The sequence below is a fragment of the Pan paniscus genome, chromosome 3 (genome assembly GCF_029289425.2).
Source record: "Pan paniscus chromosome 3, NHGRI_mPanPan1-v2.0_pri, whole genome shotgun sequence".
NCBI classification, from domain to species: Eukaryota; Metazoa; Chordata; class Mammalia; order Primates; family Hominidae; genus Pan; species Pan paniscus.
The window spans coordinates 94,985,980-95,058,068 of record NC_073252.2 but is presented as its reverse complement, the minus strand read 5'-3'; positions in this window follow the sequence as shown (position 1 = coordinate 95,058,068).

The window sequence follows — 72,089 nt, the reverse complement described above, 5'->3', positions numbered from 1 at the left end:
TATTAGTATTTTTGTCAACATTATTTAAAAAGGACTTCCCTTTCACAGAAACTAGAATGTTCCTCTTCAGTCACACAGTAGAAGTAACACCTGCCACAGCCTTCAAACATTGCTCAGCCCTTTCAGAACTAACCTTCAAGAGCAAGCAGTCCTACCTGTTCAATAGCTCAGAGTCCTCGTAAACTCCTAAGATAGGAAATGACACCCTGGACACTTGAACACCTCCCCTGAACCTGAAGTCCTACATTTCTACAAAATAAAATACCTTTGAAAATAGCACTTGACAGCTTGACAAGAGTCAAGCTTTAGTGAGTAGCAAACATCACACTGCTAATACATGTAGTAAAGAAGAGAGTGTTTGAGAGCATTTTTTCTTTAGAGAGGATTTGTTATCCATCAAAACTGCAAGTACTTCCAGTATCTCTAAGTTGATAGAGATGGTGACATTGGGAAAATCAGAGCTGATAAACGTCTTTTATAACTTCTGACAAATGCTCTCTCCATTTTTAAAAACTAAAATCCATCTTAGCATTGCTCTCTCTTGCTTTAGGTTTTTCCATATACATTGTAGATGAGACAGTGAGTTCCCCTCCCACCTCCCTCAGTTCACCTTTGAAGTCATTGGCGTGCAGATTTTATTCACACTCACAGCTTTCTGCCTCTCTTTACCTTGGGCCACGTTTTGGCCCTGGGACTCTACTTGGCAGGAAGTTACTGCCACCAGGATTTCCTCTCCACCAAGGAATAGCAGGAGTGAGTAGCTATATAGCTCTATTTATTCCTCTCATGGTGAAATATTTTTACAGAATCTCTTAGAGGTCCTGGAAAGAACTGAGGAGTTTTCCATAACAGCAACCCACTTATTAATGTAACTTTTACTGGCTTCTCTCCCTTTTAGTCCTCACTTGTTCACTCCTTCAATGTGCTCACTGAGATTACCTCCCAATATATTATACACGTGTTCCAAATCCTTGCTTTAACATTCACTTTTGAAGGACCCTAAGAAATGCACACTGTGGAGTATATTAGTCTGTTTTCAAGCTGCTGATAAAGGCATACCTGAGATTGGACAATTTACAAAATAAGGAGGTTTAATGGACTTACAATTCCACCTGGCTGGGGAGGCCTCACAATCGTGGTGGAATGTGAAAGGCACGTCTCGCATGGTGGTGGACAAGAGAAGAGAATGAGGAAGAAACAAAAGTGGAAACCCCTTATAAAACCATCAGATCTCGTGAAACTTATTCGCTATCATGAGCACAGTATGAGGAAACTGCCCCAATGATTCAATTATCTCCCACCAGTTTCCTCCTATGTCAAGTGGGAATTATGGGAATACAATTCAAGATGAGATATGGGTGGGAACACAGTCAAACGATATCATTCTGCCCCTGCCCCATCCAAATCTCATGTCATCATATTTCAAAAACAACCATGCATTCCCAACAGACCCCCAAACTCTTAATTCATTTCAGCATTAACTCAAAAGTTCACATTCCAAAGTATCATCTGAGACAAGGCAAATCCCTTCTGCCTATGAGCCTGTAAAATCAAAAGCAAGTTAGTTATTTCCTAGATAGAGCGGGGGTACAGGCATTGGATAAATACTCCCATTCCATATGGGAGAAATTGACCAAAACAAAGGGGCTACAGGCCCCATGCAAGTGTGAAATCTAGTGGGGCAGTCAAATGTTAAAGCTCAAAATGACCTCCTTTGACTCAATGCCTCATATCCAGGTCATGCTGATGCAAGACGTGGGCTCCCACAGTCTTGGGAGCTCCACCCCCATGGCTTTGCAAGGTATAGCCTCCCTCCTGGCTGCTTTCACAGGCTGGCATTGAGTGTCTGTGGCTTTTCCAGGCACACAGTGGTGCAAACAATTCTCAGGTCTGGAGGACGGTGGCTCTCTTCTCACAGCTCCTCTAGGCAGTGCCCCAGTGGGGACTCTGTGCGGGGGCTTCAATCCCACATTTTTCCTTCCGCACTGCCCTACTAGAGTTTCTCCATGAGGGCTCTGACCTTGTAGCACCCCTCTGCCTGGATGTCCAGGCATTTCCATATATCTTCTGAAATCTAGATGGAGGCTCCCAAACCTCAATTCTTGACTTCTGTGTACTCACAGGCCAAGCACCATGTGGAAGGCGTGGAGCTTGCACCCTTTGAAGCCACTACCTGAGCTGTACCTCGGCCCCTTTTAGCCACAGATGGAGTGGCTGAGACCCAGGATGCCAAGTACTTAGGCTACACACAGCAGGGGGGCCCTGGGCCTGGCCTAGAACACAACTTTTTCCTCCTAGGCCTCTAGGCTTGTGAGGAGAGAGGCTGCCATGAAGATCTCTGAAATGCCCTGGAGACATGTGCCCCATTGTCTTGGTGGTTAACATTTGGATCCTCATTATTTATGCAAATTTATGCGGCCAGCTTTAATTTCTCCTCAGAAAATGTTTTTATTTATTTTTTATTCTATTACCTTGTCAGGCTACAAATTTTCCGAACTTTCATGCTCTGTTTCCCTTATAAAACTGAATGCTTTTAACAGCACCCAATTCACATCTTGAATGCTTTTCTCCTTAGAAATTTGTTCTGCCAGATACCCTAAATTATGTCTCTCAAGTTCAAAGTTCTAGAAATCTCTAGGGCAGGGGAAAAATGTCACCAGACTCTTTGTTAAAACATAACAAGAGTCACCTTCATTCCAGTTTCCAACAAACTCCTCATCTCCACCTGAGACCATCTCAGCTTGGATTTTGTTGTCTATATCATTATCAGCATGTTGGTCAAAGGCATTCAACAAGTCTCTAGGGAGTTCCAAACTTTCCCACATTTTCTTGTATTTTTCTGAGCCCTTCCAACTGTTCCAACCTCTGCCTGTTACCCAGTTCCAAAGTGGCTTTCACATTTTCAGGTATCTTTTTAGCAGCACTCTACTGGTACAAATTTACTGTATATGTCCATTTTCAAGCTGCTGATAAATATACACCTGAGACTGGGCAATTTACAAAAGAAAGAGGTTTAATGGACTTACAGTTCCACGTGACTGGGGAGGCCTCACAATCATTATGGAATGTGAAAGACACATCTCACATGGTGGCAGACAAGAGAAGAGAATGAGGAAACAGCAAAAGTGGAAACCCTTTATAAAACCATCAGATCTTGTGAGATTTATTCACTACCGTGAGAACAGTATGGGCAAAATCGCCCCCATGATTCAATTATCTCCCACCAGGTTCCTTCCACAACACGTGGGAATTATGGTAGTACAATTCAAGATAAGATTTGGGTGGGGACACAGCTATACCACATTATGGAGTCAATATATCTATGTATCACAATCCCAAAAAACTTGAATTTTAAGTAAAAGATGTGATGTGTTGATAAAAATTATCCCTAAAATAAAATATTGTATTATACCTTCTTTATTGATTTATTATGAGAAAAGAGTCTCTCTCTCTCCTTTTTTTTTTAACTTCATAAGGAAATTACAATGAATATCAGCAGTAAAAACTCAGGAAAACAAGAAACCTCAAAGACTAAGCACAAACCATTTGCCTGAGTATACTATTTTCCAGTGTTTATATTTTCCACACCATTTCCTCTAAACACATTGGTATCTATCTAAGCTGGATGTCTCTTATTTTCTAAAAATAGCTATCAGAATTGTCCTCTAAACCACTTTACAACCCTCCAAAGTTATGAAGTTCTCTTCAGCATAAAGCACAAAGGAATGCAAGTTTTATTTTGTTGAGTTAGAGAGATCTGTCCTTGGGAAATGTTTGTTATGTTTAATTATATACCTGTGTGTCTTCATGAAGCACTCTCTCTGTTAAAGCAATATTGATGTACTTCCATTTCTATCTAGGCATTCTGTTTCACAGATCACTGTAGACATGACAAGCATTCCAAAGAGAAAAATATGTAGGATCAAAAGTTAAAAAAAAGCACCAGTTCCTGTTTTTATATTTTTGCGTCAGTGTATTGATAAAATATGAAGGAACAACAGTGATTTTTTTCATTGTACACTCTAGAGTACTTAAAAGTCATGAGGTGAAATGAAAAAAAAATCAAATGAAAGCAGTAAGTGCATATTTGGACCAATTTACATAGCTCTACACCTGGGGCTAGCTTGCCCTAGTTATGATGGACACTTGTCTGTTGGTTCTTTCTTAAATTCATCTTCACTTATAGAGCTAAGAAGGCACTTGTCATTCCAACCACATCTAATGCCATTCAGAGACTACAACAGAGAATAAACGAAGAACAAATACTGAAATTGGAAGGCAGCTGGCATAATTCAAGGTGAATCTCACACAAGGGGATAATCTGTCTTTATAAGAAGGTAGTGTAAACAATAGCTATAATTTGTGTCAGGGCATATACTTGAGAGCTTTCAAATTGCCTGGTGGTAAAAATGGGAATGCTGCTAATAAAAATGATTAAGGGGGAAAAAATACTGAGGGTAACTGACTGGCTAAGACATTTAGTAATGGAATATGACACTATTTGCTTCTAGGTCGCTGGTTCCAATTCAGCCTAAATCAGGAGTGGCTGAAAGCTGTGATCATCTAATGCGTTCTTGGTGGCCTATTTGAAATAGTGTGATGGTCTTAGTTCAGGGAAGACTAGTCTGTTGCAGCCATAAATATATCGGTATCAGTTATAACCTTCCAACACTTTTAGTTGTCTTGAAATTACTAAAGAATGGGCAAATAATGCTTAGGGCCAGATTCTGTTCGGATCTTTCTTACCAAAACTTCAATGTTATCAAAAAAGGCCCCTCAAACCTGAATTTTCCCTAGAGACCTTGAGGGTTAATTGGTGACTTTGGATTGTTCCATGTGGCAACTCCTAGTTTCATAGTTTGCATTTTGATGGAAAAAAAAAAAAACAAAACAAAAAATAGCATTCTGTCATGTAAGAGGGTGTTTGAAAGGAACCTGCAATGATTAAGGGTCTTCTCTTGTTTTATCATTTTTTAAGTTGCTTTAAAAGCATAGCTTAGGTTTCTGGATAACCTTAGAAATGTGACAAAACATAACTTTCTAAAAATGTTACACAGATTTCCTCTATGCTTTGTTCAACATTCATTTTCTCTAGAAAAGCATCAAGCTTGAAAAGTATTGACTAGCAGCCACATAAATGGGTAGTAATACCACAGGAAATTAAACATACCATTTATGGAATACATGCACACAACAGCAATGTAGTGTTTACCAAACCCTGGAGAAGCAGCAGGGAATTTTGTTTGTTATTTTAAGTAAACAATATTTACTTCAGCTCAAGGGGAGGAAGTTAAACTTGAAAGAAAGTAAACAATAATGAAGACAATTATTTTTCAACTATGAATAAAAATATTTCAAATAGTTATCAAGTTTTAATATACTATCTGTATTTATGGCATTCCAGATAAGATTTGCATTTTGAAGGTTTTGGCAGTTTATGTCATTGTGAAGTATTAAAAAGGAATAATAACAGATCAAAGGAAGTCTGTGTCACTGAGACAATGCTGCGTGGACTTTGGTGTCCAAATAGCTTGGAATATTGGCTCCATCATGTGCTACTATTATTCTCTTAAGTGAAAGAGCAATCTCTCTAGCATCAATCTTCAACTGTTAATATATAATTCTATGAAAAAGGCATAACAGTATAAAACTTATTTGGCTCTTGTTATGCAGAGAACATAGACTATTAATATTTGCTTCCATTTAAAAATGAAATTATATGTATTATAAAATATTATATATGTACTGAAAATTGTCTTCAGTATCTAAAACTTGAATTCAAGATACTAATTAACTTCCTTTGACCATTATAAATGCTATACAGACATTTATTGTTTAACATGAATTAAATAAACAAACAGTGCCTAAATAAAAGCCAAACAAACAAAACAACAAACCAATAAAGATAAACAAGACCTGGATAGCAATGGAACCTCTGGAACTCCTGGAGAGCAACTTAACTCCTTCTGTTCAGTGTCTCATAGCAAAGAGACAGATACAAGGTACAAGATGAAGATTTCAATATTGTTTTTATTTTGGAATAGCCCAATAACTACCAGTAATGCTATTTGGTAAAAAGTGGCTACAACCTAAGGTCAAAATTACAGTAATTTATTTCCTCCTTTTCAAATCTTCTTTTGGTACAGCTGAGGGTGCAAAGAACTTTGCAAGTACAAGTATCAGAGGATTAAGGCATTTTACAAACCAGGTCACTTAATAAATGGCAAACCCTTGGGCTCAGGAAGGAAAGGTGGAGTCTCTGACTCAGATACGGTGGTTTCTGCTGTCATCACTACTAGCTATGGGATTGTATGAAAAACCACTTAATATTTCTATACCTCAGTTTCCTCCTCTACAAAAAGGAGATAACTTAAGATGTGTTTCATAGGGTTGTTGGAAAAATTAAATGAGTTAACATGTAAATACTTTAGAGCAGGAGTCATTGTCTTCTTACTACATCTGAGACTGACCACGTGCGGGAAGTGTGGGGATGGGAAATGTTTCTCTGATTTGAGGTCTCAGACATGAGTATGGTATTTGGACTGATAGGTATTATAATAACACTCGCTACAATGTGAAAGAGTGAGTAAGGAGTGGAGAGAAAAGCTACAAGTGCTCACTGGCTTTTTGACCTTCTGTGGAGTAAAAGAGAGCCCTAGTCTACAAAAATGTAAGGAATGAGAGATATTTTTGCCCTTCCTCCCCAAATAATTATTTCGTTAGCTTTCAAAAGTTCCAATGTAAAAGTATTTTGAAAGCTTCTAAAAAGAAACTCTTTAGACTTTGTGAAATACAGCAACTTGCATGCATACGTCATATTTCTCTCTGTATCTTGGGAACAACAAATACGTGTGGACTTTATAGAATGGAGATAGAACCTGAAAAAGGAGAATTCCTGCCTCACTCTGCCACAGTTTGCTGAAAAATTCCAAAAATAGCATCTGAATATGAATTTATATATCAAGAATTCCACTTACTTCCTTGAATAAAGATACAGGAAGTTTTTCCAAAATATTAAGAACCAACAACTCAGTAAAAGTCCTGACAAAGTGCTGCATAGTTCTGCAGTATGACTTAAAAATGTATCCTTTTAGAATTTACACAAGATAAAATGGATTGAAATAATAAGGATTTGAATCATTTCATCTAGGATTCTTGTGGGGAAAAATTAAATTAAAATAATCGATTTTCTATAGGCAAAGGCAGAATCCTTCTGGTAGTGAAAGTTGACAGCAGTGACTGAGTTTTCAAAGCTTTTATATGCATTGTTTTGTTTGATCATTCTAAAAGCTTTGGGAATTAAGGCGTTGTTATCATTTTTGTTTTGTGCAAGAGAAGAGTTAGCCTCAGAGAGCTGGTTGTGATTGTTCCTGCTCACACAGCCACAAAGTGGAAGAGTCAGGAGTCAAACCACAGGGCTCCATGCCTCCTGAAGCCTCTCCATGCTGGCACTAAGGACTTATGATTTCACTTTCACTTTTTAAAGAATTGGATCTGATGTTTTTTATTTTGTGAATATCTATCAGAAATTACAGTGAAAACTAACAGAGGGTCATTCAGTTCATCATATATTTATGGTATAGCTATTAAGCTTTTTGATAATGCACTCTTTTTATAGTTCTCAGGTACATAAAATGAAATCAGCCTACACTCTATACTTGCCTCTGTGAATAACTGTTTATTTAGCATTTCAACTACTGCTGTTCCTATGGCAGAAATCTAGGGCTAAATATATTCTGAATGGAAAACTGAATTCACGAGGCTATACACTAAAACAAATAAACTAGCGAGCCAAGTAATAGCTCTTGTTTAACATAGCTACAGGTTATTCCAACAATATCTAAGCACTTTGGAGTTTAAAAAGACCTGTTGCTATTTCAAGGTATTTCTATTTTGTACACAGATTTGAAATATTGAATAATAGATTTATACCTTGGAGGAGCTTAGCACAGGTCATATACTGACTGGCATGATGTTGAAGGATGCCCTAGTGAAAAATCCGCAGCTTATTGCATTTCCACTCTATCTTCCAAAGTCATGAAATAAAAGTCTATCTTCTTGCCATATTTGTAAATTACTGTTCAACATTCATTGGTAAAGTTGAACAACCTTGAAAATATCTTAATTTTAGAAATCTAGCTACTTTATAATTGGTCAAATAAATCAGTCCTATAGAGGAATATCTTGTTTTATTGTATTTTGCTTTATTGAGTTTCATATATATTGTGTAATATATATACATATGTATTTTTTTTTTACTAATTGAATGTTTGTGGCAACCTTGCATCAAGCAAGTCTATTAGTGCCATTTTTCCAGCATCATGTTGGAAACTTCCTGTCCCTGTTACATTTTGTTAATTCTCTCAATACTTCAAACTGTCTTATTATTATAATATCTATTATGTGATCTCTATTAGTGATCTTTGATGTTACTATTGTAATAGTTTGGGGGCATCATGAACCATGCCCATGTAAGATGGCAAACTTAATTGATAAATGTGTGTTCTGACAGCTCCACCAACCAGCTGTTCCCCTGTCTCTTTCTTCTTGGCCTCCCTATTCTCTGAGATATAAAAATATTAAAATTAGGTCAATTAATAACCCTACAATGGCCTTTTAATAGTCAAGTAAAAAGTACAGTGGAACATTTTTGGCTTTCAATTAGAAGCTAGAAATAATATGATTAAGTTTAGTGAAGAAGACATATCAAAAGCTGAGGAAGGCCAAATGCTAGGCCTCTTGCACCAGAAAGTTTGCAGAGTTGTGCATGCAAAGAAAAAGTTCTTAAAGGAAATTAAACGTGCTACTCCAGTAAACAAATGAATCATAAGAAAGTGAAACTGCCTTCTTTTGAGAAGCGTCTGTTCATATCCTTTGCCCAGTTTTTGTTAGAATTGTTTGTTTTTTATTCTAAATTTGTTTAAGTTCCTCGTAGATTCTGGATGTTAGACCTTTGTCAGATGGGTAGATTGCAAAAATTTTCTCCCATTCTGTAGGTTGCCTGTTCACTCTGATATAGTTTCTTTTGCTGTGCAGAAGCGCTTTAGTTTAATTAGATCCCATTTGTCAATTTTGGCTTTTGTTGCAATCACTTTTAGTGTTTTTGTCATGAAGTCTTTGCCTAGGCCTATTTATGTGGCCAAAAAACATATGAAAAAAAGCTCAACATCTCTGATCATTAGAGAAATGCAAATAAAAAACAGAATGAGATATCATCTCATGCCAGTCAGAATGGCGATTATTAAAACGTCGAGAAACAATAGATACTGGTGAGGCTGTGGAGAAATAGGAATGCTTTTACACTGTTAGTGAGGATGTAAGTTAGTTCAACCATTGTGGAAGACAGTGTGGTGATTACTCAAGGAATCATGAGTAGATTTTCTCAAACAACAAGGCATAAGGTCTATTTAGCCTTCGGATGGGAAATAAGACCTAGAAAGGCCCCGTTAGTCCTGTGTTATTCTGTCTTGGAGTGATTTAAGCAGGGCTGCTTGGGTTGGAAGGTTAGACAGTATTGTGAGAGCACTTTCTCAGTCTTAACTCTTACCACTTTATTTCTAGTATGCAAAATGCCTCCAGTAGAGCTTGAATAAAATTGGGTCAAAGAATAACCATACCTTAAAGTACCCTAAACCACTACTTGCTTCTGATATTTATCTGTAAATCCAGATCAACATGATTAATTCATTTTTTTATTAGAATGTTTTCTCCCTCCATTGCTCAATCTCTCAGTAATTTGGCTTTTGTCAGTCTCTACCTGCCTCCCTACCTGACCCCATGTGTTTGCTGCCAGACCAGTTCTCTACATCTGAGGTCTAACTGTGGGTGTGATTAGGGTCCCTTCCTTCAGCCTTGATTTCATTTGAATATGTGAAATATAGTGCGGTTGTGTATGCGGTTTTTGTCTATTGTGAATATAGCTGATGTGAATATCCATGTACAAGCCTTTGTGTGGAAATGTGTTTTTATTGCTCTAAGGTAAATTCCTAGGAGTGCAATGGCTGTGGTTTATTGTGGATGTATATTTAACATTTCAATAAGCTGCCAACATATTTTACAAAGTGATTGTTCCACTTTTACATTTTGAAAAATAGCATATGAAAGGTTCAGTAGTTTCACGTGCACGCCAACACTTGGAACTGCCAATCTTTCTTGCTTTAGCCACTGTAATGGGTATAGAGTAGTATTTCATTATGATTTGTATTTTACCTTATGACCTTAGGGTGAGCATCTTTTCATGAGCTTACTGGTCATTCAAGTAATTTCTTTAGTGAAGTGTCCGTTTGCATCTTTATGCCAATTTTAGCTGGATTATTTGTCTTATTATTAGTGAATTATAAATTCTCTTTATACCATACCATAAATACATGTTGCTCCTCAGATATATACTTATTGTAATTATATTGCTATAAATACATGGCATTCCTCATACCATATATTTATTTCAATTAAAGTTTTGGCACTAAAGTAAATCATTTTCTAATTATTTGCTACTATGTTACTATGTATATCTATTCTCACATTATATGGCTTGCCTTTTTTTCCCTACATCTCCAATTTTTTTACTTTAAAATGTTTAGTTGACAAAAATAGGAATATATACAAATAACCATATAACATCGTGATTTTATTAATATATCAAATCAAATATATTTGATTAATATATTCAAATCACCATATAACATGGTGATTTTATATACATTAATTAACAGTTTTATCACCACCCGCAGTGTACCTTAGATCCCCAGAGGTTGTGCCTTTTTTGTATCTTTTGAGAAGGTTAATGTTCTAATAATTTTCATGAAGTACACTTCATCATTTTTTGTTTTGTGGTTTATGCCTTTTGTGCTCTGTTTAAGAGAGCATTTCCTAATTAAATGTTGTAGAGATTTGTCCTCCTTTAAGTTTATATTTCTACCACTTACAATTAGGTATATGATGCATTTTGGGTTGATTTTTTTTATTTCATGTGGCAAGGTTTGATGACATCATCCTCATGGCTAGTGAGTTGTTTCAGTACTATTTGTCGAAGACTTTTCTCTGCCCATTGAATTGCTTTGGAACCTTTGACAAATATCAATCGATTATATATGTGTGACTTTTTTTCATTGATTTATTATTGTGTTCCATTAACCCTTTGATGTATCTATACTTTCACCAATGCCACACTATTTTGATTACTGTAGCTTTATAGAAATTCTTGAAATCAGATAATGCATGTCTTTTAACTCTAAAAAATTAGTTTGGCTATTCTAGGTTGTTTGCACTTTCATATAAATTTTAGAATCACCTTGTCCATTTCTATAAAAAGGGTTGCTAGGATCTTGATTGAGATTATACTGACTGTACAGATCAATTTAAGGAAAATTAGTATTTTGAGAATGCTGGCCCTTTGTATCCATAAAAATATTAAATATCTTTATTTAGGTCTTTTTAATTTTTTTCAATAACTATGTCTAGTTTTCAGTGTATAGGCTTGCATACCATATTAAATGGACTCCTAATTTTTTCTTATTTTGGCATTATTATAATAGAATATTATTTATTTTATTTTCCAAATATTTTCTCTACTATTATATACAACTGCAAAAGCTTTTGCATATTAACCTTATATCCTACAACTTTGAAAAATTCATATATTACTTTTAATAGTGGTTTTATAGAATACTGGGAATTTTTTATGTAAACAATCATGTCCTGTGCAAACAGAAATAATTCTATTTATTTTTTTTTTAATCTTTATGGCTTTTATGTTATTCATTTCCTACTGCAGTGACTAGGACCTTCAGTACAAGGTTGAACGGTAGTAGTCAGGGCAGACATTATTGCTTTATTTCTATTCCTGGGAGGACATCTTAAATATTCACCCTTAAATATGAGGTTATCTTTAAGGTGCCATGGTGGTTTGCTGCACCCATCAACCCATCATCTACATTAAGTGTATCCCTTAATGCTATCCCTCCCCTAGCCTCCCACCCCCCAGCAGGCCGCAGTGTGTGATGTTCCCTTCCCTGTGTCCATGTGTTCTCGTTGTTCAACTCCCACTTATCAGTGAGAACAGGTGGTGTTTCGTTTTCTGATCCTGTGTTAGTTTGCTAAGAATGATGGTTTCCAGCTTCTTCCATGTCCCTGCAAAGGATATGAACTCATTTTTTATGGCTGCATAGTATTCCATGGTGTATATGTGCTGCATTTTCTTTATCCAATCTGTCATTGATGGGCATTTGGGTTGGTCCCAAGTCTTTGCTATTGTAAATAGAGCTGCAATAAACATACGTGTGCATGTGTCTTTATAGTAGAATGATTTATAATCCTTTGAGTATATACCCAGTAATGGGATTGCTGGGTCAAATGATATTTCTTGTTCTAGATCCTTGAGGAATCGCCACACTGTCTTCCACAATGGTTGAACTAATTTACACTCCCACCAACAGTGTAAAAGCGTTCCTATTTCTCCACATCCTCCCCAGCATCTGTTGATTCCTGACTTTTTAATGATCACCATTCTAACTGGCATGAGATGGTATCTCATTGTGGTTTTGATTTGCATTTCTCTAATGACCAGTGATGTCATTTTTATGTTTGTTGGCCACATAAATGTCTTCTTTTGAGAAGTGTCTGTTCATATCCTTTACCCACTTTTTGATGGGGAAATCAAAGAAAAATTTATTTTTATTATTTGTGAAAAATTTCTCATGATTTTTACATATAAATTTACAACAGTATTTCTAATAGGGACATTTTCCACTTGAATTTGCTTATTTTTTTCTAAGACTATGTAATATTTTTTGACAACAGGGACAATGACATATTTGTATTTGTTTTCTAGTTTTTAACATAGTGTCATGTGCAGTAGCATTCAGTAAATGTTTATGTAAAAGTATGAATAAATGAACTAATAGAAAAGTCAATGATAAGACCCACGATTTAACCAATTTATTACCCCATGTCACAGCTTTTTCAGGCATAACATGAAATAATGCATAAGTATATTATCCAAGTTCCAGGCAGCTTTGAAATCTCTTGAAATATATTTATATTTCACTAGTTTGGTAATTTGGATGTAAAAAAAAAAAGAGGAGATTTAAACAACAATGACTCTTTCGGCCATACTCCACAGTCTCTCATTCATACAGATTTTAGTCTTTTTTTTTGCCTTCTTATTATCTTCAGGTAAGTTTTAGTACAGTAATCCCCCTTATCCATGAAGGATATGGTCCAAGATGCTTAGTGGATGCCTAAAACCATGGATAGTTCCAAACCCTATAAATATTATGTTTTTTTCTACACATACATACCTACGAAAAAGTTTAATTTCTAACTTAGGCACATTAAGAGATTAACAACAATAATGAAATAGAACAATTATAATAATGTACTATAATAAAAGTTATGTGAATGTGGTCTCCTTTTCTCTCAAAACATTTTATTGTACTCTATCACTTATTTTTATACTGTGGTTGACTGTGGGTAAGTGAAACCGTGGAAAGCAAAATTGTGGATAGATGAGGGGTACTAATGTCCACAAGAATGCCTGTATGGCATTCTGGATCTGTGGTAATTTTATATTCTATGATTTAATAATAAAGTTTAGAGATTAAAAGGACTAAGAGGAGATCTAATCAAACTCTATCACTGCACAGGACAATTAATTGAGTCTCAAAGAAAATAAGTGTTTTTCTACCTCTGTAAATGACTTCTTGTCAAATACAAAACCTTTGAGTCACAACATAGTAAGGCTAGGAAAGGTGATAAGAGAACTAAGATAATCGAAGATTTCCTCTTTTTTCTCATTCTCATTTATCTCCTGGAGCAGAAATATTAAGAATATTAATACTGGAAGAAGAGATTTATAAAATAACTCTATAGAACCCTTGAGGGCATAAATATGTCAATCAGTGTAAAACCTTTAAAATCAGGTATATGTCCTCCTCCTCTGTGTTTTTTCTACAGTTTAAGATTAGAAGATGTTTTCTAATTGCTTCGTCTTTAAAATTTAACTTATTCCAATGCCAATGTCAGGGCTTCAAAGAGCCCATATTTCTTACAAGTAAGTCCCACCATGAATTTGAAATGATTCAATGTTCTTGTGACTTCATCTGTGTATATGCACACCCATATGTATACATTTAATTATTATTCAATGCAAAAGTTGTTTTATATCTCTGAAGCAAACAACAAACTTCCTTCCTTTAGCCATAATTTTTGCATTTAATACATTTATTTATCTCTGTTTTTCTCATTTCTATAAGAGAAGGAAAATAGATGACTGCACTTAGAGCTAACCTAAGTCCTGCCTATACCTTTTAACATTGTCATATTCCAAAATAAATTCATTTTACTTAATTCCCTCTATAATTAATTGAATAATCTTTCTGAGGGTTTACTTTATAAAATAAGTAAAAAGAGGGTCTATCTCAGTTATCCAATAACTATGTTTTGTTACACAACTAAGTCTTGAGTTTCCACAAATGAGTAGGAATAACTGGTCAGGCAGCTGTTTCCTGTGAAGCAGAGAAGCTCAATAGCAGTATGCTGATAATATTAGTGGCAGACAATTAAATTGTTCAATTTGTATCCATTTAGGATTTTGCCTATCTTTAATATAATCTGACAGCACTTTTAGTTGTATCACATGTTATTTGAGAGTGCTTGGAGAAAAATAAAAACTGACAAAACATCTTTTTAGTTTAATAGCAGTATTGTGTATATGAGAGATGAAAATAGAGAGGGTAGAGGCAAATGAGAGAGAAAGGACCTATTTGGTCTTAAATTTTACATATATTTTATAAGTAATCATAATCTTTCTGTTTTTACTCTAGAAACAGAAACAGAATAGGATTAATCTTTTATTTTTGTAATTGAAATATTTTCTTAATCTTTTATTATAAGAAGTCATTGTATAATGTTTACAAGACTTCGACTGTTTCTAAGAAATGTTCTAGGAATATGTATTTTAACTTGGTCCTACCTGTGTGTCAAATTATAGCTAAAAGGGAGGAGGAAGGGTTAGAAAAGAAAAAGATAACTTGTGAAGACTAGAAATGAGAGACTTGCATGTACTTTGGATTCATATTAATAGTCTAAAAGTTAAATTATTTACACATATTTCGAACTCTTTAACCATGTTCTATTATTTGAACTCAATTACCATCGGGTTTAAGTTGGGTTCTTATTAATAAAATAGGTCCCTTCAGAAGGCACATTAGTGCTTTAAGTCAAGAGTATATTAATAGTAAGTATATTATGGTTATGTCCCACATTGATAGATGTCAATTGTTCATAGGCGCGCAGATGGTGAGCGGCAGAGCCTGGCTTTGATTCACGCGGCGTTATTCTGAGTCTTTTCCCCTTATCAAAATATTATACTGTCTCTCACATTACAGAAATATTCAATATTACAGTTCTGTGGTTGCATTGCCATTAACTTCTTTCATAGGAGTTATCTTTGTTTCTGCATGTGTTGGTGGTTTTAGAGTTGTCATTCCTGTGTCTTAAGATACACATTTGGGAACTTAAAAGAGAGGAAAAAATAAACAATTCTGATGTTCAGCCATCTTTGCTCCATAATCATCTATAGTAAGAGAGAGGGCTGTCACTGAAAATTAACTATAATCAATTGATTTAATCTTAATATTTACCAAAATTTAAATTGCACTTAAAAATAATCTTCAAAATATATTTGCCAATTTGAGTAGATATGTCCTCAATTTCGAAAATAACTTCTGAGTGAAATTTGTATACAAAGTTAACAATTAGTCAAAATTAACATATTGCTATGAACATATGAGCTCAGATGAAATTAGTAAATTAGGAAAATAGTGTAATTAATTTTAATCACTTACGATGGACATTACAAATTATATTTCTATTCCTGGGGAAAAATACTCCTTAGATTTTCAATTATAAAGAATAAATAAAATTTTATGTTGATGTAATTTGGATAGATGTCCCCGAATAAATCCATTGATGTCCTATGGCAGAAAATAATTGACACAAAAATTAATATTGAAACAATATAGGGAATGCTAATCCCTAAAGAAATAACATCAAGAGAATATATGTTTGATAGCTTTCTGGAATGAATCCACTTGTCTCTTTGGAATTTTTAGTAAAACAGAATTTAAAAATGAGATAGTTAAGGCATGGCTTAAGGATAAATAATATGTGGAAAGATATCCATAAGCGTCTTGCTTTTTATAATTTATTTATAGTTTCCATGTCTTTTTTATACATGATAAAATGTGTGTAAAGTATCCGACTTCTAGTTGGACCTCAGTTGAGTTAGTTTTTGCCGTTACATATTTTATCATTTTCAGAGCCCTCTACTGTTTTTATTTAAAATAACAAGTGCTTTAAAAACATGGCTTATTTTACTTTCTACGAGCCACTTTATTCAAAAGTACTGATTGATTTGTTTACTCTGGTTGTTAGAGAAATGCAGAGACATTTTACAATATTACTATGAAGACAGTATACTTTGCCCAGTGCACCAAAATGTTTATTTTTCTAACAATTTCTGAAAGCTTATCATAAACAACCATTTGGTTTATTATGAAAAGACATACATTGCCATTAAAATGTAATCACTTCTTCTTAAAATTTTAATATTAAATTACAACTCTGATATTATCCTGCTGCTTTATATAATTTTCACATTTTCTTTTAACTTTTTTCAAGTCCTAAGCCAAATTTACTGATCCTGAAAATAAATTCACAGGAAAGTGAGTTCAAATAGTAGTATCTACATTTTAGGCATACAATCTACAGATATAGGATAATTAGATTCCTCCTCCTTCTTATTCACTTCAGCAATTGTGAAAGCATAGGTCTTATTTTCAGTTCTGACCTATTGATTTAATAACATGTATTACTGTGATTCATTAGGCCATTACTTATCTTCATTTTTATTTATTAGCACAGTGTCTGAGACAATGATGGGCTAAGGATGCTACTTAAGAGCAAGCAAATTCTTGGAGAGTTGGTTTGGCTTCCTTCTCACCTGCTTTCTCTCTTTTTCTTCCTTTTAAAGCTTTTTATGTTAAATTTTGAGCTAGCAGCTGCATGTTTGAGCATGAATTTCTTGGTTTACAGTGAAATATCACATCCCTTAGGATAATATTGCTTTGAAGAGGAGATGACAGAAGTCCTGTTGGTTTCGCTTTGATGCGAATTATAGCCCCTGTATCCTTCAGTTCATGTCACATTTGTGAGTTGCCTGACTATATATTCCCAAGATAGAGAAAAAAACTTATTTTAACCTCAAAGGAAAAATAAAAATAACTCGGTAAATGCCATCTTTTTCCAATAAAAGTGTACGCCTACTCTTAAATTGAACTCCATTTATGTTGCCATAAACTACCCATTTCTGCTGCTTCGGTGAATTCTTGAAAGCCTAAGACTCTTAATTCTGGGTGTCATATGATGACTGAGGAAAAATGTCAATAAAGTATAAGGAAAAGCAAGGATTTAGTTTCAAGGCTTTTAGAATTAGAAATACTAATACTGATTTGGCACCATTTTTGTGGAATTTGACAGTTTAGCATCTGACAAAGTAACTGGCAGACATTTTAGGTGATTAGTAAAGTGAGTGGCAAAGGCCTTCATGGTTGAAAAACCACATCTATTCCCAATCCCCTTTTCTTTTTATTTTCCTACTGTAGAGACTAGAGATACTAACTAGTTACCTGTAGCTTGATTAATCACGTGATAACTTTCTGGTGAGACATAAGCAAAATCGACTCAATGGTTTCCAGGAAAGCTTTCAATTTCCTGATAAAGGGGCTAGACATTTGCTAGGGTCTGAACGTCTGTGTCACCCCTCACCAATTCACATGTTGAAATCCTACCCCTTAAGGTGATGGCGTTAGAAGGTGGGGCCTTTGGGAGATGATTCTGTCATGAGGCTCTGCTCTTATGAATGGGATTAGTGCCTGGATAAAAAAGACCCCAGAGTTAGCTTGCTCCTTTCTTCATATGGGACACAGAGAGAAGGTGATATGAGGAAACAGGTCCTCACCAGACACTGAATCTGCAGCCACCTTCATCTTGGACTTTCCAGCCTCCAGAATTGTGAGCAATACATATTTGTTGTTCATAAGCCACCCAGTGTATGTTACAGCAGCCTGAACAGAATGAAACAACCCTACTGCTCCTTCTGTCCCTCTGTGCTTTGAATGGCATGTAATACTTGAAACTTCATGAGTCATTGCTTGAACATAAGAGAAAGACCAAGGGAATCACAGAGAACTTGTGTTGATATGTGTAATAGACCTGGAGATGTGCCCTCCAAAACCCGCTTCAAGGAAGGACTGGCTACTACCTGTAGAGAGTGGGATCCACAGACAGCCTCCAACATCAGCCCTTCAGGATCTAACTCAGCTGCTGAGAGCTATCTGGTTAAGGCCACACTCTTGGAGGGACAGAATGACATTTAGTTTATGCCTTGAAATGGACCCGGCCATTTCAGGCCAACATGGGACACTCTCATAGGCAATGTATACTCTAGCTCCCTGCTAGGTTGGATAAGCTTTTGTTGGGTTTGCATTGCAGTTTTTTTCTATCTAATCTCACTTCCTCCCATTTATCTTTGTAGGTGTGATCCCTACTAAACATCTTACATCCCAATAGTCTGTCTCAGCATCTCTTCTAGAGAACCCAACCTGTAAAAATGAAAAAAAAAAAAAGAAAGAAAAAGGTGATAATCACCTAGTTTCAAACATTTTGCTACGTGAGAAAACAATTTATTCAAACCACAGTTACTTGCAAAGTTTACAGATGCATGCTGCCAAATTGTTTCTAGCTGTTATAGTGGCATAGCTTCAATTTTTTTCTTAACCATTTTATTTAATTATCATAAGAAAGTAGTAGTATTTATATTATCTTAGAGGGGACATCAATCATTTGGTCTAAAGTCTATATTTTATTAATCAGAAATCTGAGGCCCAGAAATATGGAAAAAGCTTTCAGTAGGCACGAAGCAAGAGCCCAAAAAGAGGCCACATCAAACAATTTATTTAATGTTTTCTTCATTCTTGGTATATTGTAACTTCTCCATTGTTTCCCCACACTTTAAACTGTGGTCTAGAGCAGTTGTTTTCCAGTGTGATTTTAAACCAGCAGCCTCAGCATCATTTAGGAACTTGTTAGAAATTAAATGCAAATTTTGGTGTCCTACTATGGATATATTGACTCAGAAATGTTAGCAGAGAGGAAGCAAAACCAAATAATATGTGTTTTTACAAGTGCTTCAGGTGATTCTGATTCACACTAAAGTTTGTGGACTAATAGTTTAAAGAGAGATCTACTGCTGATAAGAGAAGCAGAAGGAATTAGGCTCTAGTCCCAAGTCACCTACAAAATGGTAGTGTGGTCTTGAGACTGCCACTGCTTCATTGTACCTTAGTTTACTTACTCTTTATACAGATGGTTGAACCAAATCAAGGTTTACAAAACATTTTTCCACCGGGCATGGTGGCTTACCCCTGTAATCCCAGCACTTTGGGAGGCCAAGATGAATGAATCACCTGAGGTCAGGAGTTCGAGACCAGCCTGGCCAACATGGGGAAATCGTCTCTATTAAAAATACAAAAATTAGCCGGGCATGGTGGTGCGCACCTGTAATCCCAGCTACTCTGGAGGTTGAGGCAGGAGAATCACTAGAACCCACGAGGCGGAGGTTGCAGTTAGCTGAAATTGAGCCACTGCACACCAGCCTGGGCGACGTAGCAAGACTCCATCTCAAAACAAACAAACAAACAATAAAAAAGATTTTTAAGGCAAATGACCTGTATTATTAAGGGTTCTCCAGACAAACAGAACTAATAGAATGTGTAAGTGTGTATGTGCGTGTGTTTGTATATGTGTGCGTATAATATCAAAAACTAGATTTGAATTAATTGCATTCTTTTTGAAACATGTTGTAATATAGCAGTAGTTGCTTTGTCAATAGATGATTTTTCCAGTTAAAGAGTAGTTGAAAGCTTGTGTGAGAGAGATATATGGAGAGAGAGAGATTGAAAGGAAATTTATTTAAGGAATTGGGTCATGAAATTGTGGAGGCTAGCAAGTCCAAAATCTGCATTGTGGGTAAGCAGACAGGTTGAAGATCCAGTTGGAGCTCAAGTCCTAAGCCAGTCTGGTGGCAGAATTTCCTCTTCCGCGGGACCTCATTTTGTTTTCTCATAGGCCTTCAACTGATTATATGTGACTCACCCGCACTGCAGAAGGTAATCTGCTTTACTCTAAATCTATTGATTAAAATATTAATCTCATCTAAAAAAGTAACTTCACAGAAATATTCAGACTATTGTTTCTCCAAATAAATATCTGTGTACCAAGGCCTAGTCCAATTGATACACAATAGTAATCATCACAGGACCCTTTGTTTGAATGAATTAAACATTATGTTGAAGCCCGGTATATGGAACAAATAAAAGCTCAATGGTTGAAGCAAGATGAGTTCCTAATATTTCTTGTAATCAACACCTCCCTACTCTCATACCACCTCACTTTCCATTACTGGGCATTAAGTGACCTGACAAAATCCATGAAGATTTATTGATGCACCATTTAAAAACCACATAAATACCTGGATAATGTGGCTGCTTTCAGCTCCTGAGAAACCAATTGACGTAAAAAGATATTGCCAGGAGAGCTTCAGAAGGCAATTCACTTATACCAAATTTTTAAAATCTTTGTAATTGATTTGTCGCTTGCCTAAAAGTATGACAAATCTATGCTTATCAAATGCTTTTCCCACCTAGGAGCATATTTATTAAATATAGTAATTATCTATTGTCACTTTATTCACAGTTCTTTGCTAGGTTTTGTTCTGATAAATTTTTAGAAAACTCATTTTATAAAAATATGGCAATTTTTTATTTAATCCATGTATAAATTTTTATAGATGTCAAATAAATGGGGTAAGAATCAGTAAAATTTTAATATAATTATATGGCATTTCTTAGTGGTATGGAAAATGCCAAAGTTACAAATCTTTACATTAAATCAAGCACTCCAGACACAGTAATCAGTTAGTGTGGAATTAAATGGTAGTGCTTTTTGAAATAAAACTCTTTTGTACCTACATTTTTAAGTTATTCTGCTTGTTGTGTCTAAACTGATACCAAAATATCTAAGCGTGTCCACATGAAAACAAAATTCTGCCAAGTCATCAGATATTCAATGTCTCTTACATGAGAATGCAAGGCACTATACAAATTAATCAGAAATAAAAAAAAACAAGTTTGAATTAATTATATTCTTTTTGAATCTTTTAAATATAGCAATAATTGCTTTGTGTATAGATGACTTTTTAAATTAAAGAGTAGTTGAAAGCTTGCTAGATAATGAAATTAATAATATTTTGCTATGATTTTTTAAAAGTTTCTTATTAAGATGAGACAAACTGGATTCTCTAAGAGTGATGTTTAAAATGCTATTTTTACATACTATCTCTAACCATAAAATACATGGCATGTATTCTTCCTTTTCATTAGAGATGAAGGAACAGAAATTTGAAGAGCTCATTAATTTCATACAACTAGTAAGTACAGAAACCTGGATTTGAACCCAACTTTACCCATGGAGTTTCTAGGTCTGGTTCTACCAAACGCTAGCAATGTGACTGAACAAACTGATTACTCACAGCTAGGGACAGAGGAGATATATAAGAAAGAAATGACCTTTTGAAAAGAGATGAAGTAGATTAGATCAAGATGTCAAATTGAACATATTTGTCCACCTCACATCTCATCTCCTGTTTTCTTGAAATAATAGAAAGTACAATTTTTAAAAAATAAGCTTATCGGGGCTCCATTTCTGGATGGCATTGTGAGGAGCTTTGCAGACCCATTCCTCAGAGACCTGAACAAAGCTGTTGGGATGATAAAACTAAAAATAAAAAATAGTATCTTGAAAATGGTCTAAGGTTATACAGCAAATGAGGAAATACTTATTCAAGAAAACAATAGAAGTTCTTAATTCTCTCAGTAAGGACAGTGGGAGACTGTGGCATTTGAGCTTTGTGACCTTCTGCTTCTCTTCATCCACAAAGCTCAGCCGGGTGAAAGTTCTTCCTAGGATAGGTGTGGCCGAGAGGATGGGGCTCCCTCTCCCCTCAGCTCCTAGTCAAGTTGTATCATACCTTTCCAAGAGACACAGAGACACAGGCTATCAGTACTTCTCATCCATTCCAAATGCAAGTTAAAAATGTTTGACTCCTGTTGAGGGCTAGCTAGCAGGCGGGGGACTACTGTTCCCATTTTACCCACAGAACAGAGGCTTCACTTCATGTACTACAAGCTGAGAATACTGGGACTTCTATGGTCCAAACACAGCTTGCTCTTAAAATTAAGGCTCCATGTTGGAAGAGGTGAGCCAAGAAGTCCAGAGGCTACTGCCTCACACAGAACCCAGAGTAGTGGCTCAGAGAGTTTGCCCAGAGAGAGACATGGTCTGTAGGAAAAGAGAGCTCTTTTCTATTGAAAATAACTGTCTTCACTTTCTACATATGGCTAGCCAGTTTTCCCAGCACCATTTATTAAATAGGGAATCCTTTCCCCATTTCTTGTTTTTGTCAGGTTTGTCAAAGATCAGATGACTGTAGATGTGTGGTGTTATTTCGGAGGCATCTATTCTGTTCCATTGGTCTATATCTCTGTTTTGGTACCAGTACCATGCTGTTTTGGTTACTGTAGCCTTGAAGTTTGAAGTCAGGTAGGATGATGCCTCCAGCTTTGTTCTTTTTGCTTAAGATTGTCTTGGCAATGCGGGCTCTTTTTTGGTTCCATATGAACTTTAAAGTTGTTTTTTCCAATTCTGTGAAGAAAGTCATCGGTAGCTTGATGGGGATGGCATTGAATCTACAAATTACCTTGGGCAGTAGGGCCATTTTCACAATATTGTTTCTTCCTATCCATGAGCATGGAATGTTCTTCCATTTGTTTCTATCCTCTTTTATTTCACTGAGCAGTGGTTTGTAGTTCTCTTTGAAGAGGTCTTTCACATCCCTTGTAAGCTGGATTCCTAAGTATTTTATTCTCTTTGTAGCAATTGTGAATGGGAGTTCACTCATGATTTGGCTCTCTGTTTGTCTGTTATTGATGTATAAGAATGCTTGTGATTTTTGTACATTGATTTTGTATCCTGAGACTTTGCTGAAGTTGCTTATCAGCTTAAGGAGATTTTGGGCTGAGACGATGGGATTTTCTAAATATACAATCATGTTATCTGCAAACAGGAACAATTTGACTTCCTCTTTTCCTAACTGAATACCCATTATTTCTTTCTCTTGCCTGATTGCCCCGGCCAGAACTTGAACACTATGTTGAATAGGAGTGGTGAGAGAGGGCATCCCTGTGTTATGCCAGTTTTCAAAGGGAATGCTTCCAGTTTTTGCCCATTGAGTATGATACTGGCTGTGGGTTTGTCATAAATAGCTCTTATTATTTTCAGATATGTTCCATCAATACCTAGTTTATTGAGAGTTTTTAGCAAGAAGGGCTGTTGAATTTTGTTGAAGCCCTTTTCTGCAACTATTGAGATAATCATGTGTTTTTTGTCTTTGGTTCTGTTTATGTGATGGATTACATTTATTGATTTGCATATGTTGAACCAGCCTTGCATCCCAGGGATGAAGCCGACTTGATCTTAGTGAAGCCGACTTGATGAAGCCGACTTGATGAAGCCGACTTGATCTAAGCTTTTTGATGTGCTGCTGGATTCGGTTTTCCAGTATTTTATTGAGGATTTTTGCATCAATGTTCATCAGGGATATTGGTCTAAAATTCTCTTTTTTTCTTGTGTGTCTGCCAGGCTTTGGTATCAGGATGATGCTGGCCTCATAAAACTGGATCCCTTCCTTACATCTTATATAAAAATTAATTCAAGATGGATTAAATACTTAAAGGTTACACCTAAAACCATAAAAACTCTAGAAAAAAACCTAGGCAATACCATTCAGGACATAGGCATGGACAAGGACTTCATGTCTAAAACACCAAAAGCAATGGCAACAAAAGCCAAAATAGGCAACTGAGATCTTATTAAACTAAAGAGCTTCTGCATAGCAAAAGAAACTACCATCAGAGTGAACAGGCAACCTACAGAATGGGAGAAAATTTTTGCAATCTACCCATCTGACAAAGGGTTAATAGCCAGAATCTACAAAGAACTTAAACAAATTTACAAGAAAAAATCAAACAACCCCATCAAAAAGGGGGCAAAGGATATGAACAGACATTTTTCAAAAGAAGACATTTATGCAGCCAACAGACACATGAAAAAATGCTCATCATCACTGGCCATCAGAGAAATGCAAATCAAACCACAGTGAGATACCATCTCACACCAGTTAGAATGGCAATCATTAAAAGTCAGGAAACAACAGGTGCTGGAGAGGATGTGGAGAAATAGTAATGCTTTTACACTGTTGGTGGGACTGTAAACTAGTTCAACCATTGTGGAAGACAGTGTGGTGATTCCTCAAGGATCTAGAACTAGAAACACCATTTGACTCAGCAATCCCATTACTGGGTATATACCCAAAGGGCTATAAATCATGCTACCATAAAGACACATGCACACGTATGTTTATTGCGGGACTATTCACAATAGCAAAGACTTGGAACCAACCCAAATGTCCATCAATGATAGACTGAATTAAGAAAATGTGGCACATATACACCATGGAATACTATGCAGCCATAAAAAATGATGAGTTCATGTCCTTTGTAGGGACATGGATGAAGCTGGAAACCATCATTCTGAGCAAACTATCACAAGGACAGAAAACCAAACACTGCATGTTCTCACTGATAGGTTGGAATTGAACAATGAGAACACTTGGACACAGGGCGTGGAACATCACACACCGGGGCCTGTCGTGGGGTGGGGGGATAGGGGAGGGATAGCATTAGGAGAAATACCTAATGTAAATGTCGAGTTAATGGGTGCAGCAAACCAACACGGCACATGTATACATAAGTAACAAACCTGCATGTTGCACACACGTACTCTAGAACTTAAAGTGTAATTAACAAAAAAAGAAAAGAACTGTCTTGATTTGAAACAGAGTGTGGGGAAGTTTAAGCCAAATGGTGCTCTCAAAAACAGCTGCTCCTCTTAAGATCAAGAAACCAAGCAATTGGTCATTTAGTTTACTAGAGAGAACCACTGAAAGATACAGCTTAAAAGCGCCCTTCTGAGGACAGTAAAAGGCCTCAAAGACAAGCCTAACAACTACCACTTTCCAAGTTTAATTAGACGAGATTGCTAAACAATTTATGCCCCAGAGCATTGTTGAAAACAACAAACCAATCAGTCCATATTAGTGGAGTCTATTGGTCAGAGTATAATACCAAATGAAACAGATGGCTTAATAGAGAGATCAGAGAAACAGACAAAGATAGAATGGTAAAATCATTGTCACCCTATGGTAAATGTATGCATATACAAAGCTGCCTTCTCAGGGGAATAACACCAAAACTTCACACTGCAAGAAAAAGATTTACTAAAGTAGCTTACTTCAGTCAAAACAAAACAAAACAAATAAAAACCAACCAACCAAAGAAACAAACAAAAACACAGGAAAACAACAACAACAAAAAGGGTCTAAAGAGAAGGGAGGAAAATCAATATCTGGAGTTTCTGCAATATAGTATGTGAAATCTCCTGGAACTTAGCAAAAGAAATTATGAGACATGTAATGTGTGACCCATACACAGAATAAAAGCAGACAACAGAAATTGCCTGTAAGAGGGCCCAGATATTATATTTAGCAGACAATGATTTGAAAGTAGCCATTATAAATATGCTCAAAGAACAAAGGAAAACATTCTTAACACATTTATGCCTGAGGTTGCAATTTTTTGAATTTTTGCAATCAGACCTTTGTGATGGCCTTAAGAAGTAGGATATAAATAACTCCCATATGCTTAGCATTCCAATAATGGTACACTAGGCATAAATGGTTAAGAGCGTAAGGAAAAGTATAAAATCAATAGCTCATAAAAATAGAAAATGTCAATAAATGTATAGAAATTATTAAAAGAACCAAATTGAAATTCTGTATTTGAAAACTACAAAAAACTAAAATGAAAAATTTATTAGAGAGTTCTATAGTGCATTTGAACTGGCAGAAGAAAGAATCAGTGAATTTAAAGACAAATCCATAGAGATTATGCAATCCAAAGAATAAAGGGAATAAACAGTGAAGAAACATGAATAGACCATCAAAGAAATATGAGCTACCTTTAAATGTACTAACACATTTGTAACTGAAATATCAGAAGTAGAGGAAGAAAGAGAAATGAGCTAAAAAAAAATGAAGAAATAATGGTTGAAGACTTCACAAGTTTGCTGAAAGACATTAACATATATATCCAAGAAGCTCAACACACTCCAACTATAATAAATTTTTAAAAAGGTGCACCTAGGCAAATAATAGTAAATATACTAAAAGATTAAACACAAAGAGAAAAATCTTCAAAGCAGCAGGAGAAAAATGATTTGTCACATGGAAGGGAACCCCAGTAAAATTTACATCCAACTTCTCAATAGAAACAATAGTGGCTAGAAGGTAGTGTATGACATATTCAAAGTATTCAAAGAAAAACTCAACCAAGAACCTTATATCAAACAAAACTATCTTCAAAAAGTAAAGGCAAAATAAAGAAATTCTCAGATGAACAAAATCTGGAAGAGTCTGTTGCTACAAGACCGACCTTACAAGAAACACTAAAAGAAGTTCTTCAGGCTGAAAGCAAGAAAACAGAGATTGGAATTTACAGAGAAAATAAAAGTTCATCAGTAAGGTAATTACGTAATTTAAAAAGATAGTAGAAATGGGCCAGGTGCGGTGGCTCACACCTGTGGTCCCAGCACTTTGTGAGGCCAAGGCGGGTGGATCACGAGGTCAGGAGATCGAGACCATCCTGGCTAACACGGAGAAACCCCGTCTCTACTACAAATACAAAAAGTTGGCTGCGCGTGGTGGCGGGCGCCTGTAGTCCCAGGTACTCAGAAGGCTGAGGCGGGAGAATGCCATGAACCCAGGAGACGGAGCTTGCAGTAAGCCGAGATCGTGCCACCGCACCCCAGACTCCACGCCTGGGCGACAGAGCGAGACTCCGTCTCAAAAAAAAAAAAAAAAAAAAAGAGATAGTAGAAATGCATTTTTTTCCCTTAACGGATTTGAAAATTAAATAATTAAATAATACATGTATAATTGTATTGTTGGGCTGATAACATACAGAAATGTAATACATTTGATAAAAGCACAAAGGACGTGGGTGGGAGCAGAATTGTATTGAAGTACAGAAATGATGCCAGACGGTTACTTTGACTAACAAGAAAAAATGAATAAAACCAGAAATGGCAAATAAAAAGATAAATATAGCAAACTATAAAATGTATACTTGCTTTTCTTTCTTCTCTTGCTTTTTAAGAGACATATAATTATACAAATCAATAATAATAACAATGTATTGCTGGGTCTAAGATTGTGTGTGTGTGTGTGTGTGTGTATGTGCTTATCTGTATGTATATGCACAAAAATGGGGAAGAAAAATAAAATAATAGAGTTATATAGAAATACCATTTCTATATCTTACTATATCTATATATCTGAAATTAAGTTAGTATAAATCTGAGGTAGATTCTGATAAATTAAGATGTATATAGTAAACCCTGAGGGCAGGCAACCACTAAAAAAAAAAAAAAAAAAAAACTAAAAAAACTAAAAAAAATAGAGAAAAATCACTAAAGGATTTAAAATATTATACTAAAAAAATTCACTTAATGCAAAAAAGCAATAGGAAGGAATAGACAAAGAAAAAAGACATGAAAAAGAAAACAAAATGTAAAAATGGCAGCTGTACATCCAACTTTTTTAATGGGAAGAAACATTTCATGCAGAGGAAAAAAGATGAGGACAATAGCAGATTTCTTGTTTAAGACAATGCAACATAAAAGGCAATTTTATGTTTTATAATATTTTTAGAATACTGAAAGAAAAAAAGACAATCTAGAAGTCTTTTTCTAACAAAAATACCTTTAAAAATGAAAGTGTAATAAAGACTTTTGTAGACATACGAAAGCTGAAGAAAATCATTTATAAGAGATCTGAACTATAAAAATTGCTAAAGAAAATTCTTCAGTCAGAAGCAAAGTGATAGCATATTTAAATCTAGATCTATATAAAAGAATAAAGTGCATGCACCATGTAAGATAACTATGTTAGTTAATATAAATTAATTTGGGTTGTTGTTTAAATCTCTATGAAAAATCAGTTGTTGAAATCAAAATAATAAGAATGCATTGTATCATAAAGTTTATTATATTTGTAAAAGTAAGATGTCTGCAAACAATAACAAAAAAATCAGGAGAATAGAAATGAATGTTTAGTCTTGTAATGTTCTAATTCAAAAGGAGAAGAGGTAATATTACTTAAAGCTATACCCTGATAAATTAACACTAAATATTTAAAACCCTAAAGCAAACACTAAAATAACACAAAGTATAACCAATAAGCCATAGATAAAATGAATCATATAAAATAACCCAAAATGAGACAGAAAAAAATAGGTCTTTTTTAATAGAAATTGACAAGCTGATTCTAGAAATCATGTGAAAATGTAAGGAATCTAGGGTAGCAAAGTTATAATAATAGATAACAGCCTTGAAAGATAAAATTAAAAATAAATTTGAAGAACTTATACTGCCTGACTCCAAGACTTATTATGTATATATACAGATATAATAATCAATACAGTACTGTATTTTTGTCAACATAGACAACTTAATGAATGAAACAGAATATAGAGTCCAGAAACAGAACTACTCACATATAGTCAATTGATTTTCATTGGAACATTAAAGGCAATTTAATGGAGAAAGGATAATATTTTCAACAAAGTGTTCTAGAATTATTAGATATTTATATACCAAAAAATTTAAGCAAACAAAAAAAAACCTTGATTGGTAACTTGCATTGTATAGAGAAATTAATATAAGATGGATTATAGGAAAAGATGTGAAACTTAAAACTATAAAACTTCCAGAAGAAAAACATGGAAGAAAGCATTTATGATCTTGGGTTAGGCAATTATTTCTTAGACCAACACCAAAAGCATGTTTCATTTAAAAATAAATAAGTTGAACTTTATCAAAATTCAGAATTTTCACTCTTCAAAAGACACTATTATGGTAATAAAAGAGAAATTTCATACTGAGGGAATATATTCACAAATCACACCCAATAATGAATTTGTATTAACAACATATAAATCATTGTCAAAAATTATGAATGCAAAAACTCACAGGGCAATAGAAAATTGGCAATTTGAATAGATACTTTACACACAGTATATAAATATATAAAAACATGCTCTACACCATTCATTAGAAAAATGCAATTAAAACCATATGTGGTACTACTATACATCTATTAAAATGCCTAAATTTAAAAGACTGATTATACCAAGTGTCAGTGAGGAAGTAGAACAACTGAAATTCTCATACACTGTTGGTAAGAAGGTAAAATATAAGCCTATCATATGTTTTCTACTTCCAGGTATTCACACATGAGAAATGAAAGCCTATCTCTACACTTTTATAAGAATGTTCATAGCGGTTTTAGTTGTCATAGTCCTAAACTAGAAACTACTCATATGCCCATCAACAGGCGAGTGGATAAACAAATTGTAGTATGTCTATACAATAGAATGGAATTCATCAATAAAAAGGAATGAGCTATTGATACTCAGCAACATGGATGGGTCTCTTGCTATACTGAATGAAAATAGCCAGACAACAAAAAAGAGAACATACTGTAGGTTCCCACTTATATAAAATTTTAATAAATACCAGCTAATCTGTAGTAACAGAAAACAAATTGGTGGTTGACTGAGGATGGGGAAGGAATATGGACGGTCAGAAAAGAAAGATTTCAAGGGAGAATGAGGAAACTTGCACTTTGTCTTGATTGTGTTGATGCTTTCATTAATGTGTACATATGTCAAAAAGTGTCAAGTTGAACATTTTATAGATGTACAGCTTATTAAGTAAATAGCCACAAAGCTGTTAAATATCTTTTTGAATGAAGTCCAAGGTGTTAATAAATTGTAAAAACTGTGAAGCAAAGAATTGCCCATTGGAAGAATTATAATAATAAAGTTCTACCTCATATCAAATAAAATAATACTAATAATAAAATTAAATATGAATTGACTAATAAATCCAAAAAAGAGAGAGATTGTTAGACTGTACAAAAAATAAGATCTATCTGCAGGAGATGCACTTGATATTCAATGATACAAATTGGTGAAATGATGAAAAAAGATACCGTGCAAACAGAAATCATAAGAAAGCTAGAGTGACTGTATTGACGTCAGGCAAAACAGACTTTAAAAAACCTCTTACTTTTTCTAAATTTCGGGCTTTTCTTTTTCAAAATAGGATGCAGTGGGGGCAAGGAGATGATGAGAATTTCTGTCCTGCATATGTCATAGAGTGGTTATAAGACTCACAGTAAGTTAACATTTAAAAAGACTCTGTAAAATATTAAGACAATATGTTAATAGCATTGATAAAATACACAGTTTAAAGCCCTTACCCAAATGGAAAAATTTTTGGAAAATGGCTTATTATAATCCTCCACCCTGATATGGCAATCCTTATTTCCATTTTCTTTGTCTGGAGAAATGTGACAAATACATGTCTCCTTATATCATTAAAGAACGATTTAAGAATGTGTGGGATTATGAATACGGCATCTCAGAATCAGTTCCTCTCAGGTTTGCAGGGAAATTAAGCCAAATGAGTAGAAAATTATAATGAAAACATCATTAAAATTTGGATTTAAAAAATAATTCTTGAAATATTTACTATATTACTCTGAACTATAAATTCAAAAATGTTCAAGATTTAATATTATTTGTTCATTCATTGAGTTCTTTCAAATATTGGTTGAAATATTATATGCTTTGGAAGGTATAAAGCTATTTTAAGTGGATTTCTTATTTTAGAAGAGTTCTGAAATGAGCAAACTCACAGCTGACCTCATTATGTGACAGCTACTTTGTGTGTTTTAGAAAGATTATTATTATTTGAGTCTAACAGAATAACAAGCAGAATGTAATATAAGGAATAGAGTTACCTATAGAAACTATTAAAGCATTTTTTCCCTGAAAGACTCACCAGTGTATTCAGTTACTTTCTTATTTTATTTTATAATTTCTTTGATGTTATTAAGGATATCAATACTTCAATTAACTGTGAATGTTCCTACTCATATTTTGATATTCTCTTTGCAAAGTGTTAATTATAAACAGTATAGTTTTGCATGTAAATCACAGCTAAAAGAAACAAAGAGAAACCTCCTTTCAGCCCCACTAAATTGAGGAGCTGTATAATCTTAATACTCAAAGTGGTTGAGATAATTGCATATCTGCAAAAGCAATTAATTAGTGGGTAAGCTGGACTTCAACTTTGTTCCAGTGAAGCTTCATTGAATGCTTAAAAACAATACAGACGGCCTCTTTTCTTCCCATTTTTCACATATGCACATATATTTATTGTTAGGTTCAAAGATTTACTCAACTACATTCAAATGTCCAAAAATAATGTAGTTTATTTTGTGTGTTACTGCTATAAATTTCCTTACAATCCCACGCTTTTCAGTATGGTGGAAAAAAAATCTAAATTTTCGTTCAGTTTGGTAAATATTGTGGATGCAACAATTTAAACAGTCCTGTTACATAAATGGTTAGTCTCTTTAAAGAAAAATGCTCAGATTTCTACCCCTGCTTCTTTTCAAAATAGTATCCAAGTGTGTTGGAGAGTGATATGCAATGAAAGGAACTCATGACTCCATATAAATATAGTGTGTTCTGAATAATCTTTGAATTCCATTGAGGAGTGGATGATCTGGGCTCCTCCTGCACTCCTGTCCAGAGGAAATAGGGTGGACATCTCTTTCTGAAGACTGAAGCTGGTACAACTCATGGTCTGTTCTTTTGCTCCCCTTATCTTGACAGAGCTTGCGAATCCTCTCTGGTTGACATGGCCTCATATAGCTCTTCCTGGTGCTGGGAAGTTTGCTAAGGTTTTGGAACCATAAGGAGCAAGCCCAGGTAGTCAGCACACTCTACAGTCCTTTGCTACAAAGACCTCTGAAAAACTTCCTAGATTTTAAAACTTTTCTTAAAATTGCCAACTATAACGATTTCTAAAAATGTATATAAAACATGAATAGTTTGAAGGATTATAAAAGAAAGAACAATGTACCCACAACTCAGATTAAAAAAAACAGAGCATTTCCAGCACACTTAAAGCCCCTGTGAACCTGTATAAAGCACCTTTCTCCTCCAACCCGCAGAGGCAACCACTATTCTGACGATGGTGGCAGTTAATTTATTGTTTTCCTACATAGCTTTATTACTGAAATATGCATCCCTAAATGATATAATTTAGTTTCATTTTTCCTGTCTTTAAATTTATACAAATACAATCATATTTTTAAGTAAACATTTGTGTCTTGCTTCTTGTACTTAATATTATATTTGCAAAATTCATCCATGTTTTCATACATAGATCTAGTTTATTTCTTCATGTTTACTGGATTGTATCCCATTGCACCTATATGTCCAATACATTTTAAAAGTTCATTTTATTGTAATTGCATTGTATTATTATATCAAACTTAATTTTACCTTTGATGGTCAATTTTTTTTTCTGATTTTGGACTATTATAAATGATGCTGCTAGAAATATTCTTCAAATGATAAATGGGATGTTTTGAAACCTATTGTCATTACAAGGAAAATAAATGGACTGAAGAACTGAACTCTGATGCCACTTCAGCTTAATTTGTGTTATATTCACTTCAGTATGAATGAGCCTCAAAAGCTAGTACCAGGGATGTATTTGAGATAATCTCCCAAAGTCCTAGATATTAAGGTGGATCTCTTGACGTCGACATTTACCTTATATATAAAAATCTCCTCACCTGGGTAACTACCTGTACTAGTCTGTTTTCACACTGCTGTAAAGATATACCCCAGACTGGGTAATTTATTAACAAAAGAGGTTTAATGGATTCACATTTCCACATGGTTGGGGAGGCCTCACAATTATGGCAGAAGATGAAGAAGGAGCAAAGGCAGGTCTTGCATGGCAGCAGGCAAGAGAGTGTGTGGAGGGGAACTGCCCTTTATAAAACCATCAGATATTGTGAGACTTATTCACTATCATGAGAACAACATGGGAAAAACCTGCCCTTATGACTCAATTACCTCCCACTGGGTCCCTCCCATGATACATGGGGATTATGGGAGCTACAATTCAAGATGAGATTTGGGTTGGGACACAGCCAAACCATATCACTATCTCACTGCTTCATTCTCATCTCTCAATATCCCTTATGCATTTTGGACGGCACAATCACCCATCACAGTGTGGCAGTGGCCTTAGGCAGGGCTTCCACTACTAAGAGTATGTGTAGGTTCCCTTTACCCTCTGAATATTTTCTGAAAATCAACCAAAAAGGCAGATTAATAGGAGAAAAGGCATACAAAAATTTATTTACATGCACACAAGTGCATGGGCATTATAAAACATATAAAAACTCAAAAAAAGGGCCAGATGGTTGACATTTTATCCCATATTCACGTTACCAAAATAATAGGGGCTTGGAACATGGCAAGGTAGTTTATGGGAGGGGTAGAAGGGCTGTTACTGGTTACTGTCTACAGGACTTCTGAATAGCCATCTCAAAATATGTCAAAGTATATTTTGGGGTAAAATATCCTAAATTTTGAGTTCTCTGGATGTTTCTTAAGCCCCTTTTTCCTATTCTCATAGGTTAGGATAAAAGTGCAAGGTGGAGGTGCTAGGGCAAGTATGCTAGTACCTGACATACTTATTTTCCCTTTCTCTCTCATTTTCTGAGGACCCCCTCACAGTATTTCAGTATCGGAAATGCTGGCTGCAGGCTTTTGGGCTTTCTCTTGCTGTAACTCCTGTTTTCCAACCCCTATGGCAGTAACATTATACCCTACATAGAAGTGCATTTCCCTTATACTTAAGAAAATAGAATTACAATCAAATCTTCTAGGCCAAAGGTATTTAGAATTCTTTATCCCCCAACCCTTATCAACATCTGTTTTTCAAATCTGTTGTCTTGCTGGGAAATTCAATCTGACAGTGAAAGCTGAGGCTGGACTACTTCTAGAATGTGTCAGTATTTTCTCTAAAGCATGAGAACTCATTGCTTTTAATGAGTGAGAAATTCACCTAGCACCTATTTATAGAATATTAACATTCAAGTGAAATATTTCAAAAATATTTTTCTCTTCTAGTTTTATGGGGCTGGAGGTGGCGGAGGTGGAGAAAAAGAGAGATTGCTATGCTTCATCTTCTGAGCTCACTCAATTTTTGTAAATTGAGAGGTCCTGTCTAGAGAAACTAACTGTTGTACGTGAAAACTTCTTGTGAAGACTATACAAATTCCATATGACTTTTTAAATGCTTTAACATATTAGAATTCAGAACTGAGAACAGTGTGAATTTATAACATAGCTATTTTACTATTTACATATGCCCAGTACATTTTGATGCATAAGGGATAGCATTAGATTTAGGCATGTAGAAGTAGGGCATCCTGTAACACACTAGATGAGATGTAGGGAATTGCTTTAAAAATATCTTGCAAGTCTAGAGAGTAATAAATAAAATTCATCCTCTGAGGAATCTTTCTCTGTTGCAAAGTGGGACAAAGAGACAACTATCAATCTTTGTCAGTTCCTGAATTATTGACTGTATCTCAAACCAGTTTTTACTGTAAGCCATTAATCTAGAGTTTCAACTAAATAAAGATGCAGGTTAGAAAAGAAAAAAGCCAGATGGAACTGAGATGCAAATGCCAATCTGAAGTGAAGGTATTTAAGGTGGACAAAACACTCTTCCTCATTAACCCAGCAAAAAAAACACTGACCTACCTTACAAAAAAAGAGATAGCCCAGGGATTTTCTACTTTACCTAACAGGAGAAATAAAATGGAAAATTTCACAGCATGGGAAAAGAACTTTGAATCTAATTTCCACCTACACATAGATTTGGAACATAACTAATCATCAATATAATTAAAAAGATAAATTAAATTGGAACATGCAATAGAGTTTGAGATCACAGTCTAGGAAATATTTAGTAAACTCAGAAAATTTAATAATTAATAATGGAAGAATCATAAAATGTATGCACTTTCAGAAAAAAAATCATGATTTTGGCATATTCTGCCCATACTTAACAATTTTGCCTTTAATAAAATAACAAGAATTGCCAACATGGAGCAATTAGGTCAGACAAACTAGGAATTAATTACTGTAGACAGGCCCATATGTCACAAAAGCATTGCACATGTTCTCCAAGGCTTGCTTGGAGAGGGAAAGATTTATTCTGAGAAAGTTCTTGAGATAGTAAAAGGGACATTGCTGCAAAAGTTTGAATTGAAAGTGACTTTGAAGAATTCAAGTCATGAAGTCAAAAAGTTGGATTAAGTATAAATTAGGTAGATTTTCTCCAGTATTTATTCAATTGCTTAAAATAAATCAAGAAATATCTAAATTGTGTTGCTTCAGTAGCCACAATGTTTTTGAGGTGTGCCAGGAACCAAATTCCAAGATGTTAGTCATTTGATTCTAGACATCCACAAGTGAGTTCAAACTGATACAGAGAAATGATTAGCAATTCACAATTCTTTGGTTGCATAGACATGGTCTAGATTAAAGTTATGGCCCAGAATTTGGTTCCAGCATCGTTTATAAATCAACTTTGGTGCTTTTGCTTCCTAATATTCTCCAATGCTAACACTTTAGTCCCTAAAAACATTGTCAGTTTTTATGTTGATATTATTTTCCTCACTAAAACATATCATAAAATTTGAAATATGCATTTTTACCAAGAGAAGGAGTAAAACTATTTTTAATTTAAATGAAACAAAATAAACAAAATAATTTTTTCCTTAAATTAGCCTTTGTGTAAATTAAGCTTCATGGTTCCAGACTGAAGTCTACCTCAACCCTGATTCCTAATTCTATTGACTCATTTCCTGGGATATGTATCTCATGACATAATATCCCTGTTTCTTATATGAGATCTTTGAGTTTTTTTATTTTCCAAAAGGTCCATATGTGGAGGGAAAATTTTAAAGAAGAGTTTACAAACTTACATGTCTAAGGGGACCCAAGCAAGTAATGCAATTGCGACCTGGGACCATGAAAACCATACAACTACAAATATAAATGATAGACAACATCTAGACTCACAGTAGAGACACAATAAAAAGTGGAAGGGACTGTGGAACACAGGAGGCCACTTGCTGATAGTCTTAATTGTTGTCCATAATAAAATATGGTCCAGACCCTGATTTTACATAAAATTTTATATTTTATATCTTGCAATTAATTCAAACATCAAAACATAAAGGACAAAGCAAATCTATTTGGCCAAACAAAAATATTTTGGGATTGAATTTAATATGTTACCAGACAGCTTGGGACTTCTGTATGGCATAGGAAATGGTTTTTCTTTTTTAAAAAATGTTATTTTTACACTAAAAGAGTGGTTCTCAAATTTTAACTTGCATCAGAGTCATCTGGAGACAGTTATGAGATAATATACAGGATGTGTCCCTATTAACTTGGAATTTCAGACTGACTTCTTTTCTATAAATATGATTTAACTATTGCATGGAATATGCTTATATTTAGAATTATTTGTTGTTTATCTGAAATTTAAATTTAATTGTGAGTCCTGTACCTTTATTTGCTAAATGTGACAACCCTACCTGGAAGACTGTTTAAAACACAGATTGCTGGCTCCATACTAAGAGTTTCTGATTTAACAGGTCTGGAGTAGACGTGAATAATTTGCATTTCTGACAATCTTTTGCAGAGTGTTGGTGCTGCTGGTTCCTGGAACATACTTTGCAAACCACTGCCTTAAACTAAACAAATATTTGGGCCAATTTATTTAAAAAATAAAGTGGTTTCCATCTTTCTTTTTAATCAAGCATTTGTGTATATAGAGATTGTCTGTTTTTCCTGATGACTCAAGGGTAGTCCTAAATCTATATCCATGATTTCATCTTACTTTAGACTCAGAAGGATTTTCTTCCCTCTCCTGTTTCCAGAAATAGCTGCTAGGATCTTTGCCTAGTACCTATATTTATTTCCCTAGTTATTTTAATGTTCGACTATAAAGTTTCAGTGGCTGAGTTTAGCCTTAAAAGACAATGACCTCCTTGAAACAGTTAAAAATGACACTTGCTTTCCCTGTGCCATCATCTATTTTTCCCTATAAAATGTAAATGAGATGTGTTAACTTTTATTTGAAGAGGTAGTAATGCCCTGGCATACATGAATCAATTATATTAATCTGGCTATGCCATGAATCAAAAACTTTTCAGAAAATTATCAAAATTCCATTGCTAAAATTCAACTTGCAAACTATATGTTAAATCTTTCTAAATTGTATATGTTTTGTTATAAGCTATCTTGATTGGCAACATCATACTTCATTCTAACCAGGTGTTTTTGCTGGCGTCCACTCTGCTTGCAGCCATTTTTAGTCCTTGGCAAGACGGCAGGAGGAACACTAGGCTCTTTTGCCTCCAAAAGTCTATATTATTGTTACCCCTGCAATCACATTGCCTTGTTGCTCATTGTCCCTGATTTGTTGCCACACCTCTTGCCTAAATCCTGCCCACTAGGGAGAATCGGAACTGTATTCTGCACAATTTTTTTCCTGATCCCTCACCTGGATCTCTGAATCTTTGCTTCTGTTTCCCAGTCCATGTAATCATCTGCCTGTTTTCTTGCCTCTGCCAATCCCCACAGCTGGAGTTATTTAGCCACCACCTGCAGCACATTTTAGGTTTTCATCACACAGCCCAGAACCAGAGTACTGTCCCTGAGCCTCCAGCCTCAAGACCTGTTGCCAAGCCCACCACCCCACCTCCACCTGTGTACAGAACCTCACAATTGTGTAGGCTGCAAAACCACATGGTTATGCTCTGTCAACTTGCGTGCCCACCTCCAACCAACTGCTGGCCCTTTCCAAGAATTAACTGACTCTCTGCCCAGCTGCTTAGTGGTTGCCACTATATGCCCCTGATAACACACTCTGCTACTTTGATTTTGTCTTATTCTGTTGTTGCTTTCCTAACCACAGAAGGTTGCACTTCACGGTGTGGGTGCTCCACACAGATCATATGTTTGGCTCCTAAAGAAATACATTTAGGAGTGCAAAAGTAAAATGGTTCCATTCAGCATGCACACTACTTAAAAACAATGAATGAGAAACAACTAACCACAATATAATATGACAAATTCAATTACATAGCTATGAATGAAAAACAGTTAATCTCTGTGGTGAGGGCCACAGGAAGAATATTTTGTTTGTGTATTCATAATTGACACATAATCATTGCACATTTTTATGGAATACAGTGCGATGTTTCAATGCATGTGCACCTTGTATAATAATAAAGTCACAATAGTTAACATGTTCATTGCCTCAAAGCTTTATTATTTCTTTGTGGTGACACCTTTCAAGATCCTCTTTTCTGGCTATCTTGAAATATACAACACATTGTTATTAGCTATAGTCACCCTACTATGTAATAGAACATCAAAACTTATTCTTCCTAACTGTAACCTTATAACCTTTGACTGACCCTTCCTCATCTTGCCCTTCCTCTCCTTTTCCCAGCCTCTAATAGCCATGATTTTACTCTCTTCTTCTATGAGATCACCTTTCCTAGATTCCACCTGTAAGTCACATCATGCAGTATTTATCTTTCTGTGCCTGGCTTATTTTACTTAATATGCTCTTCAGGTTTATCTATTTTGACACAAATGACAGAATTTCATTCCTTTTTATAGCTGCATAATATTCCATTGTGTATACATACTACAATTTTGTTATTTGCTCATTTGTTGATGAACACAGGTGAATTCCATCTCTTGGCTATTATGACTAATGCTGTAATACACACGAGGATGCAGATATCTCTTCAACATACTGATTTCAATTTCTTTGAATATATACTCAGTGAAATTGCTGAGTCACATGGTAGTTCTATTTTTAATTTTTTGAGGACTCTCTATACTATTTTTCATAATTACTGTACTAAAATACATTTGCACCAGAACTGTATGAGTTGCCTTTTCTCCACATTCTTGGCCAGCATTTGCTATTTTTGTATTTTTTCTAATAGTCATTCTAACTGGGGTGAGATGATATCTCTTTGTGGTTTTGATCTGCATTTCCCTGATGATTTGTGATGTTGAGCATTTTGTCACATAACTGCTGGCCATTTGTATATTTTCTTTTGAGAAATGTATCTTTGGGGCTTTTGTTCATTTATAAATCAGATTATTTGCTTTTTTGCTATTGAGTTGTTGAGTTTGTTATCTATTCTGGATATTAACCCTCTTGTCAGATGGAGAGTTTGCATATTTTTTTTTTTACCATTTCGTAGTTTGTCTCTTTGCTCTTTGATTGTTTCCTTTGCTGTGCAGAAGGTTTTACAAATATGTAATTTCATTTGTTAAGTTTTGCTTTTGTTGCTGGTGCTGTTAAAGTTCTATTTAAAAAATATATTTCCAGACCAATGTCATGAAGCACTTTTTCTGTGTTTTGTTTTTCCCAGTAATTTTATAGTTTCAGGTGTTACATTTAACTCTTTAATTCATTTTGAGTTGATGTGTGTGTAGGGTGAGGTAAGGTTCAGTTTCTTTCTTCTGCATGTGGATAATCAGTTGTCCTAGCATCATTTATTGAAGGAATTATCTTTTCCAATTATATGTTCTTGGCACTTTTGTTGAAAATCAGTTGGCTGTAAATGCGTGGGTTTATTTCTGAGTTTATTGTGCTCCATTGGTCAATTTATCTGTTTTTATGCCAGTAGAATGTTATTTTGGTTACTATAGCTTTATAGTATATTTAGAAGTCAGGTTGTGGGATATTTCCAGTTTTTGTTTTTCCTCCAACTTACTTTAGCTACACCGAGTCTTTTGTGGTTTCATACAAAAGTTTTTTTTTTCTATTTATGTGAAGAATGTCATTGGTATTTTGATGGGGATTTCATTGATTATACAGATCACTTTAGTTAGTATGGACATTTTAATGATATTATTTCTTCCAATTCATAAACATGGACTATCGTTCCATTTTTTATGTCTTCTTCAATTTCTGTCATCAGTGTTTTATAGTTTCCATTGTAGAAATATTTAACGTCCTTGGCAAAATTCATTCCCAGGTTTTCTGTAGCTATTATAAATGGGTTTGCTTTCTTGATTTTTCTCTTTAGATAGTTTATTATTGGCATTTAAAGATGCTACTGATTTTTATATATTGATTTTGTATCCTGCAACTTTACTGAATTTATTGATTAGTTCTAAAGAAGTCTTTGGGATTTCCTATATATGTGATCATTTTGTCTGCAAACTGGAACAATTAGACTTATTTTTCTCAATATTTCTTTCTCTTGACTAATTGCTCCAGCAAGAATTTCCAGTAGCACGCTGAATATAGTAAAAGTGAAAATCCTCGTCTTGTTCCATTCTTGGGAGAAAAACCATTAAACTTTTTCCTATTCAGTATGATGTTAGCTGTCATTTTGTCATACATGGTGTTGATTATGGTAAGATATATTTCTTATACACCTAATTTGTTAAGAGCTTTTATCATAAAGACATTAAAGACATACTGAATTTTATCAAATGCTTTTTCTCCATCTATTTAAATGATCATATGGTTTTTGTCCTTGATTCTGTTAATGTATTATACTTATAGATTTGTGTATATTAAACCATCCTTGCATCCCTCGGATGAATCCCTAATGATTATGGTGAATTACCTTTTTAATAGGTTGTTGAATTCAGTATGCTACTATTTTTCTAAGATTTTTCATCCATGTTTATCAGGAATGTTTGCCTGTAGTTTTCTTTTGTGTGTGTCCTTTTCTGTTTTTGGTATCAGGGGATATGCTCGCCTCGTAGAATGATTTTTGATGTATTATCTCCTCATCAGCATTTTTGAAGAGTTTGGGAAGAATTGATATTTGTTCTTGTATAAATGTTTAGTAGAATTCAGCAGTGAAGCCATCAGGTCCTGGACTTTTCTTTGATGAGAGAGCCTTTATTGTGCTTTAATCTCGTTACTTATTATTGGTCTGCTCACATTTTCTATTTCTTCATGATTCAATTTTGGTAGGTTTTATGTGTGCAGGAATTTATTCATTACTTCTATATTTTCAGTTTTTTGGTATATGTTGTTTATAATAGTCATTTATGATATTTTGTATTTCAGTTGTATCAGTTGTAGTATCTCCTTTTCATCTCTGATTTTATTTATTTGAATCTTCTCTCTTTTTTTCTTAGTCTAGCTAAAGGTTTTGTCACATAACTACTGGCCATTTATATATTTTCTTTTGAGAAATGTATCTTCAGGGCTTTTGTTCATTTATAAATCAGATTATTTGCTTGTTGATTTTTTTCTTTCCAAAAAAAGCTCTTTATTTTATTGATCTTTTGTATTCTTAATTTCCATTTTTTTTAAATTTCTGCCTGATCTTTATTTTTTTCCTTCTACTAATATGGGATTTAGTTTGTTCTTATTTTTCTAGTTCTTTAAGGTGTAACGTTAGATTATTCATATAAAATCTTTTTACCTTTTGTGGTATTCATTTATTAGTAAAACTTCCCTTTTATAATGGTTTTTCTGTATCCCAGAGGTTTTGAAATGGTGTGTCTCCATTTTCATTTATCTCAATAAACTTTTTTTTTTCAGTTTTTTCATGGATCCATTTGTTGTTCAGGAGCATCTTGTTTAATTTTCATAAATTTCTTTCCAATGCTCCTTCTGTTACTGATTTGTATTTTTATTTACACTTTTATTCCATTGTGTTTTTAAAAGCTCCTTAATATGTTTTGAATTTTTAAAAAATTGTTAAGACTTGCTTTGTGACCTGACAGATGGTGTATCCTGGAGACTGTTCCATGTACTATCGAGAAAAATACGTATTCTGTAGTTGTTGGATGGATTTTTCTGTAAATGCCTATTAGGCCTATTTTGTCTGGCGTACAGGTTGAGTTTGATGATTCTTTGTTGATTTTATCTTCTTCTTTTATCAATATTTTTAAACCATTCTTGACCAAACGTCTATTCTATCTGATATAGGTATAGCTACTCGTGCTATTTTTTGGCTTTAATTTGATTGGAATATGTTTTTCCATTCCCTTACTTTCAGTCTGTGTGTTTCTTTATTATTATTTATCTCTTACTGTCTTCTTTTGTGATTGATTTTCTCTAGTAGTATGTTTTGATTCGCTGCTATTCATTTTTAGTATATTTATTACTTTTTTTGCTTATGGTTACCATGAAGCTTTTAAAAAACAAATAATAGTTGTAATAAATTATTTTTAATTGATAACCACTTAGCTTTGACTGCAAAGAAAATAAATGTAATAAAAACAAACTCTACACTTTAACACCATTCCCTTCCCAAAATATGGCCTTCTGATGTTTCAGTTTACATCATTTTATATTGCCTCTTAAACCCTTGTACTTATTATTGTCTTCAATAATAAGTTGTCTTTTAGTCTTCATGGTTAAGATCTAAGTAATTTTCATAAAACAATCACAGTACTTAAATGTTCTAAATTTGCCTGTATTCTTACTTTCACTTGTGATTTTTATATGTTCCTTTCTCTTTTTTCTTTTACATTTTTTTGCTATATGATACATCATTTTCTTTCAGATTGAAAAACTCCCTTTAGCATTTGTTGTAAGACATGTCTGGTGTTGATGAATTCCTTCAGCTTTTATTTGTCTGGAATAATCTTCATTTCTCCTTTATGTTCAAAGGATAGATTTGCTGGTTACAGTATTATCAGCTTACATAGATGTTTTGTTTTTGTTTTTTTTTTCCATCAGCACTTAATTTTTAAAAAATAGATTTATGGGGTACATGCTGCTTTGTTACATAGATGTATAGTGGTGAAGTCTGAGTTTTTAGTGTAATTATTACAAAAAGAGTGCACATTGTCCGCATTCATTTCTCATCACCCAACCTCCTCCCATCCTCTCACCCTTCCAAGTCTCCAATGTCTATTAATCCACTCTATATGTCCATGAGTACACATTATTTAGCTTCCACTTGCAAATAATAACATGTGGTAATTAACTTTCTGTTTCTGAGTTATGTACTTAAGATAAAGGCCTCCGTTTCCATACATGTTGCTTTAAAAGACATGATTTCATTCATTTTTATGGCTAAATAGTATTCCATGGTATATATACACCACATTTCCTTATCCACTCATCTCTTGATTGGCACTTAGGTTGATTCCACATCTTTGCTATTGTGAAGAGTGTTACAATAAACATACCAATGCAGGTATCTTCTTGAAAGAATAATTCGTTTTTTTCCTTTGGGTATATACCCAGTAGTGGGATTGCTGGATTGAATGGGAAATCTATTTTTAGTTCTTTGAGAAATCTCCATACTTTTTTCCATGGAAGTTTAACTAATTTACATCCCACCAGCAGTGTAAACATGTTACATTTCTTCATATCCTCAACAATACCTGTTATTTTATGAATTTTAATAATAGCCATTCTGACTGGTATAAAATGGTATCATATTGTGGTTTTAATTTGCCTTCCTTTGATGCTTAGTAATGTTGAACACTTTTTCATATGCTTCCTGGCTATTTGTATGCTTTCTTTTGAAAAATGTTTGTTCATGTCCTTTGTCCACTTTTTAATGCGGTGAATTGCTTTTATTTTTGCTGCTGTTGTTTAGTTGTTTGCCTTCCTTGTAGACTTTGCATAGTAGCCCTTTGTTAGATACAGAGTTTGCAAATATTTTGTTTCATTCTACAGGATGTCTGTACACTCTTAATTATTTCTGTTGCTGTGCAAAAGTTTTTTTAGTTTAATTAAGTCCTATGAGTATTTTTGTTATAGTTGCATTTGCTTTTGAGGTCTTTGTCATGAATTCTTTGCCTAGGCCAATGTGCAAAAGAGTTTTTCCTGGTTTCTTTTTGCTGGTATTTTTATAATGGCAGGTCTTCCACTTAGGTCTTTAATCCATATGTAGTTTATTTTGGTATATAGTGAAATATAGAGGTTCAGTTTCGTTCTTCTACATATAGTATTTCAATTTTTCCAGCACCATTTGTTGACTAGGGTGTCCTTTCCCCATTGTATGTTTTTGTCAGCCTTGAATAAATCATTCTACTCCCACTTAGCCTGCAGAGTTTCTGCTGAGAAATATGCTAAAAACTGTACTGGGCCTTCATTGAATGTGATATGTTTCTTTATTCTTGAAGGTTTACGTATTTTGTCTTTGTCTTTTAGTGTTGATACTTTAATTATGATGTATCTTGGTGAATTCTTCTATGGGCTGAATTTCACTGCTTACCTCTAAGTGTCCTCTATCTGAATGCTGTCACCTTTCTCCAGATTTGGGACATTTTCAGCCATCATTTTCTTAAATACGTATTCTGGGCATTTTTTCTTTTTTGTGATTTTAGGAACTTTTATTATATGAAGGTTAGTTTGCTTGATGGCATCAGGTTTTCTTTTCTCTTTTTTGTTCTTCTCCTTTCTGCTACTCTGATTGGGTAATTTAATATAGTTCCTCTTTGAGCTTTCTGTTTCTTTGCTCTGTTTGATTATGCTTTGAAGTTTTCTAACAAGTTTTTTTTTTTCAGTTCGGTTATTGTATTCTTTATTCCTAGATTTTCTACTTTTTTGTTTCTATTTCTTTGTCCATTATTTCATTTTGTTCCTAGATTATTTTCCAAATGTGATTTACTTCTATGTGTATTTTCTTTTGATTACTTGTACTTCTTTAGGAGAATTATTATGAATTATTTTTCAAGCATTTTATAGATCTTTGGTTATCCTGGATCCATTACTGGAGCTGTGTGTATTTCTTTTGGTGATGTCATATTTCTCTGAGTTTTTACAGTTCTTGCATTTTTATTCTGATGCCTGAACATGTTAGGAGAAGGCCACCTCTTCCAGATATTGTATGTGCTGTTATTTGGTGGTGTTAGACCTTTACTATTTAATATTGAAACTTAATTATTGACTTGCTATTGATTCTCATTCTGAGGAGGACTTATTGTGAGCACCAAAACGAAAAACACTTCACTGAAACTAAATCACTGCTCTGCAATAGTTTCTCAGCCTGAGAAAGACTTGTAGTGAGCATAGGAACTTAAATGCTGTACTGGAGCTATATCACTACTCTGCTGGTGTTTCCCAGTCTGGGGAAGACTTAAGCAAGCACTGGAACTGAGTAGCTGCCTTTTAGTTGTTTCTGAGTCAGGAAAGGGCTCTGTGGGAGCACCAGGGCTTTGTTGGAACTACAGCCAGGGATTCAGGCCTTTCTGCAGATCCTGTCCCTTGAATTGCTATATCACCAGGCAGTCTCCTTAGCCTGGTAACCCTACTGATTGGAACATAAAGTTAGCAGCCACCAAGAACTGTGCACCTGTCACTGTAGTGTTCCTGATTCACCCCAGGTGATCGGCCTTCCTGGCATTCCCAAGAATTCCCATAAAATGGGACAGCAGTTGACTTCCCATGAAGATTCTCAGACTAGTGGGTAGGTGAAACATCTACATACGATTCCCTCCTCCCACCTTGGAAAACTTAGATCTATGAAATTCTCTGTGTGTACCTTTATACTCACTAGGGGAGAGGGTGGTAGTCTAAAATAACCATTTCTTGTTGCATCTTATCTTGATTCTGTGGGTCCGTGGAATTTATATGCTTCTTCCCCAAGTTCTGGTGAATTTGGGGAGGTATTCTTGTCTTTGAATAGTTTCTAGTTGTACTTTTGTTGGGGAACTGGTGCTGGGGTGTCTTCTATTTCACTATCTTGTTAACATAACTTTAGGGAAGAGGATTTTTGAATACAGCCTAGAGGAGACTCTTTCTCTGTAGAATTTTTAAGAAAGGTCACTAGCAAGCAAAAATATATAAACTTTAGGCCTGCATAAATAATTTTTGCATTTACAATAAAGATGCAGGTATTTGGCAGAAACAAATAAATGATCCACCCAAAACACTTGTGCCTTAAATGTCAGGCACATAGAAAACCCTGGAGAAGTAATATTGTAATGACTTACTCATGTAGTCACTCATTGATCTCATTTACGTACAATTTCACTATTTAGCCCAAACAACAAAGTTGCTCTGTAAGGAGCCCAGAAAGTACTTTAGTGGCTAAGCACAACTTTATGCTGACAATTATAAACAATGCATATATACAGTTTTATGCCTCATCTTAATCCCCAGTATATCTGGAATTGTTTTACTTATTACCAGTCATTTCTACTTCATATCTCCTGATAGATTTTTTTAAATGACTTTCTCCCACCAAAATTCTTAGCTCTTGAACACAAAATGCATGAGTACTTACTATTTGGCCCTCTATATCTCATGCTTGGATGTATAGATACTCAATAAATGTTAAATGCCTGATTTGACCTAAATTGTTTTATTCTTTGTGACCAAAGGTCTTTCTTCTCAATTGAATGAACAATTGAATCCCTATGAGTCCTTTGCTAGGGTCCTGCCAAATACCCCAGTTCCTTGGAGCTCAGATTCCTGTTTTGTTCTCCTTTAGCTTCTGAAAAACTAGAATAGAGATTTGCAATTCTAGCCCTCAAAACTCCTATGAAACTTTGACTACAGCACTTGATATGCTACTGCATCCCTTTTTTAATACAAATGTGTTCACATGACAATGTCACTGACCCACTAGCATGAGTTTAATTCCCACGGTGTGCCATCACTCTTAGGGACTGTATTAGTTTTTCAGGTTGCCATAACAAAGTACCACAAACTGGGGGGGCTTAAACCACAGAAATGTCTTGTCTCACAGTTCTGAATGTTAGAAGTCCAAAATCAAGGTGGTATAGCATTGGTTCCTTTTTAGGGCTGTGAGGAAGGATTTGTTCCATGTTTGCCACTTAGCTTTTGACAGTTTCCTGGCAATCTTTTGTGTTCCTTGGCTGCTAGAAGATGAAGACACTCTCTGACTTTATCTGCCTTTTTGTGAGGACACCCCAGGCATACCGGATTAGGAGATCTACTTACTCCAGTATAACTTCATCTTAACTAATTACATCTGCAACAATCTTATTTCCAAGTAAGATCACATTTTGAGGTGCTAGGGGTTACTTAGGACATCAACATATAAACTTTTGGGGGAACAAAATTTAACCCATAACAGGTATTGTATATATTTTATTTTATTATGACAGCAACTCAGTGAGGTAAGTTTATTTATCTCTATTAAATAAAACTGTCTCTCGGTTCCATCCAGCCAGACTTTTCAGGCAGCACTGCCATGTATGTATTTGGAAAATGTATGTTCTCTCACTCGCAGAGCATCATAAAATCAGCTTCTTTAATAGAACTTTTCTTCAACTGGGAACTCTAGCTATGAACTCTTGTGGTTATATTTTATTTGTTATTGGTTTTCTGGGCTACACAATTGCTTTGTGGGCAACAGTGTGGGCAATTGGGTGAAAAGGTAACAGAGATATAATAATTCTTTCCTGGGAAATCATGCCAGCTGACCTTAACCTTTATTTCTGAAGTTACTTTCTCTTGTTTGAAGACCTAGTTTATTTTTCATAAAGTCAGTTTCAAATGGGTCAAGTGTTTTACAAGCACAATAATTGCATATGTTACATTTGAATAAGAAAATCACCAATCAGTTTATATGTTAATGCACACTTGTTATTGATTTCGAATATTCTTTTTCACAAGGTCAGATTTAATGATGAATTTGCTCAAGCAGCATTTGTTAAAGAACATAAAAAAGCACTATTTTGTACCAAAGTTTTGTGGCTTTTTTATGACTTAATTCAATAATCTTTTATTAACAAATGATGCTTATAGAAAATTCTACTTCAATTTTACTTTACTTCTTTATTTAATGTTGAGATTGTATTAAACCAACAGATAGTAGGCAAAGATGTAGTGAGGCAGTGTTTTATTACAGATTTAGAGATTTCATCTCTAGCTGCTCAGGTTAATAACTGTAGTATGGAGACAAGAAACACACATCAGGAAAGTGCATTGTATATCAGGGAATATTCTCCATGGACTACTCTAGAAGATGGTCTGCTCATAGATAGGAGTAATTGAAACCCCCTCCAACATAGAAGCAAAGATTACTAGCATAGCACATTCACATATGAAGTTAGTCATACTAGAAATCCTAAAATGTTTCACCTTAAATCTGTGTAGCAGGAATTAGCAATACAAACTCACAGGCAAGAACAAATGTATGTTAATAAGAAATAAAGTATCTGCTAACTAAAATGGAAATAAACTGTAAAAAATAGATTATCATAATGAAGAGTTATCATAATGAAGAGTCAAATAATATTTCGTAGGATAATTGTCTCAGCTTCTGGTAGCAAAAATATTATGTGAAAATAAGAGAAGAAAGATAAGGACAGAGACACCAATTGAGTTACTTGGGAGTGAGGGTTGACCCAAAGATAAGGAAATAATAAGTAAAAGCAAACCGTAGTGACTCTTATTTGTAATTTGAGTTTTATATTTTATTTAAAAAAATATCTTAGTAACTCTGTGTTCTTTATCCTATGGTTTGGTTTTAGCGTTTTCTTCTGCCTACCTTTTTGTTGTTTTCTCAAAAGTCCAAATGAGAAGTTATTATTTGCATTGTATTTTCTTTATTGTTAAAAAAAGAGATATCCAAACCCGATTGTAATAAATTCTGCTAATAGTTTCCCAGGTAATCATAGCCTTTTATGATTAATTTTTTACATAATTATATCTAAATTAAACTATTTTCAGGTTTAAATGATATCCCCATGATTTCTCTTTTCTCATACTTAATTTACTTCTCCTATGACCTCCACTTAGACTGATATAATAGCCTTTTTGCCAGGCTCCTGGTTTCTGTGTCTTTATCCTTCTCCTATTTCATATAGTATGATGTGTGCTGGCTAAGTGAAGGAGCCAGGAAATTCTTGTAAGAGTAGAGGTAAATAAGTTAGCATTAAAGCCAAAGTAGCAATCATACATTTGGATGTCATGGAAAATTTGAACAATATCTTTTGTCTTTCAGAATCTAAGAATTGTCCTAACAGTAATTCATAGAATCCCCCTTGAGCAGAGACCTGCACTGCTCCTCTTTGACCACCGCCGTTCCCACTCATCAATACTCATGTATTGATCCACACTACTCAGTTAGTTGATACTTGGTGAACACCTCCTATTGCCAGAGACTGGGCATATGATGGTAACTAGCAGGTAGGGAACTCTTTCCTTGATCACACTAGAATTTATTATGACAAGTGAATAGAAGACTATAATCTATTTTTATATTATTCTTTGAAGTGTTAAAATAAATGCTATGTTGAGGATTTACAGGTTATTAAGAGCTCATGTCCTGGGTACCTAATCCAGTTACAGGGACCAAAACTGACTTTCCAAAAGAGTGATATCCAAGCTGAGACCCAAAGCACAGTTAGGAGATACTCAGGCAAGTGAGAGAAGACAAAAGGGTGACTTCTCTAACCCACTAATTAGGGGTTACAGGGTGCACAAGCACAGAGAAGCCAGAAAGAGTGCACTAAGGAACTGAAATGAGGCCTGTCAGGTGAGGTCTAGAGCATGCAAGAGAAGGAGCAGTGTCCAGGGCTGAGGCTACAAAGGGAAGCAAGGGGCAGAATTTGAAGCTTTGTGCACATTCATTTCCCAACCTTCTTGTGTTCTGCAACATACATTACTCAGGTTTCCCCACCAGCTGGCTTGCAGTTATGTTCAGAGATGAGGGTGCTCACCTGAGACTATAGGACAGGAGAGGAGAAGCCAAGGTGTTTTGCTTCCCTTTCTCAGCAGAGGCTGCATCTTCTCCACAATTCCAGCTACCACCACGCTCTCCTCATCCCTAATCCCTCCTCCTAACAGGCAAGTTCCCACTTCTGCCAGTAATTCCTGACTTTGGGTTCTGGTAACATCACATGCTCTTTTCTCACACCAACCTAGAGGGGTAATGCCTTCTTCCTGTTGTGCCCTTCTGTTTGACTCAGGATCCCTTGTGTTTCTCTTCATTTCTTCCAGCTTCTTTATTATGGTTTGCTCTTTTCTTTTAACTTCTTTGTAACTGTTTGCCCCTTTGGATTACTTTATGTGGAATCTGTTTGCCTGAATGGAAGCTGGCTGAGAAGAGTCTCACAGGCTATGTTAAGGAGAATAGGACTTTTTCTGGAAGTAATAATGAAAAAAAAATATTTTAAACTGGGTATGTGATTTAGTAATGTATTTACTGCAGAGTGATCACATTGTCTAAAATGTGAAGAATAAACAGCAACAGAAGTAGTTACGAGGCTCCAGTGAAAACCTAGGTGAGAAAGGCTGGGTTATGATACTTGCAGTCGGCCTGGAGACACACGGGTAGATTCCAGCCATAGAACTTCAGCTCTAGTCGTGATCGATTATTTGAGCAGGGAGAATGAAAGGGGATTCAGGAGCAAGTCCCAAGCTTCCTTTCTGAGCATCTGGCTGAATAGTAGTGCTGTTCACTGTAATGGAATATACAAGGGGAGCAGGCATAATGAGAGAGAGTGATGAATTCAGTGTGGGGATACTGAGTTGTTTGTGTTTATGAGATACCAGGGTGGTACTATTCAATATTACTATGTGTACCAGACTGGAGCTCAAGAGAGAATCTGTACTGGAGAGACAGATGCTGGAGTCATCACTGTGAAAAGTGTAATCAAAGCCATAAAAGTGGACAGTGTTGCTTGGGGACTTTAAAGTAGTGGTTCCTAAGCTTGGTCAAGTCACAAAATTCTTTGATAATTTCCCCAGATTAATGCATATAAGCATGTAATAACTCTGCTCTAAGCAGAAAGCAAGCTAGGAGGGGACTCTTCAAACACCAATATTTAAAGGTTAGGCTGAGAAGGCTCACTCAATATTTCTGTGTCTGCTTGTTAAGTGACTGTCCATTTCTAACTCACTCACCACTGTTCATCTCACTACCTCTTGGGTTTTGTTTGCTGAAGGCTCTGCTTATGGCCTGGGACAAAGATGACTAGCTGGCCTCTAAAAATCCCTTTGTGTACTGGTGTCCCTGCCATACTACCTTTCCCAGGACCCCCAGTCCCACCCCCAACCCCAGTTTGCATCTAGGTATCTCCTTTGACCAGTTCTTATTAATCAAAAGTGAGTGGAAATGATGTGAATCACTAACTCCTGGCCAAGACTCAAAAAAACACTATGGTTCTTCCATTCTCTTATCTGTCCTGCTGGCTGTTACTAATGGTAATGAGCATTTTGGGGAAAGCAGAGCCACAAAGTGGGAGAGTCCTGCTCCCAGAATCACTGTGTGCTGTGAGCTTCCCACTGACCAGGAATACCCACTTTGGACTGTCACAGGAATGAGATAAGAAACTTCTATTGTTTGAGATGCATAAGTTTGTTCTATCTATCTTTTGCAGAGCTTTAGCCTATACCAATGAATACACTGCATTACCTGTGAGTTTCTTTCAAATTCTCCTTTATTCTGACCACTTTTGCTCTGTGTATATTGTGTCTAAAGCTTCTCAAGGGATCCAACTGGCTTTGAAAATTACCATCTGATAAAGTATTCAACTCTGGGAAAGATTTTTCTGCCAATCACCTGGTCCCTCTTATGTTCAGTGATGGGTGACTGCCTTAAGCATAGTCACAGATTCTTGGAATTGATTCTGGCTGTGATAACAGGGTCAAATGGTACTACACATGAAATGTGTGTGTAAGCTACTCTTTCTGACCACTTTGCTCAGAAGAAAGGTAATATTTGCCCCAGTTTTTTGGAGGAAAATCTCAACTTATGCTCATTCTTTCAGTCTAATCACTAAGATTGTTCCCTTTTACTCTCAAAAGTATCCCAGCTTAGAATACAAGTTACATAATCACCCTGTTCAAGAGAATCTTACAGACATTTATCTAATGCTAATCAGATTCCATATGTAAACTCCATTTGTATGTGCATTGCTGTTCAAATACCTCACAATTAAACTACTCGACTATTTTCTGGACTTGGTCTCTTCATTTATCTAACTTCATTTTCCATGCTGTCTAATACACTCCCTCCTTGCCATATAGCCAGACATTACTCTCTTTTATGGAGATTAGATGTTTACCTACCCATCACCGATCTTTCTTTTCTAGTCTCCCCCCCTTTTCTTTGGGCAACCACTTATCAGTGTGTTAGGTCAGATGGTGCTGCCTCCACCCTCCACTCCAGGGTTGAACTTGTGGTCAGGGCAATGCTGGCCAGAGCCTCATATTTCCCTGGCCTATCTGGTCTAGTGAGGATTAGACCCATGATCCATGACCTAAGAGCATCAGTCACAGCATAACCTTAAGACTTTGTTAGAATAACAGAGAGGAGGCTGATCCCTATACTACACACACAGACACACAGACACATACACACACACAGATACAGAGAGAGAGAGAGAGAGAGAGAGAGAGAGAGATTCCTGACAATCATGTCTAAATACAAGTCCTGATTCCAGACTACCCATAGAGATTTTCAATACTGAGCTAATAAATTTATTCACTTGCAACTGAAAGGAGTCATAATATATGTCTCTAACTTGCTCCTCTGTGCTTTTATTCAGGTTATTTCCTCAAACTGAAATACCCCATTTCACTTTTTACCCAATCTAGCTTCATTAACTTGGGATTAGGCAAAGGCACTCATTTATCTTCAGAGATCCTTTCCTGACTAACTTCATCCCACTATAATCAGTCACTTACTCTGAAAACATTAGCCTTTACATACAGGCTCAAACTGCAGAGCAACAGATGCCTGCTATTTCACAGGAACCAGTAGAACTACTATTAAGGGGGGAATTGCAATATTCCATTATGCACAACAGCCCTTCCAGTAAATTTTAACAACTGAACTAATACCACTAGTATATATCAGAACTCTTTCACTTGAACACAATAGAAACTCAACTTGTACCAAGTTAATTAAAGAATCCATTGGCTTGTGTAACTGGGTGATGCTAGTAGAGATTTCAGTGAGGGCTGAACTCAGGGGTTCAAGCCAGGCTTGTTCTCTCTTGTTCCATCTCTCAGCTCTCCTTTCCTTTGTGCATTTGCTTAATGCTCCCCACAAAGTGAGAAATATAGCTATAACCATCCTTTCAGCTTAGCAGCCGTCACCATTAAATGCAACATTTCTAGCTAATTATCATATAAAAGTCCAGGAGAGTCCATCTTTGAGCTTGGGTCCATCTACGAAGCAGTCACCGAGGCAAGGGGTACGGAGTTCTCTCATTGGCAAGGCCTTTGTTAGCCCATATGGCTCCAGAGCCTTTGTACAAATGAGCAAATGGTTTCCCCACTAGGTGGATACAGCCCTGCAGGTGAACAGCTTGGCAAGCAGATGGAGCCTTTATGAGAATTAGAAAAAGGCGACCTTTCTTCGGGCATATATACCCCATGCCAAGGTACACAGCTTGGGGAGAGAAGCATGGCTAGATTTCAGGCCCCACTCATTCCCTTGCCCAGAGACCCTTGAAAACAACAAACTGTGTAAGGCTGCCTATTCATTGGCCATTATGAATCACATGATCACCTTTTGTTGGAGCTTGGTAGAATGTGGGGAGATACAGGTAGGCAAAGTCACTATGATTGCAGGCCCCAGGTCCAGACATAGAGATGAGACAGGTCCTGACAAACAAACAAACAAACAAAAAACTGGGAAGATAAACAACATAAGCTCACTTTGCCATACAGCTGAGACATACCTTTCCCAATTATATAATAATTTTTAAAACCCACAGTAGTAATTAGAATATTGATATTACCTTTTGCTAAATAAACAGGAGAAATTTAATTGGGAACAATTTTTCAAAACAATAGAATATGTAGATAGGCAACTTTTTTCTACTTTTCACGTAAGTAAAATTAACTAGTATCATTTACAAATACAATAATTTTGAAATTTCATTTCAGTAACATTATGAGAAACTAAACTCAGTGTGCCATAGCAGCCCACTCCTGCTACCTGATTTTATCTTTTGCTTTGAAATAGTTTCAGCATACATAAAGCTGGTTGGCCGGTTAATCACTTAACTAAAGGATGAGTTCCTAACACTCTCTCAAGAAGACCTGAGCCTCTCAGCTTAGCTGATCTCTCTTGAATTCTGGCCCCTTCCAAAAAAGGTTATGGTAGCTATTACTTTTTATATTCAAATTTCAATAATAATACTAATAGTGATATTTAGTTAACCATGATATCTTCCATCTCTAAGTATATGTCAAGCAAAACATGTTAACTGAACAGTCAAGTTCAGTTAACTGGGAAATCTAATTCTCTCCCTTTGTCTTACTACTGCTTTTGTTTAGTTTCCCTTCTTTTCTATTGAATGTGACATTATCCACGACCTCTTCCCCACTACTGTTCTTTCAAAGGCAAAGTTATCAGAGTGTTTAATGTTTTCATTATTATGTTTATATATATGTATAATTTTTAAAGTGAGTATGAACACACAGAAAAATATTATGTGAAATAGCTGCAAATTGGTATTCTTAGAGAATCGTTTTACACTTTTTTTTTCCAATTGGAATATGTGCTAATTTTATTATATTTTGTTTTTTTTACAGTATGCATTTTTTGCTACTATCTTCAGATTGTGTCTTCTATTTGTTTTGTGATTACATAAGCTCTGGAATGAAGGTAGATTCATAACATAAGCTCATTAAATAAATTATATATTAATTCCATAAAGTCATCTCAAAAATTCATTGCATGGTCATCAAAATTATGCTATCTTTTTCTATTGGAAAACAATAGGCCCTAGGAAGACATCCATCCTTCTCCTGTTAGAAACTATGAACAAAATAACAAAAAATGGAAATAGAGAGTGTGGTAAAATAGACAAACTTTTAAGTTTGCCAGTAAAAAAAGGTACTTTAGCTTGAACATCTTTAAAGGTGATATGCTTCATTCAAATCTAATATGTCATGATATGGTAACTGTTGTAAAAAAAAATAATGCAGAGTAGGGATATTGGGCTTTGGGTTAGATTTAGTGTGGAAATAAGCAATTAATGATCTGTGCCACAGAAATCAGAAGAGCAAAAGAACACTGGCAAACTTTTAGAAGGATACTAATGAATGAGAGGAGGGAAAATACTGTGAAAGGGATAACGGATAGAAGACCAAACCATCTGCCTAAAATATTTGCTACATCCCAAATTAGAAATAATGCTAAAATATATATAAAGTAGATAGTTGTCCTTTTTTGAAAATCTGCCTGCCATTGTGAGAAGTATGTTTTGGGGACAAAAACAGGAACATTGAACAGTACTATTGCTCAATATTCATATATGCACAGTTTATTCATTCTAACCTCAATTCCATACGTAAACTTTAAAAATGTTTTACAAAAAATATATGAAGATCTGCTTAAGAATTCTTAGACACCATTCTCTCAGTTCTTCTCTTCCTAACTTAGTTAAATATAATTCCACCCAGGTACAACTTCCCATTTGGAGTATGGCTTCATAATTCTTTTTGTGTGGGTGGCATATTTGTGTGTATTGTGTTCAAGTATTAATCCTGTCTATTGTGATGTCCTTTGTTTCTCTCTCTTCTAACTATATTTCCAAAGTATAACTAATCTGTTTTAGTTGATCTGTTTTAAACTTATGATCTTTCCTAAATCATGGCATTTTGTAAAATCCTCTGATAGTATTTTGTTGGACACAATATTAAAATAATGAACTGAGTTTCAAAATTTAAACAACTTATTGGCTACAATGTAAAGAAATGCTAACTCCAAGTACATTAGAAAAAATAGAATTTATCAGTTTAACAAAACAAGGAATAGTTTAATAAGCCATATGCGAGAAGGTCAGGAGTGGTAGTGGGACCACAAAAATAATCAGAGCACAGCTTCAGCTATCCCTGTACCTGTTACCTAAATTGTTTTTCATAGAAGGTAAGAAATAGAATAAATTTTATCTTCTGAATTTTATATGGTAAATGTTTAACTCAATGGATTTTTTTTTAGATTTGATATAAATTATCAGTGGACAATTCTGGCTGTCCTGATTTGGGTCAGAGGCCCACTCTTAGCCAAAGTGAATACAGAAAAGAATCATGGAAGATCATGGGTGAGACTAGAAAGGTGCAATTCCAGGAATATTGGGACTCTTGCTCCTGGAAGAACTAAGGCACCAGACTAAAAATTGCAATAATAAGAAATGACCAAACACTGTGATTTCAAAATACTTAAAGGTGAATCTATAGGGCAGTGAAGAGTCTATTTTTTTTTCTTAAATTTTTTTTCTGTTTTTTTTTTCTTTGAGACAAAGTTTCACCCCTGTTGCCCAGGCTGGAGAGTGTGATCTCAGCCCACCTCAACCTCCGCCTCCCTGGTTCAAGCAAGTCTCCTGCCTCAGCCTCCCGAGTAGCTGGGATTATAAGCAGGTGCCACCACACCCAGCTAATTTTGTATTTTTAGTAGAGATGGGGTTTCTCCATGTTGGTCAAGCTGGTCTCGATCTCCCAAAGTGCTGGGATTACAGACATGAGCCACCGCGCCCTGCCTTAATATTTTATAGAGATAGTGTTGTTTCACATATATTGAATAGGAAGTTAAATTTAAAGTTTAAACTGAGGCCCTGAGATAAGACAGATTTCTCGTGTTAAATGAGTCGTAGAGACAGTGACTTGTGAGATAGACCAACTGCATTAGTCAAAAGAAATATATGTCTAAGAACTAAATTCCCTACCTTCACCTATTAGAATTATAGCCAAGAATCAAAGAAGAGTTGAGAAGGAGAATTGGAGAACAGACATTACTGGAGAAAGATGCTGTCTTGTCCCACTCAAAGACAAGGGGAAGGTAGATAGAGTAACCAGATAAAATAGAGGACTTCCATTACATTTGAATATTTAGTTAAACAATACATAATTTTTGTATAAATTTGTCCTAAAAACTGTACTATTTATTTCTTATTTGAACTTAAAATTAAGGTAGGTGTACCTTATTTGATAATTCTGGCTAGCCAAAATGTGGAGGGACTCTACCTCCCAATCCCCAGTGAGACTGGCCCCAAAGGGACTATGCAGAGAGTATGCCCCATAATGGAGACTTAGCAAGAATGCTGACAGAGACTGAGAAATTTAGAGCTTTGCAGCAGAGCAGTGGCCTGTTTCTATTCAGAAGAAGAAAAGAACGTAACAAAACCCTGGGCCACAGAAAAGTAATTGCCAGAAAGAGCCCTCTTGATTCTTGCCCAAGAGGGCTGGTGTTTGGGGGGCTGTGTGGGAATGGACCACTGGGAAGCCAGGGGCTGCACAGAAGAGATTGTGTGGTGCACAGTCTGTCAGAGGGTTCCACAAAAGCAGCTATGAGACGAAGATTTGAATTTACATCTATGCCAATCAAAGAATATAAAGATATCTTACCACCATGCCAATTAGTAGAAATTTTATGTATCCGATTTTCTCCAAAATCCAATCCCAGAAAGACTAGAAGCCTGGGGAGCATTATCAGCAGAACAGGAAAAAAAGTTAATCATAGTTAATCATACTCCCTCACAGGAAAGATACATCCTACTCGATACTCAGTAATACTGGAGGGTGAGGGATGGAGATCATTGAACACTGCAAGGAGAAGTGGCAAGAAATTTTATTTTTTAATGAATCATGAAGATTTAAGCTATTGTACTGAACAATCCTAACTATGTAATTCAAAGGATTTTTTGAAACAAAGTCATCACATACATTTTTTTTAATGAAAACAAGAAAAAGTAACTATGAATAAATTTTGAAAGGACCGTGAGAAATAGTACATGAAGTTGTGTTGATCATAGTTGTTTAGTTATGTTTATTCAACCCACCAGTTATGTTCAGGGATGTGTGTCTTTACCTTTTTGTTAGTATTCAGTTGTAAAAGTCCATTGAAGATTCAAGCATTAAAATGACATAGGAATTTGTTTACTGATAATTTATTACATCAAAATAATAATTTCATATAAGAAAATGATGATTTCCTTTTTTACTTTTATAATACAAATTTAATCTGTGTCATTTTTATCTTGGGTGAATTTTAATAAAGAATGGTAACAAAGACTGTTCTGTTGGGGATATGTCTATAGAATATTTTTTTCTAATAGCAGTCTAGAAAATATATTTCAGGTAGACTAGAAACTCGTTACACCGTAATAAAAAGAACACTATGTATAAAACAAAGTGTGCACTGTTCCTAATAATAGTTCTGCCTCTATTTTTTAAGAAATGAATTTTCCAATGGCAGATGCTTGGAAAGACACTTTTGGTGAACTACTGACATTTGTGTATCTCTCTTTCCCATCTCTTTCCTTTGCATCTCTGTGCCATGATTCAGCCAGTTTCGATAAAGTCAGCTGATTTGAGACTAGATATGCAGTTCAAAATTAAGCTAAGAAAATGGCTTGTTTAAGGGCTGTAGCTGGGGGCATCTTTATCAGAACTCTTTTAATAGTTCAGTAGAAAATGCAGAATCAGATAGCACCAAGCACTAATTCAACAATTTAATTAATTAATTTATTTTTGGAGAAGGAGTCTCACTGTGTTGGACAGGCTGGCCTCAAACTCCTGGGCTCAAGTGACCCTCTTTCCTCAGCCTCTCAAATAACTGGGACTACAAGTGCAGGCCAGGGTGCCCGTCTACAGTGAAATTTTAATGCAACCTAGGGGTTTATATTATTTTACTTTGTTTGATAAATCAGTGCAACTTTGTGGTCTTATATCTAAATGAGAAAATATTTGTTAAGCAAACATACAAGGAAATGTAAAAGCAGAAACCCTAGAGTTAATATCTATTATATAGTGATAATATATAAGATTATTATTTCATTATGTGATATTGTGGTGGGCCTACTGAAATTATTATATTCAGAACTTACAAATAAATATATTTATGTTTATTTTCAACCCATTAATACTGGTTAGAAAAAATGTTTTAAGATGGTACAGTTCTTTGAAATCTCCTTGTAAATATACTAAAATTATGTATTCAGAAGTCCACATTAATCATCTTTAAAATGTGTATAAAAATATGAATCTTTGGATACTCAATGACTCCTTCAATCCTCTGTTCTCATTCCTGAATGAGAATGGAGTGTAGCCACCATTAATCACACATGAAACAGGGAATTTTCAGATTTGATTTTTAGTGGGAGAAGACTGTTTTTTAGCTGTACACAGCAGAAATAACTGCCGCTATATTTGTTGTAATGCCCAAGCATGGTGCTACTGAAATTATGTCAACCATTTGATGTAGCATTTACAAGTCATAAGCAATTCCCTGTACCTTTTATAAACAAGGCACTGTAAGTTCTTATATTTCCCTTGGCTTAATGCCAAGTCAAGCTTTCCTACACAGCAGTTTTCATACTGGGCCTGTTTTAGTACCAAGACTAAGAATTACAGAACTGTGATTAGGCAGATATCTTGTGGTGGTTAAGGGGCCTCTGCAACATGTTCTAAGCCTCTATTATTCAGGGTTCTCTAGAGGGACAGAACTAATGGAATAGATATATACATAAAGGAGAGTTTATTAAGTATTAACTCACACAATCACAAGGTCCCACAATAGGCTGTCTGCAGGCTGAGGAGCAAGGAGAGCAGTCCGAGTCCCAAAACTGAAGAACTTGGAGTCTGATGTTTGAGAGCAGGAAGTGTCCAGCATGGGAGAAAGATTTAGGCTGGAAGGCTAGGCCAATCTCTCTTTTCACATTTTTCTGCCTGTTTATTTTCTAGCCCGCTGGCAGCTGATTAGATTGTGCCCACCCATATTAAAGGTGGGTCTGCCTTTCCCAGCCTACTGACTCAAATGTTAATCTCCTTTGGCAACACCCTCACAGACACACCCAGGATCAATACTTTGCATCCTTGCATCCAATCAAGTTGACACTCAGTATTAACCATCTCAAGTCCACCCCTTGTCAACTCGAACCCATACACATCTCCTGAGATCATACATAATCCTCACAATAATAAGGTAATAATTATGCCTAACATAATACAACTAACCTACATACAACTGGAAATGCACCAAGCCCCAACTCAAATACTATTATGTAAAGTTCACAATGTTTAAATGCTGAAGTCAATAAATCTTATGTCCCATGATAAAAGAGAAAGGAAATAAAACGATAATATTTTCTTAGTACAAGAGCATACATGCACAAACATGTTTTTAACAAAAGAAGGAAGAAATACTCATGACAATTACAGTCCTCATTTCTGCAGCTGGTCACACGGTCATAGCTGGTATTGATTATTACCTTCTTCTGCTACCCATCCTGTATTTCCTTTGCCTTCAGCAAACATAAACACAAACAACTGACTGACCCAGACTAACAAGATGAAATCAGTCTACCAGTCCACAACAGAGATAAGGAAGAGTATGCATTGAACATAGGAGAACCATTAGGGCGTCTCTTAGTTTTACCATGCCCTGTGATTAAGGTCAATGGGAAACTACAACAGCTCAATCCAGGCAGGACTACAAATCTCCCACATCCTTCAGGAATGAAGGTTTGGGTCACTCCACCAGGTTTTTTCCTTCATTCCTGAAGGATGTGGGAGATTTGTAGTCCTGCCTGGATTGAGCTGTTGTAGTTTCCCATTGACCTTAATCACAGGGCATGGTAAAACTAAGAGACGCCCTAATGGTTCTCCTATGTTCAATGCATACTCTTCCTTATCTCTGTTGTGGACTGGTAGACTGATTTCATCTTGTTAGTCTGGGTCAGTCACCCCAGCCAAACTGTAACTCCCTTTCTAGCCTGTTGACTTAAAGGTAGGAGGAGCCCAAAGTGTCCAGGTGGCAATCTTAACTTCCAGTTTAATGGAACAGTTGTTGTGTATCCTGGTGGCAGCATTCCTCTCTGGGAACAAAGACCTCTAGGCCAGCAGAACGTAACGTTATGGGAACAGGAAGCAAAAATGTTGCCCTTGGATTACTGTGGGTGATGGTGAGTGGTGCCACTTCCACTTCCACCCCTTGATTGCTGGACCCATGGATCCTGGCTATGCGAAAAACATATTGGATGCTGATTCAGAGCATACACAGCCTTCTGGAGAACTTTGTCCCAGCCCTGCAAAGTATTGTCACCTAGTGGGTGTTGTGACTGCCAATGGCTATTCTACCATTCTATCAATCCAGCTGCTTCAGGATAATAGGGAACATAGTAAGACCAGCGAATTCCATGAGCATGAGCTCACTGCCACACTGCTTTAGCTGTAAAGTGAGTGCCTTGGCCAGAGGCAATGCTGTGTGGAATACCATGATGGTGGATAGGGCATTCCATGAGTCCACGGATGGTAGTCTTGGCAGAAGCATTGCACGCAGGATAGGCAAACCCTTATTCAGAGTAAGAGTCTATTCCAGTGAGGACAAACCTCTGCCCTTTCCATGATGGAAGAGGTCCAATATAATCAAAATGCTACTGGGTATCTGGCTGATCAACCCGAGGAATGGTGCCATATTGAGGGCTTAGTGTTGGTCTCTGCTGCTGGCAAATTGGGAACTCAGCAGTGGCCATAACCAGGTCAGCTTAGGTGAGTGGAAGTCCAGGTTGCTGAGCCCATGTGTAACCTCCATCCCGGCCACCATACCCAGTTTGTTCGTGGGCCCCTTTGGGTGATGACAAGGGTGATTGGGGAAAGAGGCTGAGTGGTGTCCACAGAACAGGTCATCTTATCCACTTGATTATTAAGGTCCTCTTCTGCTGAGGTCACCGTTGGTGGACACTCAAATGAGATACAAATATCTTCAAAGTTTTTTTTAACCACTCAGAGAGGTCTATCCACACCTTTTCCCCAAATTTCTTTGTCACCAATTTTCCAATCATGCTTCTTCCAAGTCCCTGATCATCCAGCCAAACCATTGACTACAGTCCATGAACCACTATATAATCACACATCTGGCCATTTTTCCTTCCATGCAAAGTGCACAACCAGGTGCACTGCTCAAAGTTCTGCCCACTGGGAAGATTCCCCTTCACTACTTTCCTTCAGGGATGTCCTAGAAAGGGGCTGTAGGGCTGCCGCTGTCCACTTTTGGATGGTGCCTGCATATCGTGCAGAACCATCTATGAATCAGGCCCTAGGTTTCTCTCCTTCATACAGCCGATCATAGGGAACTCCCCATGAGGCCATCGGTACAGGCTCAGGGAGAGAAGACTGTGGCAGGAGTGGAGACCATGGGCATTTGAGCCACTTCCTCATGTCATTTATTTGTGCCTTCAGGACCTGCTTGAGCATGATCACATATATACCACTTCTGTTTTATGATAGAATGCGCTGTACATGACCCACTTTATGGCTAGATGGGTCAGAAAGCACCCAGTTCATGACAGGCAGTTCAGGTCACATGGTGACTTGATGATCCATAGTCAAACATTCAGTTTCCACCAAAGCCCAGTAAGAGGCCAAAAGCTGTCTCTCAAAAAGAGAGTAGGTGTCTGCAGAAGATGGCAGGGCCTTGCTCCAAAATCCTAGAGGTGTCTCCTGTGATTCACTTATGGGGGCCTACCAAATGCTCCAAACAGCATCTCTATCTGTCACTGACACCTCAAGCATGATTGGATCTTCTTGGTCATATGGCCCAAGTGGCAGAGCAGCTTGCACAGCAGCCTGGACCTATTGCAGAGCCTTCTCCTATTCTGGACTTCACTCCAAACTGACAGCCTTTTGGGTCACTCGATAAATGGGCAGGAGTAACACACCCAAATGAAGAATGTGTTTCCTCCAAAATCCAAATAGGCTGACTAGGCATTGTGCCTCTTTCTTGGTGGGAGGAGGGGCCAAATGCAGCAACTTATCCTTCACCTTAGAAGGAATATCTTGACAGGCCCCACACCAATGGACCCCTGGAAATTTTACTGAGGTAGAGGGTTCCTGAATTTTAGTTGGATTTATTTCCCATCTTCTGGCATGCAAATGTCTCACCAATAAGTCCAGTGCATTTGCTACTTCTTGCTCACGGGATCCAATCAGCATAATGTCATCAATGTAATGGACAAGTGTGATATCTTGCAGAAGCAAAAAGCAATCAAGGTCTCTCTGAATAAGATTATGACACAAACCCTGAGGTAAAACAGTAAAGGTATATTTCTGGTCTTGCCAGCCGAGGGAAATGGCTTTTGGTGGGCTTTATGAACAGGAATGGAGAAAAAGGCATTTGCCAAGTCAGTGGTTGCATACCAGGTACCATGAGATGTGTTAATTTGCTCAAGCAATGAAACCACATCTGGTACAGCAGCTGCAATTGTAGTCACCACTTGGTTAAGCTTATGATAATCCACTGTCATTTTCCAAGATCCATCTGTCTTCTGCACAGGCCAAATTGGAGAGTTGAATGGGGATGTGATGGGAATCACCACCCCTCCATCTTCCAAGTCCTTGATGGTGGCACTAATCTCCACAGTCCCTCTAGGGATGTGATATAGTTTTTGATTTACTATTTTTCTAGGGAGGGGAAGCTCTAATGGCTTCAATTTGGCCTTTCCCACCATAATAGCCCTCACCATACCAGTCAGGGAGCCAATGTGGGGGTTCCACCAGCTACTAAGTATGTCTATGCCAATAATGCATTCTGATACTGGGGAAATGACCACAGGATGAGTCCAGGGACCCACTGGACCCACTGGAAGTCAGATCTGAGCTAAAACTCAGTGAATTACCTGACCGCCATAAGCCCCTACTTTCACTGGAGGACCACAATGATATTTTGGGTCCCCCAGAATCAACGTCAGTTCAGAGCCAGTGTCCAGTAGTCCCTAGAATGTCTGATCATTTCCCTGTTCCCAATGCACAGTTACCCTGGTAAAAGGCTGGCTGTGTCCTTGGGGAAGGATGGGAGAAAGATTCATCTGCATAAATTGTTGGTAAGGTAGTGGGGTCTTTCCTCAAGGGGACCCGGCCTCCTCATCATTCAAGGCATTCTGGGTCTGTAAACTGGCTCAAGTCTGAAAACGGAGGGGCCATGATTCTCTGTTTTCATATTTCAAATTAGTCTTTTGTTCATTTGACCTAGAAGTTTTCTGTTTATATAAATTAAGTAGGAATACAGTAGGCTCCCTATCAATTTCACTTTTAAGAAACCATGATTAATTAGCCAATGCCAGAGCTCTACTGGAGTCAGACTATTCTGATTGCCACTTTGGCTCTGCTGTCCATTATGGCAGCTATGTCCACCTTGCCTTGGACAGTTGACTGCTGCCACTTTACCCCTGTCACCTCAGGATACAATTATTCCCATCGTATTTACATTTTGTAGTTGAGTTACTGTGGTTCCCACTATTAGATCTGACACACAGAGAAGAGCAATTGCAGGGCTCTTCAAAGATGCAGGTGCTACCCTCACCAATCTATTTAGCAAGGCATTCATCAAGAGTATATCTTCTACATCCTCCCAGCTGGGATGAGTAACTCTAAAATGACTAATCCACTCCACCATCCCAATCTCGCTAAGCCTTTGGATTCCTTCTCTACATTAAACCAACGGAGATCAGGTATTTCCAGCTCACTCACAGTGGGCCATCTTTTAATCCATATTTCAGCTAACCAAGCAAATAAATTATTAGAACCTTTTTTAACTCCCAGAGCTGTAACATTAAATGCAGAGTCCCTACTTAGTGGTCCCAAATTAATAAATTCAGCATGACCCAACTCTGTGTTCCTTCCATCATTATCCCACACCCTTAATATCCGTTCCCATGCCTGTTCTCCAGATTTCTGTTTACATAAATTAGGTAATTTAAGCAGTTCTTTTTTAGTGTAGCACACCTACTCATGGGTCACTCTCTCAACCTCACCTCTAGGGGCCCACCAGGACTTTATAGGTCTAGAAGCAAACAGCGTGTTGGGGATGGCTCCTGAGGATAATCAACATTATCTTGCCTGGCAACTGCCACAGGAGAGGCCATTACTGTTGCCTGAGGCAGTGCAGGGTTTATCTCCTCAAAGGTGGAAAGGCTGATGGCAGCATGGGTCAGGGAGGGGTTGTTGCCACTACTGGGGATCAGCAACCTGTTCCTTCTGGCAGAAAAGGTTCATCAGAGTTTACAAACTCAGTGTCCCCAGCTTCATCAGGGTCCTCTCACACAACCCCATTCCAAGTTGCAGGGTCCTATTCTTTTCCAATCAATGCCCTCACTTTAACAGTAGACACCTGGTGAGGCTGTCCATGCACCTTTCATCGCAGGTCAGCCACTCGCATGATAAAAGCTTGTGTCTGTTTTTCCACAATTTCAGCTCTTTCTTTACAGGAGATAAGATTTTCATTCTGGGCAATCTTAGCAGATGTGAGTTTCAGCATCTTCTTCTGAAGCCGGGAGACAGAATCCCTGAGTTAATAATTTCTTTCATCACTTTGTCCACTGAACTTAGGAGCAACCAACCAGCTTCATTATGTTCCTTGGTTCTCCACATGGTCAAAGGTATTATGTATAGAGTCACTAAACTCCTTGCCTCTCAAGAGCGATGAATCAGGAGTGTCAAATACATTTATTTTGCCTAACTCTCTAAACAGTTCACACCAAGAACTATCAGTGTTTTTTTCTATAAATGAAAACACTTGATTGTTGATCTCATTTGAAGTGAGTAAACAACCGTGTGATGACTCACTGACTATTTTTCAAGCTCTAACAAGGTATTATTTTCTGACATTCGAAATGTTCTCTGGTTTCTCTATACTTCAAGTTTTCTAAGCCATATAATCAATTTTTGTAATGTTTAATATGTATTGAATATTGAATGTATGTCATTCACTCTTTTACATATTCTAGCATACTCAAAACAATCTTGTTAATTAGGAGTCAATATCCATTTTACATGGGAAGAAACTAAAGGTCAGGCTGCATAAACGGCTTGCCAATGTCAAACAACTATTAATAATAAGAGGCAGAGTTTACCTGAACCCATGCCTACCTGTGCCTATGCCTGTGCTTTTCTCATTGTATTACACTGTTCCCAATGTACAGCAGGTGTCATGATCATGAGTCATCCTTTTTAGAGATTTAATATTCTACTTTGTACTTTATTTCCATTAATTGCTATGTAGGAATAAGGATAGTAAATATTATTTACTTATGCACCCAAATGACTAGAATGTCATATAGAACTTGTGTTGACAACAGAAATGAAAATAATATATAAAAGTGTAACACTAGTCTCTTCCTTTGGTGAGCTTTATTTTTTTGAATTAAAGACAAGGAAATAACTGGTGTTCAATAAAGATGATATGTGATGAAGACATTCTGACATCTAAAGCAAGTACTGGATGTGGATTCACAGTCTGAGTCCTTGTCTTGGGTTTTCCCAGTCACAACAGAGTCATTCAGGTGGTTCCTCAAGTCTTGGCATTTTCTGAGGGAGATGTTTGCCCAGCCCCCCACACAGGGTGCCTTAAGGATCAAGCATTTATAATATATGTGAAAATATAATCTAAACAAACAAGTAAATGTGGGTAATGAAATGACAATTTAATGTCTAAGCTCTTAATGACTTTAGGAAAAACACTAGTGCATGTTAGTGCTACATGTTAGTGTAAGAATTATGTAAACTGATAAGTTCTTTACATCTGATGAGTGAGGATGATTTTTTTCCAGGTAGCATATTAACTGCCTAGATATTATTCTCAACCCGAAAACAGTTTTGCTCTTGCTGAAAAGCAGCTGTTAATACAAATCACTCCCATTCTCTTGATGATACAGGGGCAAGATTATAAAATCATGAATTCTGATCCAAGAGATATTGCACAGAACCACAGCACCTTGCAAATAAATGAGTTAGTCATTTCCTGTATTGTATCCTTTGTACTAAGGGATAAGCATCTATGGCCAGCATTTTACAGAAGAGGTGCTAAAGAAGAGAAAAATCTTAAATTTCAGCACTGTACATAACAGTTATTGAAGAAGGAGGGAATAAAGAATCTCACAGATTGGTATTAAAAGATGTAATGCTTCATTGATTACACAGGATAATTATTTTGGTCAACAGAGGATTCAACAATGAAAGATGGGAATATAATTGTAACCAGAAGAAAGATATACTTCAGAGATTCCTGGCTAAAATGTCCCACTAATTCAAGGAACAGGAAACAGTAAATCAATATAAGTGCCAAATTAATACTACTTATAGCTTGTTGAATACATATTTATGTTTGAGTTAATAATTGTCTAGTAAAGACTGTGTAGTTTATTCTACTATGTGGTTTCAATTATAACTGTTTATGTTTGATTTAAAGAACATCAAATAAAGTACCACTAAAATAGTCATATATATGGGTGCAACCCAATAGATAATTTCAGTCTAGAGTCTGATACCCAGATCAATAAACAGTAATTCTCCCATTACAGAATGATAATTTAATTACTTATTCTATGTCTCATATTAAGAAAGTGCTTCGAAAATTGTTCCTATTGATCACATACAATTAAAAAGCATTCAAGCTATCCTCATTTAATCTTACAACATTTTTATTGGGAGAAGGACACAATTGCCCTAATCATTTACTGATGAGGAAGTTGAGGCTTTATGTGATTCTATCACTTGTCCAAGATGATCTGAATGGCAAGAAACACACAGAGGTTTGAACCAGGCATTCTGACTCCAGAATGTGGACTATTGATTCTGCATTGTTGGATTTCTTACTATTCTTACCTTGTACATGGAAAAGAGTAAGTACATTTTTTTTTAGATGAACATAGAGTTCTGGGCAGAATGCCAGGGCTTTAGTTCACAGCAATGCCTCAATTCCCGTTATCCAGACAGTTCTTTCTGCAGAGCTATTGATGAGAGAGAACATTGTCTTTGGTTTTATAGCTGGTGAACATTGTAAGATATTCTCGGATATAGACTTGTGCTTTATCACTGAATGAAAATAACTAAAGCCACAGTAGTCAAGTACATGAACACTTTCAGAGTTCTGTCATCTATCAAGTCAAATAGTGATTTTTCAGTTTTCTTAGGCTTTCCATAAGACCAGGCCAGGAAATGCACAGTTTTACCAGTATCACTCAATAAAAAATTGCTAGACAGAAATATCCTGAATGCATTGACCATACTTATCATTGTTAACTCTGCCTCTTCCTAAAGCTGTAGACTTCCCAAGGTAAAGCAGACCGAAAGAGAAAATTAAAATGATGTTATTTAGCTATACTAATTAATTTCCTCAGGAGCATGTTAATTTGCCCAGTGAATATAAATACCTTGATGGTTAGCTTTGAAAATATTGATACTCTGTTAGGTTGAAAGTGAACTCCATAACAGCCATTCATTCATTTATTCATTCATTCAAGAATTATTGTTGAAAATTGATAAGTAGGGCCTAATTAAACTAAAGAGCATCTGAACAGCAAATGAAACTATCAATAGACTAAACAGACAACCCACAGAATGGGAGCAAGAGTCACAAACTATGAATCAGACAAAGATCTAATATCCAGAGGCTATAAGGAACTTAAATCAACAAGCAAAAGACAAACAACCTCATTAAAATGGACAAAGGACATGAAAAAACACCTCTCAAAAGGAGACATACACGCAGCCCACAAGTATATGGAAAAATGCTCAACATCACCAATCATTAGAGAAATGCAAATCAAACACAGAATGAGACACCATCTCACACAAGTGATAATGGTTATTAAAAAGTCAAAAAATAATTGATGTTGGTGAGGTTGCAGAGAAAAACAAATCCTTATACAGTGCTAGTGGAAATGTAAATTAGTTTAGTCACTGTGAAAAGCAGTTTGGAAAATTCTCAAAGAACTTAAAATAGAACTACCATTTGACGCAATAATCCCATTAATGGGTATATACCCAAAGGAATATAAGCCATTCTACCATAAAGACACATGCATGTGTATGTTCCTTGGCACTGTTCACAATAGCAAAGACATGGAATCAATATAGATGCCCATGAGCAGTGGAGTGATTAAAGAAAATATGGTACATATACACCATGGAATACTAAGCAGCCATAAGAAAGAATGAAATTATGTCCTTTGCAGCAATGTGGATGCAGTTGGAGGCTGTTATCCTACTTGATCTAATGCAGGAATAGAAAACCAAATACCACATGTTCTCACTTATAAGTGGAAGCTAATTATTCAGCATACATGGACACAAAGAGGGGAACAATAGACATGGGAGCCTACTCAAGGGTACAGGGTGGGAGTAGAGTAAGGATCAAAAAAACTACCTACTGGGGCCGGAAGCAGTGGCTCATGCCTGTAATCCCAGCATTTTGGGAGGCTGAGGTGGGTGGATCATTTGAGGTCAGGAGTTTGAGACCAGCCTGGCCAACATGGTGCAATCCCATCTCTACTAAAAATACAAAAAATCAGCCAGGCATAATGGCTTGTGCCTGTATTTCCAGCTACTGGAAAGGCTGAGGCAGGAGAATTGCTTGAACCCAAGAGGCAGGGGTTACAATAAGCCAAGATCATGCCACTGCACTCCAGCCTGGGTGACAGAGTGAGGCTTCATCTCAGAAAAACCAAATAACAACAACAACAACAACAACAACAAAGAGCTACCTATTGGGTGCTATGCTCACTACTGGTGTGATAAAAACATTTCTACAATGAACTCCAGCAGCACACAATTTACCAATATAAGAAACCTACAGGTGTACCTCTGAACCTAAAATAAAAGTTGGAAGAAAAAAATTAAATAATTTAAAATGTAAAAAATATATTGTTTGAAGCCAACGCCTCCTTCTCAGATCTTGATTGCTTCCCTCTGCTCTCCTTCCTTAAGGCAACACCTGTCATTCAGTCTCAGTAGCTTTCTAGTGTTAAGTCTTTAAGAATTCTCCAGCAAGCCTGTGTGTGGATTAGGATCTCATCTTCTTATCAATCACCTTATTCCCCACAAAATATGAACAACCACCCCCCTTATTCTGTTCTCAAAACCAAGTAAAGAAGCCCATTCTTTGAGATAAGAGGTATTAATATTTCAATAGGCAATGAAGCAGATATTTTCAAATTGGAGGAACAAGCAAAGTCTTGAGCAGGATATAAAAATAAATTCACATTTATACGTATTTCAATGAAGTTAAAGAACCCCAAAGACAAAAATAAATCTGAAAGTTACCAGAGAGAATATATTACCTTCAAAACCAACAATGAGATAAAAAGCAGATATATCATTGCCAGAAACAGATGCCAGAAGATAATGGAAGGGATCATGTATTCAAAGGTTATTAGAAAAAAAATTAATCATTCATGGGGGAGGGCAGAGAAAAATCTTTTGATACATACACAGATTTTCATTGAAAGATATAGCAAAAGCTTTATTTCAGAAAAGAAAAAGAAAAATAAACACCAAAGGAAGGAGTAGATTTCCAACATTAATTGGTGATAATATAGTTGACTTAAAAAACTATGTTAGTAATTATTAATGACTACAGACTTTGAAAACCATAAAAGACATAAGGTAGTTGAAAACAAAGCATAAATAGAAGAATACAAATTAAAACCACAGTGACATCACACTTTCATATGTCAGACTAGCAGTGAGCAAAGATTTTGATAATGTAGTGACTTGGCCAGTATATATGGAAATATTGATTCTGAAGTAGTGCTGGTGGGGTATAGGACACTTTCTGCAGATTACAAATGATATGGTTTGGCTGTGTCCCTGCCCAAAATCTCATCTTGAATTGTAGTCCCCATAATTCGCAGGTGTCGTGGGAGGGACCCAGTCCTTGAATCATGGGGGGCAGTTTGAATCATGGGGGCAGTTTCCCCCATGCTGTTCTTATGATAGTGAGTGAGTTTTTACAAGATCTGATGGTTTTATAAGCTTCTGGCTTTCCCCTGCTCACACTCACTCTCTCTCCTGCTGCCCTGTGAAGAGGTGCCTTAGGTCATGATTGTAAGTTTCCTAAGGGAGGCCTCCCCAGCCATGTGGAACTGAGTCAATTAAACCTCTTTCCTTTATAAATTACCCAGTCACGGGCATTTCTTTCTAGTGGTGTAAGAATGAACTAATATAACAAATTATTGTTCAAAATTTAAAATGCACATAATCTCACTCTAGATCTCCCTACACTGTCTTATTCTTTTCAAATAGCATTGATCACCTATTTGAAATTATGCTATCAATCTATCTGCTTACTTATGTATTTTCTGTTTCTTCCTCCTCCCCACTAAATTGTAAGCTCCATGAAGGTAGAAATTCGATTTCTTAGAGCAGTGTCCAGTATGTAATATTACTCAATCAATGTTCATGTAATAAACTGTGTAATTTAGTTCTCAACTTAAATATCATCTCAGAGTCTTTTGTTGTCTACTCTTTCTTCAGCCACACCCTGCCTTTGCTGATACTACTACATTACCTTGTTTTATTTTATTTATAACATTTCCACTAATCAAAAGCCTCATGACATATATTTGTTTACATGTCTTATTTTCTGCCTTTTCCTGTAAGTACAGATGCTGGGTGAGAGCAAGGGCATAGTGCATTTTGATCACTGCTCTACTGCCAGTTTCTAGAACGGATAGTAGGAACTCCAATGCTATTTACTCAATGAATGAATAAATGAACAAATGAATGAAATAGTTCAACCATTTTTATCTGTAGAAATAATATTAACAGGCAAGAGGAAGTCAAAAAATTTACAAGAGTCTCACCACACTGGCTCATTTCCCTTTGGAGATGGTCAATATCATTTTGCAGTTACTTCTGAGAGAATAGCTCACAAAACTCTTTTTTCTTCTCTCCAGTCTGAGTGAAGAACGAAGAGACTCCTTCTTCCCAGAGTGAGGATGCAGCAAGGGGAGAATAAATAGCATCCCTACTCTCTCTAGAGAACCACTGGAAATTCTGAAAACCTTTCCCTGAACTCACTCCAGTTCAGTTCATCACACACAGTGTAGATTTATTTTTCTATTAACAATCTAAATATTATATTTTCTCACCATTCTACT